This window comes from Chroicocephalus ridibundus, chromosome 3 (assembly GCF_963924245.1).
Source record: "Chroicocephalus ridibundus chromosome 3, bChrRid1.1, whole genome shotgun sequence".
In the NCBI taxonomy this organism is placed as follows: domain Eukaryota; kingdom Metazoa; phylum Chordata; class Aves; order Charadriiformes; family Laridae; genus Chroicocephalus; species Chroicocephalus ridibundus.
The window spans coordinates 60,137,478-60,198,425 of record NC_086286.1 but is presented as its reverse complement, the minus strand read 5'-3'; the positions used below and the strand labels follow the sequence as shown (position 1 = coordinate 60,198,425).

The 60,948-nt window shown below is 41.5% G+C and overlaps 1 protein-coding gene across 2 annotated transcripts; it reads right to left on the bottom strand.

Moving 5' to 3' along the window:
* Nucleotides 1-3,390: 3,390 nt before the first annotated feature.
* On the bottom strand, nucleotides 3,391-29,129 carry OPRM1 (opioid receptor mu 1). Of its 2 annotated transcripts, none has more exons than XM_063329346.1 (4): nucleotides 28,631-29,129; nucleotides 13,467-13,819; nucleotides 11,822-12,342; nucleotides 3,391-5,785 (listed from the first exon to the last, which is right to left on the bottom strand). In XM_063329346.1, exons 1-4 carry the CDS (start codon nucleotides 28,981-28,983, stop codon nucleotides 5,747-5,749), a joined length of 1,266 nt encoding a protein of 421 aa, XP_063185416.1. In that variant the 5' UTR covers nucleotides 28,984-29,129; the 3' UTR covers nucleotides 3,391-5,746. The 2 variants fall into 2 exon arrangements, with proteins under 2 accessions (XP_063185416.1, XP_063185417.1); XM_063329347.1 differs by having other exon boundaries at nucleotides 13,467-13,763.
* Nucleotides 29,130-60,948: the final 31,819 nt, after the last annotated feature.

Sequence of the window (60,948 nt, the reverse complement as noted above, 5' to 3'; positions counted from 1 at the left end):
ATGGTTCAGGCCATGCTCCACTGCTCAGGCTGACCTAATGCGGCTGCCTACTATGTGCAAATCTGTCTTTGGGAACTGAACCTACTGTGGTTTCTCTCTTGTTACCTCCCCATCCTTTCTTGACACCAGCACATGGCTTACTATGTCTGGATGCTCGTTCACTTTCTGGCCAGGTGGTGTCTATGAAACAAATGGAACCTGGGGATTGATGCAGTTTCGCATCATCTTTTTTTTCTCTGTGGGATTCTCTTGTCTTGTGTCATTGTGCTAGTTCCTGATGTCAGCTGATGTGCTCCCTGAGGGCAATAGTTCTTCTCCAGGGGCTTACATGGTCTGGGAACAGCTGAAAGCAGTGTGTTCAGCAGCTTGCTTCATCTCACTTCTACTCACAGAGAAATGTGGGTGCAGAATGGACATAAAGCAAAGCCACTAATATAGAGCATTTTTTTCCTTTCTTCTATATCAACTTCACTGAGGCGCTGTGTGCTGTACTATGCAATCGCAGAATCATAGATATGGTGTTTTGAAGGGATCTCTGGGTATAGTAAGTTATTTCTCCAGCATGTGTGATATTTCTCCAGATGATGCAGTTTCTGACTCAGACAGTTATCATAGGCCAGTTAGCTATTTTTGCTATGGACTTAGCTTCTTTGACTGCTCCTGTTATTTGTTGGAAATATGAAAAAATGCTATTATGACCTAGAGTAAACATAGCATGACAAACTGGAAGGCTGCCAAGGGTCCAATAAATAACCAGGAAATTAAAGACATGGTGGAAAAATGAAAAGATGTGTCAATCCTTCACATGTGAGTTCATTACAGAAGAACTTAAGGGAGTTTTTTTGTTGCATCCTCCATAGAGCAGAAGCCTGAAGAGGCATCTCATAATGAAGTATCAGCTGAAGTGGCTTAGAATAAATCAAATTTTCCAATAGGATCAAACAGTGAGGGCCAGATGTTATTCCCTCAAGGGTTCTAAAAGAACTCAGGTATGAAATTGCTGAGCTACTATTATGCACTTTAAAACAGACTTCAGAACTAAAATAACACATGGCAGTTGGGAAACTCTTTCTTTTTTTAAAAAAAAGAAGATCCTGAGTGTCCTGGTTTCAGCTGGGAAAGATTTAATTTTCTTTCTAGCGATTGCTGTGAAATGGATGTCAATAATACATATTGTTTCAGTTGTAGCTAAGTGATGTTTATAGTTTCCAAGGACTCTCTTCAGTTTCTCACAGAAGCTGAGACAGAGCACAGACAGAACAATGGAATGGCCAGTGGAATATTCCATACCATAGATGTCATGCTCAATATATGAATGGGGGTTGGTCAGGGCAGGGAATCCATGAACACTGCTTGGGAAGGTACCAATTCATGGACTGGTAAGAGCAACATTGTGTCATGACTGTTATTATTATTGTTGTTGTTGTTATTTTCCTTTTCTATTATTGTTCTATTAACCTGTCTTTGTCTCAACTCACGAGGTTTTTTTTCCTTTCCTTTTCCCCTCCTTTTCTCCCTCTTCTCCCTGCCCTACTAGGGGAAGGGGGAGAACTCCGTGAGCGGCTGCGTGGTCCTAGCTGCCAACTGGTGTTAAACCACGATACTGAGGAAAGGAAACTATTGATGGGTAATTCTGATTTTTCAGTTAGCCAGGTAGGTGGAAGAGTAGAAAAGACAGACAGGGGGCAAGTACGACAGAATAAAGAAGAACTGACCCAGCATTTCAGAGGTCACTGGAAGACCTGATGAGCATGTAGAAAAAGGTGTTCCAGCTGAGATAGTGTGCATCAGTTCTGAAAATCCTGTTGCATGCTGTACTTCACCAAACACTTTTAAAGAAACTAAAGTATAATGATATAAAGGAAAAAAAAAAAAGCCCTTCATGAATTAATAACCGAATGAAAGGCAAGAAACAAGCAGTAGGAATAAATAGTAAGTGGAAGGGAGGTCTCCAGCGATGTCCCAGAAAGTTGCTGTCCCTTTTTGTCATACGTTTCACGTAAAAGGGGCATGCAGTGAAGTAACAATGTTTACAAAAACACACAGTTATTTAAAATAGTCAAAGCTGGACCAGATGTGACAAAGAGCTCATGGTATTGGGTGATTGAGGGATTAAATGATGGATGATGTGCAAAGTTGATATATACAAAATAATGTAAAAATGAGAAAAAAAATCCCAATCACATGTGTACAACAGTGGGTAGTAAATTAGTTGTCACAGGCAAAAGACCTTGAGTCATTATGGGTAATTTCCTGAAACCATCTGTGCAGTGCTCAGAAGTGTTCAAAATGGCAATGAGCATGCTAGGAAAGAAGAAACTGAAGAGTTATACAATAAGATCTGTAAAATTGTGACCAGTATAAAGAAGAGAATAAAAATAGTCATCGTTACTCCTTACTGAATAGTCATATTCATATTGTTTTGCTCAAATGTTGTACTGAATGGCCATTATTCACCTTTTTGTTTTTCCTCCAGATATAAGAAATAGTTATGCCCAAATAAAATATCTGGCAGAACCTGCAATATCAACAAAACAAGAATATTTTCGCACAACTCATCCACTCTTGCTCGAGGACTCCTTACTAGAGGACGTTTTAGGTAACAACGTCTATCAATTTGTAGACTGAGGAATTTTTCCAGTCACTCCATAAAGAAAAATTCACCAAACTCTTTTAAACACGACGAGTTCTTCTAAAACAACAGAGAAAATGTGCCCGGTAACATTTTTGGGTCACCGAGACCCACTGGGACAAAACAGCCTGCATTTAAGCTAGTAAATTCTTTTAGCCTCCAAAATTGTGTAGTAGCATGCAGGTCAGCAGGGACCCTGGGCCCAGGCAGTAGCCCCAGGATCTACCCTGCCTCTGGATTTAGTAGTACAGGCAAACTTGTTCCAGTGCCTGGGCACGTGCCCAGCCTGTTTAATTTAATAGGAAAGAAGGTGGGAAGCCTCCGTCTGACAGAAGCAGGAAATGGAAAGTTTCTCTGCTCCCCTTGTCCTTCTGTTGCCGGGGGCAGGCTCCCGCCCTGGCTGGATCCTGGAGCTGAGCCCCGACAGCAAGTTCTCAGCACAGGAGGGACGCGTGTGGTTTGGATCAAAACCAAATTCTGCCTATATGCTTTTTTTTTTTTTTTTAAATAATGAGCTATTGGGATTTCCCCTTTTTTAAATAAAAAATAGAATGTATTCTTTAAAGCAATCAGATAATTCATCTGAGAACCTGCAAGGCAATGGTGTTGGTATCGGTTGATTGCACTGCATTTCTTAAAGCGAAGTTATTAATATATGGCATAACATGTTAATCAACGTGTATTAGAATACAGTATGTTGCAAATATATGAGAAACACAAATATTTTTATTAAAGGTTTCCAAAGACGATACAGAAGTTGTGTAATAATATGCTACTTACTTCAAAGCACTACCAATGAACATTTATGCCTTCTGGAAAAAAACCAAGACATTTTACTTATTTTGGCTAATGCTCTGCTAATAAAATTTTCTTCCTCATATCCTTAGACCATCAAGACTACAACAACATTATTACTGCTAAAAATATTTACAGTCAGGTTGCTCAATTAATTATTGGACTGTAGAAACCTAAAATATCTTTAAAAATACGAGGCTGCCTGTAGGCAAGTTGTAGTATTTTGCCTGTGAGCTCCATTCCATTCTAAGTACAAAATAAATAATGGTTTCAATTGATCATGTAAATTCTGTGAAAGCTGATGAACTTTTGAGTAGTCATGAAACTATGATTTTAAGTTGAATTACATGTATTTCTGATTTATCAGTTGAGACTTCAAATGGTCATCCAACGTATTTAAATTTTCTGAGCATGGCAGACTACTCACAACCTGTCTGATGGTAATGACGTTGTATGATGCTACCCTGTTTGTATTTCTGGTGTACTCTATGTTCTTCTTGTTATCTAAATAATACTGCCGTGTAGTGCAAAACAATATGTCAAATTCTTCTGAGTGCTTATCTTACACTGTTTAAAAATTAGATGCAAAACCTCTTAGGATGGTGACAACCCTGGTTTAAACTTTAATGATGGAGATTAACTGTATCTGGTAAAGGAGATCCTGCTAAACTAATACAAAATTAAATACTAAATCTCTATGACAGCACAGTGGAATTTTCAACAGAAAAGGGAAAAAAATTAAGGCACTTCTGCTATATCTAGTTTCCTATTCTGATGATACAAAGGGCTACATATTTAGCTGCAACACGCTGATGAAACGCATGTGTTACTTTCATTTACAACTTACAAGGATTTGGCCTTCAATCTTTATTACGCAGTCTGTGTCAGAAACAAACAATTTCACATTAAAAGCATATTGTTACAGAGTTTTTAACAAGGAAAATAAGAAATACATTTTGGCTGCAGAAATAAAAAGGAAAAAAACCACAACTTATACCATAGAGTTGTATTTTAGAATACACTTAAATTTATCAAAGTACATTTTCCCCTGGTAAACTACTGATGATTTATTTACAAAGCAAGTAACAAACAATGGCTGGAAAATACCATTGCATCACAAATTATCTACATGGATATTTCTATTTTTCATACTAGAAAACAGCTAAGGTGGCAATCACTTCAGTACAATGTTTCTTCCATAAATCTTAATGTGTTTAGCAGATAATACAAAATGGAGATGCAGACTGTATTACATTAGTTAGAAAAGCAAACATATAATGGGTTTGGTTAAGAAAAAAATAGATTTCTAGCAAAATGTAAGGTCTAATGCTTTAACCGCTCCACGCAGTTCACATAGGGACTGTCAATGACTTACAAGTTGGAAAAGTTGCTGACAGGGCAGTTGGAATTTGGGAAACTAGTTGAAAGAGAAGTCATCAGCAGCCTGTGCCAGCCCTGACAGGCTTACCACTACTTTGCTATTCACACGGGAATTCATGTTAATAGAGTCCGTGCTGTTTTGGGGATCATTCGACAACCGGTAACAACGTGGAATACTTTCATTTATTCATCTCTTTTAGAAGAAATGATAGCTTGTTGTTTTGGTTTTAAAGTCTATTTCTTATGTGAGAAGTAGAAGCAGCAGGCGAAGCTTGGAGTTCTGTTTTTTTGGTAAGTGAGCACTGAAAGAAATATTTTCCCTTTGAAATTGTGGGACATGCAATCCTTGTAAGAGAAGACCTCTTGAACTGCAAATGTATTCTTCTAGATGACCTTGTGAGACTTCAGCACACGAATAATCTGGACAGAAAACATCTCTACAAATAAATTTTAAGAGTAAATCGAATACCCAGCAGTAGTACAGCTTAGTTTCCCATTTTTTCCAATACGTAAAATCTCACCTTTATTTTTCAAACTATAGTTGTCTAGCCTTTGAATTTTTATTTCCAACCTGTTTAACACCACTGTCACTTGCCAAAAGCATGTCAGATCGCTACAGGTACAGTACCTTTATTTAGACTAATGTATGTTTTCCTGGTAAACATGACTGTTTTGAACACTGGGGCCTGGCAAGCCCCCGCACCTCTTGGCTCTGCTCGCTGATAAGTTTCATGCTTCTGTTACGCGCAATGTAGGAGTGATGCAGAAGCAATTTTTGACAGACTGGAAAAGCAGGCACTTTCCTCTGTGGTTATTTTTTTTTTTTTTTTTTTTTTTTTTGCGGGAAAGTGTATCCCACACTTTCCCATAGCATACTGCCCAGAGACACCGTGGCACTGGTGTGCAAGGGCTTTGAGAGCTATGCGGCAGGACACCCTGTCACGGCAGTGGAGTAGTTTCAGCTTCTTGAAGTTCCAACTGAAAGGAAAGAAATTGCAAATACAATGAACAATTACTTGTTCTCTTCCCACCCACAAGTTTGTGCGTGTGTTTGCGTGTGCGTGTGGTTTTTTGTTTTTTTTTTTTAAAGCGGAATTTACTTATCATTTGCAGCTACTGTCCTGGTGTATAAAGCTAAACGGGTAGCCCAGACACTAAGGCGAGACTATGCTTTTGCAATAAAGCAACAGAGGCAGAGGAAGTGATCACAGAAAAGTTTCATGTCTGACCTTTAAAGGTAAAGAAATGTTAGTATATCTGAAATTCGAATTAGCATTAGAATATATTTCATAACAAGCCAGTTGTTCTCTTTCTAGAGTGAAACCCTCTTTGAATTTCATGACTATTGAAGGACTTCACTCCCTCCCTGTATTCTTTTTGTAGCAATTGCATGGGAGTTAGTATTTTAATAATACCTTCCATGCTCACATCAGTACATTGGCTAACTTTGGGATTTGCAGTTAAAGTCTAGTTTAAATTCTGTGTGAGATGGACTTACATCAGCAAACAAATCCAACAACCTCTCAACCCCGTGTGTCCACAGTATCCACGTTTAGTCCCATTCACATACAGGCACAATAGCACTACAGATGTTTTCATCAAGAAAATCCGCTTAGTGCACAGCACGTCCCAAAAGTCTGCAACCCCTTTTACCGCCCAGCCACCGTCGTCCTACAGCACTCGACCCTGCTGAAAACAGGGTCGGAGACACTGCAAATAAAGGGTTTATGGTATGGAAAGTAGAGTCATGGATGACACTTGATTGAGACAAGAGAGGGAATGTGCTCCTGTGAAAGCAACAGCACATGGGTAAGGATTTTGGGGCAGGGAGAAGGAAAGTGCATTTTCTAACTGGATTGCTTTCCAAGCACATTAGGCAGAGGGGAGGCAGTTAGGACTTCTGATTTGGAGACAAATTTCTCCAAGACCACAACAAAACTCAAATGCTTGTTCAATTCAGCATGCTACACTTAGGGATTTTCTTTATTCTGCATTGGGAATATTACTCCTCAGCTCCTTTTGGCCAGAAACTGACCTGATTCTAAATGTGAACGTCCCTAACTTTCGGAGAAGTCTATATCCAGAAATTAATTTTGAAGTTCATATTCACTTATCCGTATGGATAAGTGTCTGCTCATACAGGTAGGTGTGAATCTGTCAAGGCTTGGAGTTACAGAATTTGCCCAGCTTTTGTCATGTTTCTGCATAGGACTCTACAGTGTTCCCCGTATTTGTTTGTATCTGTCATATAGCACTGGGAAAATTAAAATGTAAGAAAGCACTTTCTTAATTTATGTAATCAAACTGAAGCTAGCTTTCAACTTTTCCTGTTTTCAACTTAAAAATAGTTTTTCTTTAATCCAGTATCCTTTTCGTTTTTGCGCGTGGCTGCCAATCCAATAAGGGCAAAGCTTTCAGAGCTGAACAGAAATACCAAAGCTTCTGGTTACTGAACCTATCTAAGGCCTCATTTTCAGCACATGAGGAGGATTTGCAGCTTCCATTATGGCATTTAGACACTCCAGTGGTTAAGGAGAAAGCAGCAGAAGCTAAAAATACAAAAAATAGTTACATAGGATGAAAAATAGTCTTGAAAATGTGCCTGCACATAATTTGCTTAGTTGCTTGGATACATTCAGGTGAGGCTGCTATAAAAACTTAAATGGGTCACAAGGAAACTAACTCACTGAAACAAATTAAATTTATCAGATTTCTATAATTATTAATAATCCACTTTCCTAAGTATTTAGGATTTTTTATTATTAGCAGATATTAACAAAAATAAAAGGCATCTGAAAAAATAGTTTTCAGGAAAAAAGATTATCAATGAATTTCAAATTTAAAAAGAATTCAAACTTTTTTTAATCTCAGAGATAAATTAATATGCAGAGTCTCTGTGCATCTGAAGTAAAAGCTATTTCAAAATCTTTGTCAAGGTCTTTGTTATGAATCAGGTTAATGTCAATGACATCAAAAACCCTCAGATATCTGGAAAAACTAGCATTTGTTCCTTTACTACTGTTCCCTATCAATATTGGGTCATACAGAGAAAAATTCAGAGTAAGCGGTTTTGCTTTGCAAACAATTTTTCCAGGGCTTTCATCACTCCTACTCTTGTTTTAACTCTTCATGCAAATGCACTGATAAGATTGCATATGCCTCCCTGAAAATTAAAGTGAGCCAAGCCTTTAAACTCGATTTGGAACAAATGTAATCTATGCATTTTACTGCAGGAGTTAGTTCTGTTGAACAGGATACTTCCCCCCAGATGTCAAACATCTCAGTCTTATAACACTTCAAGTTTTTGCATGCCTGTGGTTTTTATTCCCTCAGAAATAGGCTACTCCATTGACTGCGTACTATAAGTGCTCATACCATCAGTGTTATGGATCAGATGCTACTTTGTGCATTTGAAAGAAGCTACATTTCTGGAGGAGGTCTGAACTTGTTTTGCTCTTCCACTTTTCATAAATGCTGATGAAACAACAATCAAACTCTTAATCTAGAAGGTGGTTTTGGTAATGTCAAAGAGCCATAAAGTAGACCAAATGGCATTATCTGAATGCAGAATAATATGAATAATTGTGGTGTTTTCTGTTACTGCTTTTGTACTGACAGAAAGCACAGTTGTTCCTTCCACCAGTGAATGCTTATTTTTAAGTGTGAGGCCCTAAGCTGCTGAGTGATTGAGGGCTTGCAGTTCTCATTAACTTCAGCAGAAGTAAAGAATTCTCACTTGGCAAAAAAACTACTTGTAGAACATCTGTTTCTTCGAAAATGACTTGAACTGTGCTGAGTACTATACAGCCTTGCAATTAGAATTCATACCGAATGCTCTCTGAGGCGTTGTCTGCACAAGAAAGAGCTTGTCAGTATACTTAGATCGATACAGATATACTAGCTAGACTTTCTTGTACAGAAAGCATTTACCTGTGAAAAGAATGCCCTGTTGATAGAATTTACAAAAGCTCACTGTTTTAGAAAACGGTGTTGTTTTTTTCTTTTTTTTTCTTTTTTTTTTCTTTATTTTGGCTTTTATATTTCTTTTCTGAAAGAAAAAGCTGCATTCACCCTAGGGCTTTCTCTGTTTAAAAAAGAAAAAAGAAATAAATTAGATGTTACACTTGTAACTACTATACCAGAGAACCTTTCTAGTGTAGATTAGTCCTACAACCCTGTCTGTCATTCTGATGGTAGCAGACAACAAAAATATTGTCTCTTACTGACATGTTTGCTGGAGGAAAAAAAAAAAAAGGTTGTTTAATATTGAATTTTGAACGTGGCTTGGTGTCAATGTATTCTTGGGACTTTGCGGAGGGTGAGAAAGACTGCAACCAATAGCTGCTGTGCTGTACTCCAGCAAACGCAGCAGTGCGAAGGCTGAGGTCAGCACCCAGTGAGCACATCTGGCAGAAATAAACCGGTGACAGCAGCAGCAGCTGCTGAAGCAAGGACTGCAGGGATGGTGGTGAGGGAAGCGAAATCCGGCCCATTTATGGCCACTTCAAATTCTTTCAAATACCAGACCATGCAAAGCTCCAGCCATCCATGAGGATATGAGCTTCCAAGTGTTGTCTTCTTCTCCCCGGCCCTGGGGAAAACTGATGGCTAGCTGCTAGGAAGAGCTACGCAAGTACATAAAGCTGAGAAGTCATACAATTTTTTACAGCTCCACATACACTTTCTTTGTTCCCTGCGTATTGGCTCTTTGCTTCAGTTTCTTTCCTTACTACCTCACTCAGACCTCATTCCCGATGTTCCCCTTTCTCCTCTGCACTCTTCCTCTCACCTCCCTTTTCCTTCAGCTTCTTCCCCTTCACTTCTCTTTGCATGTGCTTTATCTCTTAACTAATTCCATCACTATCCCATAAATAAAAAAAACCCAACAAAACAACCACCACCCCAAAACAACCAACAAAGAACCCAACTATGAGACTGGCTTCCTCCTTGTTGCCACAATAAAGCTCACTTCACTTGCTTGGTCTACTCCTGCCTCAGCTGGCTCTCTCCCTTGGTGGTGTACGTTGAAAGATCTTTGTGGGAAGGATCATCCTCTATTCTGTGTTTGCTCAGTGCCCAGGGAAATAGACTTTATTTCACTCAGCCTCTGGGCAATAAGTACCACATTAATCTTTGCTAAGGTTAGAAGTTTAGAAGGTTACAGCTCTCCTAAAAATAATATAAAGAAGCATAATTAAATGTAGAAGGTGCGTGCATACACCCTGCACTGTAAAAAGCTGGAATTATACTAGATATAGAGACAATCCTATTGTCAGACACATGCACAAAATTGACTCCACTGAGGGTTACAAATACATTATTAACAGCTGATTCTGTCTAATAAATTTTTGGTACACATAGTAAATGCTAGACATATATACATACATACAGTTATGTATGTGCCTATGCCAAGTTTGGCAGTTCTGCTCCACCACCAAAGTGTGCGTAAGACTGAGCAGGTACTAACTGATTTCACAGGCCACAGTTTGGCATGTATGAATCAGATGCTGGTGAACTACAACACTGCAGATGCTTAATAACGCTTCCCCTTCTCCCTTTAGCCTGCTCCCTCCTCTTCTCTTCTGATGCAATGACTATTTTGTCTGTTTGGAGATGACAGCGTTCTGATGTGGGCTTTCTGGCAGCAGCTGAGTGACAGTTATGTGATTCTTTTCACAAGAAGCCATCAACTTCTGCACCTGCAGGAGGCAGGTAGCTTGTGGCAGCAGTGAGCTGGTGCAGAAGCAACCTAAGTATATTGCTGAAAGGTGATGTGTCAAGGAATGAACTAGGCTTGTGCCTTTTGTTCTTTGTAATGTGTTACAGAGACGACTCAAACTTTTTCTAGTGCTTGTGCTGTGCGTGAGATACTTTCATGAATGTTAAGATTGGCCTTCATGTTTTGCTTGATGTCAACTGAGGGATGTGGACTGGAAATTCTCAGGACTAATCACAGGAACATGGACGTTGAAAATGTAACAAAACAGCTTCTTTGCAAAAGCTAAGCAAAAATAGCCTGAAAAGAAAGTCTGTTTCTCTTGGTATCTGCTGTGCCATAAAATCCCTACTTCTCAAAAGCTTTTTCTACATGGAAAAGATATATTCTCAGTAGACCTTAAATAGCAAAGGTGGCACAATACTCCCTAACAGTTGGACTAGATGATCATTGTAGGTCCCTAGCAACTATTCTATTCTATTCTATTCTATTCTATTCTATTCTATTCTATTCTATTCTATTCTATTCTATTCTATTCTATTCTATTCTATTCTATTCTATTCTATTCTATTCTACTCTGCTCTATTCTGTTCTGTTCTATTCTATTCTATTCTGTTCTATTCTATTCTATTCTATTCTATTCTATTCTATTCTATTCTATTCTATTCTATTCTAATATGTGTGTATATATATTTATACGTGTATACATATCTCAAAACCCACCCTAGCCAACACAGATAATTATCTGATACAAGAACTGCATGTAGACAAGCCTTTGTCTACTTCTTGCGCTTCTTTCAGGATGAACAAGGCCAGGTAGGCCTTCTTCGTACACCAACCAAAAGTGTGCAACTACAATTTCTTCTCTTTTTTATTCGCTGTTGCAATAGGAGAAGAGAGACATAGATTCTGTCCCACTCCTGTCTCCCTCAGCAGACAAGGAATAGGAATAGAGAAATCTGATTATTCTCCAGACAGTTCTAAAGCAGTCACCTGTTGTAAACATCCTGCAAAGGAAACACTGTTTCGTGTGCCGTGTAGGTGCATGCACGCTGGACCCAATCATACAAGGTGCCTCTGAAAGCCCTCAGCTTCTGAGCATCAACTAGAGGGCAGAACAACTAACACCATGCAGGACTGGGGTCTCAGAGTATGCAGACACCTGTTTCAAATACAACCTTGAAGGTGTTTAGACCTTCAAATAGCTACAAATCAGTATAAACTGTAACTTCAGAATACATGTCATCTCCAAGCGGAAGGCCTGGATCCAGAGATGACATCTCCACTGCTAGTCATACCTGATGGTTAGTCCTGTCCACAGTGTTGGCAGTGGAAGCATGGTCACGAGTGTTTTGTCGGACTCGGGTGGAGTTTTGCTGCTCAATGGTTGAGGAAGTGGGGATGCAGAACTCTCTGAAACACCTTTTGAAATTCTCATCTAGAAATGCATAAAGGACTGGATTAAGGCAGCTATTTGTGTACCCTAAAGCAATACAGAAGTGCCAGGAGACAGTCTGGAAAGTAGTTTCTGGGATGTTGACCAGGGCTTTAACGATGACATAAATGTGGATGGGAGTCCAGCAGATGATAAACACTGCCACCACTACGAGAACCATCCTGGTGATTCTTCGCAGGTTTCTGTCCTTCTCTTTGGAGCCAGATAACATGCGAACACTCTTTAGGCGTAAAATCATCAGCCCATAGCACACGGTAATGATCAGGACTGGCATGATGAAGGCAAAGATGAACACACAGATTTTCAGGAGGTTCTCCCAGTACCAAGCAGGGTGGGAGAACGTAAGTGTGCAGTCAATGGAGCCTAGAGAAAAAAAGAAAACAGCAGAGAAGAACAAGTGTGTTAGTTTTTCATTTGCTTGTCTTTAAACCTTTTTTGTTAAATATCATGGGCAAATGTATGAAGATTTACTAAGCAAACAGCTAAAATGAAGCAATTTGTGACCTGTCATTGGCACAAACATGGACACACTGCTGCAAAACATGTAAGAAACATCAATTAGAAAAAACAAAACCTAAGTAATGTGTTCCCTTTTTGCATTTTATGGCTTGGAATTGCATGTATATTGTACAAGAAAAAGAGATTAATTGTCATAAATGCTTAAATTTTGACTCATTTTCACTTTCAGTATAAAACCTGGCAAAAAAAAAGAGATGGTTTAACCACCGTATCTGCTGAGAGTTTGGGCATTTCAGGGCAATGGGGAAGAGGATGACATGACACTTGTTAACTGTGCACAATGAAGGGTTTGGGTTTATGCTGAGGTGCTGTCACTTCTTGGAAGGTCTTTAGCGCCAGTGGTGAAACACTGGCACAGGTTGCCCAGAGAGGTGGCAGATGCCCCATCCCTGGAAACATTCAGGGTCAGGTTGGATGGGGGTCTGAACAACCTGATGTACCTGAAGATGTCACTGCTCATTGCAGGGGAGTTGAACTAGATGACCTTTACAGGTCCCTTCCAACCCAAACTATTCTATGATTCCATGATCCAGAATGTGTTCTCTGCTCTGTATTGCGTCCCGCCAGACTATGTACAAAATACGTATGAGTGCCGACTTCTGCAGGAATATCACAGGTAAAGCACAGGCTTCTGTGCCATAGGAGAGTGCATAACCTCCCCACAGCAGGAGGCAGGCAGGCACAGACGCTTTTCCAAACACTACAGTAAGTGTGTGGGGCAGTGGGACTCGCACGGATTCACAGAAGGATCTGGAGCTGCCTGTTGTAAAAGACAGAACGTGTGCAGTGCTGTGTCCAGTCAACTACAGCCAGACGCAAAACTGTTGAGGGGGTCCATTTGCGCTGACACCTGCTTTATATGGGCTGGAGGTCAGAAGTTAATTCAACGCCTCTACAATAAATTGAAACAATGCGGAAAGGAGTTTAAACATCGAAATATTCAATTTAGGAATGAAAGTCAGACTTACCATGCCTGTATTTAGTAGTTGCCATGAACATAACTGGCAGGCCAATTGCAGAAGAAAGAATCCAGTTGCAGACATTGACAATTTTGGCATTTCTGGGGGTACGGAAATCAAGGGCCTTAACTGGGTGGCAAACAGCTACGTAGCGATCCACACTCATGGTGCAGAGTGTGAAGATACTGGTGAACATGTTGTAGTAGTCTATGGATATAACGATCTTACAAAGGATTGTACCAAATGGCCATGTTCCCATCAAGTAATTCACACTCTGGAATGGCAGAGTACTTGTTGCTAGGGCATCTGCCAATGCAAGATTGAAAATATAAATATTGGTGGCAGTCTTCATCTTCGTGTACCTAGAAAAAAATCAGCAAAGCACGTGAATGACCACAACTGACAATGTTAAACAAAACTGAGTCCAGTGCACCATGTATAAGAAACTCCTGTGAAATAATGGGTTGATACTGTAAAATGTCATCTTTTCTGCTTTTAACCAAATGACCTTGCTAAGGCTTGTCTAAATAATCTTTGCAGTTCAGTGAAACATTAGTTAAATGGTGTAAGAAAGAAAAGATTAATTTAAGTTGCGCAGAGAGAAAGGATACACATAGAAGGAACAATATTATGGATGCTAAAGAACTGAGAAATTATTTGAAAAAATTGTATTTGTACATGCTGGACCCTGCATTGAATGGGTAGATTTTCTGTGTCTGCTGATGTCACATCAAGTATCGGAACTGTGGTCTAGAGAAATGAGAAACTCATTTGTAGGTTGTGGAGTAGCAATGATATCATTCCTTAGGGAATAAGTACCTAAAAGATTAGAAAGATTAGTGTAATTATCAAATCTGCTGTGGCTAAAAAATCAGACTTTTAAGATTTTCTCATTTGTTTATAATTTTAAAATTCAAAAATCATTTGTAATGATGGTTATTACATTGCTTTACTAATCTTAATGTGCTATATGAGTTGGACAGATGGTTCTTCCAACTAAATGAGAAGACAGATGCTATTAACCAGATGCAATTAATCAGATGCCTTGGGCATATCAATAGAACCACCACCCCGGGTAGATGCTGCAGCCCTGTTGCTTGAGGTAGGAATGCATGCTTTGCTCCATGGTGCCTATCTCAGCTGAAGGGTCTTCAAACTTCTTTGCACCTCCCTCTTGCTAAGTCTGCGCCACTAGCTACCTAAACCCCACTTTTTGAATTTTGAATTTCACACTTGAATCACAGCTGAGCGGGGAGAGTTTTTTTATGTTCTAATTTGTGCTTGCATTGCTAAAAGTAGAGTCCGAATTCCTCTTTATTTTCATCAACTTTTGTGTAGCGCCCTTTACACTTTCAACTCCTTGTGTCACCTGAGCAGCACTTGAGATGCACTGTTGATGAGGATGCTATACTTTTGCAGTGGTACAATGACTGTCTCACTCTAAGTAATGTTCCTGGCTATGCTGCCCTGCTGTCCTGCTTGCTGCTGAGGTTGCTGGGCACTGGCTTTTGAGGGGACAGATGGATTGCTCTTTTGATAAAACTCCCTTCTGTTTCTGCAAAGTAACAAGTACAGTGTTTGATCAAACATTTTACCATTTATGGAGTGATTTGCAAGAGGAACAGCCCATTTAAAAAGATCTTTCAGGCAACCTGCTGGAGAAGACAAAGTGTAAAATACAGTATTTCATGGTTTTTGTCTCTGACTTTGATCTCTTTAGAACACGAGTTAGCTGCAAAGACATGGTGACAGGGCTGTGTAGGGAACACACACTTGGAACTTTTTTGGTAGGGTCTGGAGAAATTCAGACTTCATGCTGAGTGTACCTAGATAGCTTTTATGGTGAACATCTGACAAAGTTTGCCCGGCTTTGTTCTCTCATTTTCTAGCACTGTGCGTGAGGAGCCACTAGTAATCCTAACTGAAATTTAGGGTGTTTTTTTAAAAAAAAGATTTTCAAGCTCTTTCTTGACTGCTGTCTTGAGAAAGTATGATCTGAGTATGATACTTCCAAGCTTCAAATAAAACCCATACCCTGAAAGTACGTTAAAAAGCTTTTCTTACAGGAGCACTACATTTATCCAACAGATTGTTAACACTAACTTAGGAAGAGGTAGATGCTGCAAGCATCCATGCCCCTCTCTGCTGGGAATTATTTAGAAAAATGTAGACGATTGCAGTGTGGGAGAGGTGCACAATAAGGTGCAGCCCTAAAAACGGTTTGGAGGGAGGAGAAAATATTTTCTGGGCAATTTGCTGGAGAATCTTGCAGAGGAGAATGAAAACAGCAACGTTTTTATATTGACTTTACTATTACCCTCCTTTTGCCATGTCTCTTGTTTGTCAAAAATGAACATCTTTTCCATAGGTCGGACAACAGATCCAGGACCAGCTAAGATTGTGTTCAGAAAGCCAGCTTGGAGGTGTGATTGCGGTATGAGCAGACATATCCAACTTGTTCCAGTCTGAGCCGCTCAGGCAGCAACAGCAGCGGAGGGACGGTGGTTCTCAGTTCTGCACAGACAAGGAAAGGCGATGAGGATCCTGCGCCCTCGCCCAGGCTGCCGATCCCTACTCAGCTCTGAGGTGATTGTCCTATCTTTATGGCTGGACAAGAAATCACGCTTAGGTGTGCTGCTCAGTGCTGCTGCCATCACACATGATTCTGGCATAGTTCTGTCTGGAGAGCACATCATCAGATGATAATATTATTTATCGGTAATTGTAGCCATTCAGATGATTTAAAGGCAATGCTTAAACAGCAAAAAAATAAATACACCAACCAATATGTAAGTGACACTCAGGTTGGCATGCCAGAGGATGGGGAGAGAAAAGCTCTGAATAAATGGAATAAAGCTTCTTCACTGGGACTGGCATGGGCCTTATCCCGCTTAAATGCTACACATTTTTCAGTTTTGCTGCCTTGCTTTCATTGTCAGTTTAAAAGTTTTTGGACTTATTTTGTTTAATGGCCTCTATAGGCTATTCATGAAGGATTTTGCTTCATGTACTCTGTAATCTTTATATTTCTAATCACACTGTTCTTACAAAGAAAGGAAGTGGAGCTTTTGTGGTAATAGAAAGTATTTACCTCCACAATTGCCTAATCAACAAAAGCCTATTGAAATTTACAATATTCTTTTCGGTGAATTCTATGGCATTTGGGTGTTTTTCTGTATTGAATTTTTCAAGACTTTATACAGGGCTTATTTCTAAAAGGTACATTTTGTTAAACATGTATTTTTCCAACTAAGTGGATTATCAGTGTCCCCCAGATAACTTTTTTGGTACGAACAAATAAATACTGAAGCAACTGATTAAAAGTAATTTTAACAGCATGGAAAATAACAGTCCCTCAAAATGGAGATCTTGAAAGCCTTGATCTTAGCTATTATATCTTTTGCTAAGGTATCAGTCTACCTATTTGAACAAGCAGCACAAACATTTCCATCACCCAGACATAGATGTGTATGTGATGAGATGTCAATACTTCAGAGGGACTGGATTTTATATGTAATTAAAGTCACAGGGTATCTGTATGACTTATAATACCAAAAGTATGGGATTTATACATGCAATCTTTTAACAGATACTGTTTTTGCACTTTCATTCAAAACCACTAGAGAATCTAAAAATGAACAGATGTGTAAATAAAGAGTCTTAAATGCAAACCATGGAAATCTGAATGCTGGTATTTAGATTGCATTGAAATTTCAGCATCTGAAATACTATGTATATTAAATTTTGCATGACAATGAGCAAGGTTGCAAGTAAAGACTTGGCTTTGGGCAACATTAATTTTATTTTTACAGCTCTGCATTGAAAGACTAATAGAGCAACGCGATGATTCAATTTTTTGTGACTATTTAGCTCGATACTGCTCTTCATACATATTCAAATTAATTATGCTCATTATAATACTGGCACCCACTAGTATGCCCTTTCTATATCCTCAGTGCAGGTTTTAGAACATAAAATGTCTGTCTATGAAGCATATTTTTATTGGTAGTAGTATATGATAGATCAGATTTCCAACAGTAAGAATATACTTTATGTCTGTCTAATTCTGTAGGGCAAACTCAGCCTTGCCTTTATCTTCAATCCAGCAAAGCTTTAAAATATACTTAAAGCTTGAAGATCTGACACGTAGAGGTCGACTCAAGTGAGATTTACTTGGAATAAGAAAAAGCAATACAGAAAATCATGAGAATCCTACTCGGCTAGTCACTAAGTTCCTGGTACTCAAGGATAAATAGGAAGTCTTGAAATGACCGCTTCAACTGGCAGTCCATGGGCCACTAGTAGTTTGCAAACCAAATAAAAGGTTCACCAAAATAACACAGAGAGACCCCCAGCTCCATTGCACAAAGTGTAACAGCATCTTGAACAGGAGCCACAAGCGCCTTTCCTTTCCACCTCACAGACAGGCGACAAAAGAGATTTGAGCACACTTGTGCCTCCTTCTCTTTCTGCAAGACATGTGCCACAGCTTTCTGTTTCCTGCCCACACCAGTGGTTTAGTCTCCATCTTATCACCTCCAAAAATTTTTGGAGGTCTTGCATTGCTCAAAAGTAAAGAACAAATAACACGAAGACCATTTCTTTTCTTAAAAAATCATGGCATTTTTAGTTTGCATCACGCTTTTTCTAAGCTTAGTAGACACGGTTGGTGTACTGCCACCTGAGTCTTGTCCCTATCGCTTCTTGGACAAGTCGTTTACATCTGTGTGGACTGTTGAAATATACCTTCCTCCAGACCCTTCAGCCCTTCTTTACCAGATCAGTTTTACAGCATCCACGAGGCTAGTGCAAAGAAGTCAGAGAGAGGGTCATGTCTAGCCCAATGAATATAGTAATGCATACCACTACAAATAAACTAGAAAACTGCTCCCATCTGAATAGGAATAGTGAGGAGAAAAGGTGAAACAACCTTTTGTGCTTAGGAAATGGGCTGGCCAATGACAGATTGGTAATAACTGCTTTCAGCAACACAAAGGCATGAAAGCTTTTGTCCACAGAATGCAAATTTGGAGACAAAGCCTGCTTCAACTGATCAGTGTTTAAGTTCAATGCAAAATATATGAAAAACTGGCTTAATTACAGGAGATTCATTGCAGAAAGCAATCATTCATGAAAATGGTTTGGCTGCTGAAAGAAACAACAGCCAGCAATTAGGTCTTGCATACAGACAACATGACATAAGTCTTGTTGATGCTGGAGGAGATTAGGTTAGCGTTTCAAATTCATGTTCTTCTTGCATAAATGACTTGTTAAACAAATGAAGAATCATTATGTGCATACATTAGATTAGTTGAGGTCTCCTTGGGTGGGAAGACTAAAATATGTAAGGTATGCCTAGTTGAACCAATTTAAATGAACTTTTATTTCCATGTCTGTTCTGGTGCATCTTGTATATGCAACTCAAAAATGGTAGGAAAGAGGGATTTTTTTTTTTTGCATGCTTTCCTGAGAAATCATGTACTTTCATTTTTTGTCGAGCCCTCACAGCTTTGACAAAGGTCTTGTCCTATTCAGGACAGCCTGGAACAACCCCCCCAAAAAACCCACCCCACACAACACCAATTCCTTTCTGCCAATCCAATGAGTATGTTTGACAGTGAAGTGATGTCTGTCAGCTAAGTCGTAGCCTGGAAAATACCTTTGAGCTAAAGGCTCTCAAATGAAAGACTTAACTGATGGCCATTCTATCTCATTGACCTTTTTCTTCCTTTGCATGGTAGTGGTTCTCTATGGAGTGAAGACCCATACCGCTTTTCAGCCATAGCTGTGATGTGCGCTGTGTCAGACTGTTACCTATTAAAGTTTTGAAGTCATATATATTCTGTCTGAGCCTAACCTATCTGTCTGGGAGACAATATGATTTAATTAGCCTGAAGATTTGGTCTTTGATTTTTCTATTCAGGGATATTTCAGAATGCTTATGCCTTGAGCCATGAAATTCAAGCTCTGGGTACAAGCACCATAAATTTGTGTACAACCCTTACACATTATTATGCGGTCAGACCACCCAGGTCGGAGGTGCAATACTACGGTTAACAATCTACTCGGTCCTTCTGATTTATATTCTTTTGAAGAGATCATATACAAGGATGTAATTTAAAAATAATAAGCCCTCAGGGAAAACAAACAAACGACAAATAAACCCATAAACAACATCATAGCAGAAAATGTTCACACTTAGTTACAATGAAATTGTGCATTTTGCAGGTACATTTACTTACTTCCTGCACTGATACGGAGTTTGAGGGTAAAAGCTGAACTAGGGAAGGGAACAAGATTTTACTGCCTTTAAGAAAGACAGAGGCAGAGGTTGTTTCCTCCTGTTAAAGCCTTGCATCCTGACTCCCAGCATGGTGCTACCTGGTCACCTCTGTGACATACAAACACCAAGCATCACTTCAAGTGTCAAGGCATGACATACTAAGGGGGTGTAGTAGATCTAAAATAGCAAGACCTCCGTATTTGACATACTCGGTGGGGAATGCAGAAAGGCCTCCACACCCATTATGCTGGAGCAGCCTTCCCCTCCCTTCCTCACACAGTGGCAAGGGGATGTCCATCTTCTGGAGGAGTTTGAATGTATGTGCTGAATGTGTATCTGAACATAGGGCAGATAAGCATTGGACTGTAGCTGCTTTAGCTGCTACCTCTTTTCTCCCTAATACTTCGTTTTCACGCTGCCAAGTTCCTTTTCCACTTTATTCTCCTCCATAGCACAAGTGAAATTAATCCAGATTTTCACCAAAATGCGCTCGGGTTACCTTGCTAGCATCTTTGACTTCCCAGCGTGTCCTTTCCTTTGCACCAGGGGCTGTCCCAAAGCATGTGGAAATCCACCAGCATTTGCTTACAGGACCCAGGCAGGAGAAGCAGGCAGAGCCCACCACTCCTCGTGAAGAAGCATGGGCTTCAGGCCTTTTCTCCTGTTCTCAGAACCAATTAGTGACTTCTCTCACAACTCAGCAGTGGAAGAGAGGGAGCTAAACAAAAGCCTTTTAGGCGGAGTCAGCTTTCTTCAGACTCCTGTGCAGGTCTTTTTGGGAACAATGTCGGGAGCCAAGAGAGTCGGGAGAACATCTGACTCATCCTGTTTTCAATTAATTACAATTCTGTACTGGCTTTGGGCTAAAATTCACTTGTTGCTTTTTTTTATGGCTCTCCTGCTTTTTTTTTCTACAGAAAGGCAGCATAAAGAGGTCCTCTTTCTGCTACTTAGTTTGAATTAATGAGTCTGTCCCTTCTCAGAGAAAACAAAACAAACTTCTTTCTTTAGGAAAAATAGCTATTTTGGGGAGGAAGGCTGGTCCTTTTCCTTGGTGTCTGACTGAGAGAATTAACGAGCAAGGAGATTACTTCAGACAGAACACACAAACTCCACAGCAGTCATAACAGGTAACAATTTTATTATTTCTCTCATTATTTTCATCCCTTTTAAAATTACATCTGTATGCATAATATCCTGGCAGAAATTTATACAAAATAAAGCCGATGCGATGCATTCTTTTTCCAAAAAGGGGAGGGGAACCAGCCAGAAGAGGTCTTGATAGATATATTCATATCAACTTGCCACACAAAGATTTAAGATGTTGCGATGTTTTATAACTCCCATTACCCTCATTTCTTTTTCTTTTCCCAGACACCACAAGAAGCTACGTAATCACAAAAAACAAATTACAGTGACGTATATGCTCCAATGCCCAAACACTCATCTGCTGGTACACTTCCTTCCCCTCCACCCTAGTTAAACGGGGGGAAAATTATCTGCAAATTATTCCAGGACTTAATCTGGCCTGTTTGTTAAACCACCTTTAGCTGAGTCTCTGTTTGCCTGGCGCTGAGGCATATATGGGTCTCCAGTAAAGGTTGCTGCTTTCACAGTCTCTGTGTAACACATCTCTCGGAAATAAATCAATGGTGCTAATAGGGCTAACTCCAATATACTGTCATTATCCAGCAGCGGGTGCTTATTGCTGAAATTTTTGCTTTGCTAGGAAGACATGGAAAGGAAAACTGTCTGTGACTTCAACTGAACTTTCTCCCTTCTACCTGGGTCAGAAGCGTGACTGACAGTAAAACCACTGACTACAGCTATGATAACTGTGCTGACATTTTTCTAGGGGGGATAAGTAAACAGGTATTTTCTCTGGTTTCCAGGTGCTGGTTCCCTCCTCCCGATTTGTGGACTGATCACCTCAGGTGTACGTGAAACATCGCCAGCTTGGCAGGGAAGCTGTCGGGGAAACCTTTGAAGGCAGTTTTACCACTGGTAGATGTGAGATCCTTAAAGGTGTGATGGGGAACAGCAGAGGTAAGAGGGTATCGGAGAGGTAGCACGGGGCTTGAGGCAATGCCATAGACTATACAGACCAAAGTAATGTTAAGTATACAAGGTATTGTAGGGATCTTCCAGTGAAGCTGTCGAGTGTGATCTGTAAAAGAGCGACAGAGATGAGAAAAAGAGACTGGAGAGAGAATAAAGGCAGAGGAAGACTTGGCCATGATGAGCAGAATGGGGAAATGCAGGCGATGATGGAGGCAGGCATGACAGAGAGAAAGAGCACAATTATGTCTTTTGAGAAGACCAGATGAAAAGTACCGTGAATCATAGATTTAGTCTCCATTTGACAAGGATGAGACTGCGTCTGAAACTGGGGCTCTGAGGGGAAGACTGAGACCATCACCTTGTGAGAAGAATTTGGGTAACTGGCTTCTTCCATGATTTTTCTGTAGAGGCAGCACATCCCAGTGCTGAAGGTTAGTACTGTGCAAGGGGAAACCAGGAAAAGATACCTCATTGCTGCTCCCTGTTCCCCCTTAAGAGATATCTCTCAGCTGAGATTGCTCCGTACAACACATTGAGAAGCAGATGCTCCATTTTACACAAACATTTTTGTTTTGAAGTTTTATTCCTGATCTGAGATACAAGATCTTATAGCTGATAATTGAACACTTCTCAGTGAGAAGGTGGACAAAATATGCTATTTCATGTCTTTCACAGTTACCTGACAAGCTACAGCCTGTCATTCTTACCTTTTTCATCATGCATATTCAAAGGGAAGTATAAACAAAATTTAAAAGTGTTTAACATTAAACGGATGAATGAGAATCTTCTTAACACACCTGGGCTAAGCTGTGGAACTCCTTGCTAGTGAACACCATTAAAAGCCAACTTCCAAAAGGGAGCAGGCTTTTTGAAAGATAATAGCAGCCCTGCTTAGAATACCACAAATCCAAACTTCATGGTATAAACCAAAGAAGGCACAGATAGTTATAAAAAGAAGTCCGTTTGAGACCAGCCTAATCACAGCAATTCAGAAAATAGTTGCTTTCAGATTTTTTTTAAAATATAGTTATAATACTCAAAGACTGAAAACTTATTTTCACTTGCAATCATAACAAAAATAAATCATTTTTTGAAAATGTCTGTTAATGAGGATCCCTATAATATCCATCTTAGAACACCTAAGCTTAAAAATAACCAACTTAAAATCATTAAAAAGGTTTCAGGTTTCTGAAATTTAACTTTAGAAAATGTTTGTTTCAAACCAGCGTTGTTTAGACATGGTAGTATTTGTGACCTTTTATTCCAACATTATTTTTGATTCTGTTGTTTTGGGGTTTTTTTTGACTGCTGCGTGGTAGAAATGTTGACAAAAAGCTATTGAATAAAATGCTGATGCAAACTCCAGCTCAGAAAGTCCCTCTGCGGTCTAACAGACTGTTCGAATGACTCTCACAGTGATGCTCCTATTTCTTCCACTCTCCGACTACACACCAGCTGGTGCCCGTGGCTGGAAAAGAGGTTAGTTAGCTAGCCTATGATTCTGAGACATTCGGGCATACATCTTGTTATGTTTGAGATTTTTGTAAATATGCCACCTTTTGATCTAGAAAGATTCTAAAAGCTTATCAACAGTGTTCAGCAGAAGCTTTGCCTGATGATTTGAAAAACTACTGTAAGTTAAAATAAAGCAGTACTTCACAATTATGTTAGATAATTAGCTTATTAGTCATTAGCTTGCTAATAATTACATAATGCAAACAATATGTGCTTACAATATTTCTCAATTTTACTGAAGCCATGAAAAGCTGGTACAATTTGACTTATTTTTATGATGAAATTAAAAAAAATCAGGAAGTGCTTAACATTATTTTTCATGACAGCCATTACCAAAATAATACTCCAGGAAAAATACGGTGGGATCAGAACAGCTTTTTCAAGAGAAATTGAGTGAGAGGGGATGTTTTCTGCCCAGAAGTGCCCGGGGGTAGCCACTAGCAGAGCAGAGAGGGCTGTCCTCCTGGGGCAGGCGTGCTGTCCCGTGGGTGAGACCTGGCTGGGAGCGGGCACAGGGCACAGGGTGGCACAGGGCACAGGGTGGCACAGGGTCTGGGGACGAATGTGGGGCTGCAGAGCTGGCTGCTGCTCTCACTTTACCCGCAGTCACCTCTGCTCCCTCAGGGAGAGGGGGGTTATCTCCACGTTGCAGGCTAACGTATTTTGGGCCAAATTTTGACCATAGCTGTGCCAATATAATTTAAAAAAAAATATAATAAAATACAAAGGTATCCATGCTGTTTTACCTGTGTGCTTCCCCTGATCTTGGGGGAGGGAGGCAAGCAGTTTGCTAGTCAAACATTTACCCACTAGCAGAGGTTGGTAAACTTGTATCACAAGCAGTGTGCAAACAGGGACACCTGTCTTTCTGTAATGCAGGATGCTGAGGGTCACCCCCTCACTACGCTGCTCATTTAATTCGGCTCCTGTCCTGTTCCTGCCCAACTTGTCTCCCTCTTCTCTGTCTCCCTCTGTCCCATCCCCAAATCTTCTCGGACTCTTGCTGGTGAGCAGTATCAATTCATAATTGACCTAACTGGTTAAGGGTGCTGTAGCTTTAGTTAACAGCTCTTGGCAATGGGGTGGGACCTTTTCTTTGCAGACAGTGGAACAGGCAGGACACACATTCGCACATGCAATGCCATCCAAATGCAGAGAAGTTCATGCGGCCGTGGACGGGAAAGAAAAGAATGAATTTCATGCATTTCTTGGTTTGAGAGATGCTGTAGGCCTTCTTTCACACTGCATCCGTAACTCCATGTCACCTTGCAAAGAACCCCTGTTTTTTAGAAAACCTTGCTTTGCTTCAGACACTTTTCAAGCTTGGGATCATTTTCAGTTTATTTAAACAGACTCTTTCCATTTTGGATGTTATGACGCCTTTCCAAACCCCTCACTTTTCCCTTTCTGTGCACATGCTTGAGAATATTTATTCTTCTGGTGTCATCAATTCTTTCTACAATTGAAATTTCACTCCAAATTCCGTTCTACTTAGCAAAACAGTTTTCCTGAAGTGTGAGTGAGCTGGGCAGAAGGAACCAGAGCTTTCAGTACTGCATAGTCTTTCCAGATTAGGTGATGTTTAAGTCACAGCTCTTTTTTTTTCAAATCGCTATTGGAAGGTAGTTTTGAGAAACGTAGAAAGAAGTGTCTGTTTCAGAGAAAAATTCTCTCCCTGCTTTATTTATTTTTTTTTTTTTTAACCAGAGCAATCATTTACCGTAATGAAACAAGACATTTCTTTCCTCCTGCGAAGGATCACGGAGAACCTGAGGCCCCTTTGTTTATGATACGTGACAAAATTAATAGCAAAGCAATTAAGGAATCACTCGACTTGAGTGACTAGCGGCTGTTGGTGGAATTACAGTCCTCTCAGGGCACAGCACCGTGGAGGACGGGGGCATCCAAGAGCTATTCCTCCCTTCCAGACCAATGATGCTAAACATTTTCATCTATGATCTATTACAGCTTTCTAGCATATTGCCTTAATCACAGGGCATATTCTTCTTCCCACTCTAATGTGTGACTAATCCCACTGACTTGATGAGAAAGCTGGAAAAGCCTATAGATTACTGTGTAAATTTATTCAATACCACATGGTACTAATTGTACACTGTCTCGTTGTACTCTGCAGCAGCTAGAAGTAGCATTTGCTGTTGACATAGCCATAACAACACTGTGTTCATTTTAGTAATATACACTTACACAAAGCACATGAGGAAAACAGATAATAAAAATTATCTTAAGATTTTTCAGATTACAGGAAATTCATAGCTGGCAGTAAAACCTGACTATTACTGCTGTCACTCAAAAGACATTTTTTTTGTACTTGACAAAGGAAACAGCTCAATGTTAGTGACATGAGGTTCAGCCTTACACACTACAGATACAACACGTAAATATTAATTCAATGATGAGAGTATTCATCTGAACAGGAACCATTTGCGAGAATGAGGAGGGTGGATGAGAATGCATTAATTATAAAGTAGCAGGTACATAAATTGGAAATCTATGGAACTGCTTTGCGTGAAGAGCCTGATTTTTGTATCAATAATGACAATACATTTCTATCTCCTTGTTGGAAATGTTTACTTTCTGACCCCTGCTGGGATAACAGGGTGGCGTTGTGGACTGATAGTGTCAGTGCCACATCAGGCAAGCACTTGCACGGCCCTGGCTCCAAACCCATGGATCTGCCTCATATGGAAAAGTTGAAAGAATAATAATTTTTATAAGAATAATATAATAGTTATTAAAAATATTTATAAAGAACCTGAACATGAGATATTAGTGTGCAGCACACTGAATATGAAGTCGCTGTTGCTTTCACTGGGGCTGGACTCTGAAAGGTGAGTGGGGACAGAGTTTCAAATATCTAAGCACTTACCTCCCAACTCCTAGCATTTTCAAGGCTATCTAGGTACCAATATCACTTTAAAATCTTATTTGTAGTAGTCTTGATTCTTCTCAGAATTAATACAAACTTCAGTGTTTTGCTCCTCCTGAGCAGGCGTGGTGTGAAAGGTAGATAAAGAAGGGGAGCTTTATACAATGCCAAATTGAATTCAGTGACAGTTTTGCCTCCTATCTGTAGCTGGATCCAAAGATACATGAACGTGAGCACATATGCTCACTATTTCATATATGCATATTATATGATTCAGAATATCGTCATGTTAATATAGCTTGCAACAGGAAATAAATAGAAAAGTTCCCTATTGCTGTCCAGTTATACCAAACCTACAGAGAAAGAAGCACAGAAAGGAAATGCAGAAATCACAGATCCTGTTCGACCATTAACATGTAAACTCTTTTTCATCCCAAATTGGTAAACAGCTGCATGATATTAATTGGGAAGGAACTCTGTCATTCTGAAAGCTGTTCTTGCACAGGAGACGTGGGTTCCACCCTGCCTTTGCCATAAAATTCCTGGATGGTTTTGGAGAAGCTATTTAATTTATTTGTGTTTTCTTCTGTAAAATGAAAATATATTTTTGCTTTCTCCTATTGCTTCTGGTTTTTGTTTTTAAGATGTAATCTCGGGGAAAGATGCTCTCTTTAGACAGAAATCTAAATGCAAGTGCCTCATTCAATTTGGCTTTGTAGTGCAAGCGTAATTCAATTAATTAATGTAAGAAATACGGACCTAGTATGGGTTATGCCCAGTATAAATATATAATTCCAGGGACAACCTGTAGCATATTTCTCTAAGAGTTATCCTGGCTCTGTTACATTGTGCATCTGCTTTCTCTCCCAGAGGAATGCATTCAAACACTTGCTCAGCCGATCGCAGTCATGCGCCTGTTCAGAAGCCTTTCTGCAGCTGTATCTTCACGTAGCTAGCCTGAGTCTCCCTGCCACAGGGCAGAAGAGAATCTCCCTACCTCTGCACATTTAAAATGAAGACTCTAAAGTATAGTTAAAGCCACCAGATTTCTGAACTGCTGCAGTTTGAACCACTGATGCATATTACTTGTGTTCCCACCAGGTCTACCAGCTGCACAGGCTTTGCAGTGACACCCCCAATACATGCTGAAGGAATCATCCTCTGCCGAGCCACAGCACCCTGCCTTGACCACTGTCCTCACCCCTGGCTTTTGATGGCTAGCGCTGTCAGCGCTGCACCCACCATGAAGCCACCCTGTTGCCACTGGCCTGCAAACGATGCTGGACACCAAGCTCTGCTCCTGCCAGCTCCTTGCGGCCTCGGCACCCCTGCCCGACGGCTGCTCCCCTGACTCTTTGGGAAACACAGTGTTCAAAGGCAAAAGGGATGCTTTCTAGACCTGGGGAAACAGGAAGGGCCCCGGCAGGGGTACCCCCCGCCTTCAGCGTCGCTCGCTGGGCTCTGCAGGGCTCAGCGGCTGCTTGATTTGGAAACGACGGGCAGCCAGGAAGGAAGAGGTGCTGGATCACCCCGGTCCCGTCGCGTCCCGCCGCCCCGCTCCCGGGAGGTGGCGGTGTTCCCCCACGGAAGCCGCCCGCCCCGCTCCCAGGCGGGCAAAGGAGCCCGTTTAATCTCGCTCTGCGCCGCTTGCCGCCGGTTCACGGGCGTGGGATTTCTCGTGCGTGAAAGACACAGTTGGGAGTGACCTGTCAAAGCCCGGGTGGGCTTGCGGGAGGGAAAGCTGCGAAGTGCTGCAGCACAGCCAAGAAGCTGGGATTACGGACAGCGGCTGCGATCCTGGCGTATTTGTACACATGTATACGCTTGTATGCATACACACATATATAAATGCATATGAATATAAACATATATATCACGACTTGAGGCAGAGGATCTATAAATCCAGGCAGAGAGACTCTTTTAGCCGCGATGCCATTTACATTCTGCTTGTGCATTTGGGAAGAGGTTGAGGGAAAAACGCGAAGATGTCTGCCGGGTGTCCGTGTGCGCGCCTATACCCGCACACGCTCGCAGGCAGCGGCGAAAGTCCCTTTAAGTCCTCCCTGCCCAGCGGACAGGTGCGGGATTCGGGCCTCGTTGGCCAGAGCAGCTCGCAGAGGTGCTGCAGCGCGGAGGGTCCGTAGAGCATCCCCGGACCTGCAGCGGTTTCTGACGGACCTCCCAGCCCGGCCGGTCCTCACGGCCCCATCGCAAGTTTCTCTTCCCCGATCGCCCGCTCCGCTCCGGCGCTTTCTCAAAAGCCTCCTACCCTTTCCCCGCGGGGGCAGGAGCCCCTCCCGGGCGGCCCGCTGAGCGCTGCCTGCCGGAGAGGGACCGCAGCATCCCCCGTCGGGACGCCGGCCCGCAGCCCGACGGCAGCGGCCGGGGGCTGCGGGACAGGGCAGGTGGGGGCGGGACGGCACTCACCTGACGATGACATACATGACCAAGAAGTTGCCGAAGAGTCCCACGACGCAGACCACGGAGTAGACGGCCATGATGGCGATGGCCGTGACCACGGAGGGGCCGCCGCCCGTGTCCGCGCAGGGCCCGCCGCCGCCCGCGCTGCCATTGGCGCCGCCGCAGGGCTCGGAGCGGTTCCAGCCCGCCGCCGCCGCCGCCGCCGCCACCGAGGCGTTGCCCCAGGCGCCCGGCGGCGCGGCCGCGCAGGGCGGCGATGCGGGGCGGCAGGCGGCGGCGGAGGCGTTGGCGAAGGGGACCTCCAGGGCGCCGGCGAGGAGCGGCGCGGAGCCATTGCCCAGCAGGTAGGCGACGGCCATGGCGCGCAGCGGCTTCAGCGCGGCGGCCGGCTCTGTCCGCCCGAGGGATGCCCGGCGCGCTGCTGTGGCGCTGCGCTGCTGTGGCGCTGCGCGGTGCCGGGGAGGCGGCGGCGCCCGCCCGCCCCGACGGCGCGTCCCGCCGCTGGGTGCGGGCACATGTGTGCGGCGGGCGGGGCGGGAGGGGGAGGAGGGGCCTGCGGCTGCAGGAGCGGCGGAGGGCGGCGGGGAGGCGGGGTTTCCCCTCCCGGTCCCCCCCTTCGGGCCGGCGGGGCACGGGCAGCCCTCCGGCGCTGCCGCCTCCCGCCGTGAGCGGAGCCCCCGCTGGGGCGCAGCTGGTGCGGAGCGGGGCCGGCCCGCCCCGTCGCGCCTCTGGAAGGCCGGGGAGAGCGGGGGGCGAGCCAGCAGGTTTCCCCTTCCCTGCGGGGTGGCACTTGAAAGCAAAGCGCTGAACACGTTCCCTTCCCGAGCGCCGCAGGTATCGGTGGCGAGCACCGGAGAGAAAGTACCAGGAGAGATTGACTTCGCCGTCTATGGAGCGGGGCAGGGAGGAAGGAGATCAGTAGGCGACTGATCGACGTAATGAGTCAGGGATCTTGACAAAACGATGCCCTCTGTGTTTATAGAGGTAGCTGAGCCTCGTAATAAAACGTGTTGAACTGTACGGCCCCGTGCTGGGAGGGTGACTGTGGACAGAATTGTGCTTTGGAAATCACTCGGATCGCACAGATTCTCAGGATTTTCAGAGGACTTTTCTGCTCCAGAGCTCCAAGAGTGCTCTCCCCTAGGCATTGGTGTGATTGTTATCACATGCAATAACACAGATAAGGAAAACAGATATCCAAACCATTCTCTGAACTGTACATGCATTGTACCGGGTGCTTGACTCGCACACTGCTTATTTTCATCAGCACATTTCCATGATCAGTTTGTTCCAGACGAGCAAAGAGGTGCATCTCCAGCACTGCCTGCTGGATGGCTGATCACTGATTACTAGGACCTAGTTCTTTTACTGTCTTATCAATGAAAGCAGACGGGATCCTTGATAAGGCAGAAAAAATTCCTTCTAGTGAGCGAGGAGGAGATAGAGTGGCAGTGGTTGCTCCTGCTGCCCCATCATGGACACATGCTTAGTGTATCTGCTCATCATGTGCAGAGCACCTCCCGCTACTTCCAAGAGTGGTAATGGCAGAAGTGGAGAAGAAGCAGCAAGTTGCACCCTGACAGAAAGATGCAAAACCCCAGGCATTTTAGTCTGAGGAGTTCCCACATTTGCATGCTGCGAGCAATGGGAACCAGTGCAGATTAGGGCAGGGAACAGTAGCAAAGGTAGACCACACGCTCTTCCAAAGTATCTCTGATCATTAGCAGTGGGGAGGAGGAGGAGGAGGGAAAGGGAAAGGGGTGTCACTGGACTTTGAGAAGGACATAGACCTGGGTAGCCGATATTCCTTTTTTCAAGTTATGTACTGTCAACTCTTATCAGCCTTATAGTGGAATGGAGGAAGAAGATCAAGATCAAGTAAGCTGTTAATGGGCACTTTTTATGGATAGCATCTATCACTTCATGGCCAGAGAGTATTTGCAGCATCCTTTATTGACAGGAGAGAGCCATTTAGCATCATAGTCAGAAAAAGAGCTTTGGGATAGGAATTACATTGTTGCTGGAAAAAGGTTGTGGACAAGGGGAAATGAAAGCAAGAACTTGGATTTCACACGTCAAAGTTACTTGTTCCCCTTATGAAGTATAGCATATTTAGTCATACACAGAGAGGGAGGAGCAAGGCTTTAAAACTTGGCCATTCTCAAAGACTTTTAGCTCTGAGTATGTGCACAGTGTGCAGGAGCCTCTCTCTGTGCTTGCCCTTTGTTCCACCAAAGCCATCAGAAGAGTTTGATGTAAGCCTGGACGCAATTAGTATTTAGCCCTTTGAGTACACCTGTGTCTGGCTGTGGAAGGGACGGGGAAGACGGGGAGCAAAAATCCAGGCTGCTGACAGATGCACTCTGTACCTCGTGTCACAGCCAGATTTGTATCATCCTCAATGTCAGAAGGATCTTTGGCATATTAAAAACGAGTATCTTAAAAAAGCCTTAAAAACAGATGCCCATGTAAATCTAGTGTTATATACAAGTCTCTGCTATTAGAGACAAAAGAATTATTATGGCTGATTAAATCAACCGTTTGGCAGGTGGAGATGAAAACTTGGGCTGCAGAGAGGACTGGCAGAAAGCCCTGGGAGTTGAGCCCGTTTAAGATAGGCCTCGTTAAGCAGAATGTCAAGGTGGGGGAATGATAGTTAAATGCACCTTTTTGTAAAGTTATAACAATGTTATTGCTCAAGGACATAGGCAATATGAAATAAACCTTTACAATAATGCTTTCAAACGGTGAGGGACATTTTAAGTATAATAATGCCTGAGACCCTTCAAATAATTTCAGATAATGAAGGAATGCGTAGTCAAGATTCTGCTGAAAAGGTATTTGTGAAGTTGCAAACCAATAATTCCTTCTTGTGGGTAGTAGTGTAGTACATGTAGGAAAGGGAAATACATAGCTTTGAGACATGTACATTTTAAATGGATGCCTCAACATCAGGTTGGGGTCAGAATCACAGTCTCCATCTCAAATCAGATTTTTGCTTGTCTCTGCAAAGCACTAGGAATAGGAAAGTTCCCAGGGCTGTAACTAGAAATGGATGGGCTGAAGACATGATCAGGACTCAAGACTTGTAGAGAATTTCAGGGTGAAAATACTATGTCAAAGACTGTCCTAGGAGTACTGGTCAATGAGGTCACACTGATGCAGTTATATACATATATATATCTCTATATATGTATCAATAGCAAACACAGAGTTTCATGTAGCAGGTTCATTTCCACACTCTCTCCATGAATCCTAAACTATCGTCTAGTTAATAAACAGAGCTGAGAGGTGGGGTTTTGTGGCTTGGCACTTTGTAAAGGTGTCCTGTTGCATTGGGTTTGTATGGCAAGGTTTTGGTAGTGGGGGAGCTACAGGGGTGGCTTCTGTGAGAAGCTGCTAGAAGCTTCCTCTGTGTCTGATAGAGCCAATGCCAGCTGGCTCCAAGACGGACCCACCATTGTCCGAGGCTGAGCCAACTGGTGTCGGTGGTACCACCTCTGTATATTTAAGAAGGAAAAAAAAATGAGCAATTGCAATGAGAGAGAGGTGTGAGAATATGTGAGAGAAACAGCTCTTCAGACACCAAGGTCAGTGAGGAAGGAGGGGGTGGAGGCGTTCCAGGCACTGGAGCAGAGATTCCCCTGCAGCCCCTGGTGAAGACCATGGTGAGGCTGGCTGTCGCCCTGCAGCCTGTGGAGGTTAATGGTGGAGGAGATATCCACCTGCAGCCCATGGAGGACACCACACCAGAGCAGGTGAATGCCTGAAGGAGGCTGTGACCCTGTGGGAAGCCCACACTGGAGCAGGGTCCTGGCAGGACCGTGGGGAGAGGAGCCTATGCTGGAGCAGGTTTGCTGGCAGGACTTGTGACCCCATGGGGGACCCACACTGGAGCAGTCTGTTCCTGAACGACTGCACCCTGTGGAAGGGACCCACGATGGAGCAGGGAAAGAGTGTGAGGAGTTGTCCTCCTGAGGAGGAAGGAGCAGCAGAGACAACATGTGATGAACTGACCACAACCGCCATTACTCATCCCCCTACACTGCTCAGGGGAGGAGGTAGAGAAAAATCAGGGGTGAAGCTGAGCCCAAAAAGAAGGGAGGGATGGGGGGAAAGTGTTCTAATATTTAGTTTTTATTTCTCATTACCCTACTCTGATTTCTAATTGGCAATAAATTAAACTAATTTCTCCAAGTCAAGCGTGTTTTGCCTGTGATGGTAATTGCTGAGTGATCTCCCTGTCCTTATCTTGACCCATGAACCTTTTGTTATATTTTCTCTCCCCTGCCCAGCTGAGGAGGGGGAATGATAGAGTGGCTTGGTGGGCACCTGGTGTCCAGCCAAGGTCAACCCACCACACCTGTATACTAGTTTCTTCTAAGGAGCAAGGCAAGAAGGGGTTGGGAAGCAGACTGTGCTTTCCTTTGCCCTTGCTGGTGGAAGTATTATCCCTCCTCGCATTGTATTACCTAAGAGCCTGTGCTGTGTCCATGTAGCCTGATCAGAGTGAGGAGCAGAAATCATGCGAGAGAGGGGAAGGAGGGCACTATCTCAGTAATCCCAGGGCCATTTGCATCATAGCCTTCAACCTGTCCTGAAGTCCTCCAAAGACACATCCTCCTTTTTCCCCTCAAGGACATCCTCAAGGTGATATAGTGATAGTGTTTTGGTGGCAGCATTGTAAAGGCTATTTTAAACCACATATACCATACTAATGGGCTGTGTGACCTGGCCTCGAGTTTGGCTGGTGTTTGGGCAGAGCAAACTGGTGCATGTCTAGAGCAGACTAAATGTGGTCCTTACCTCTTGGTTCCTTAGTAACTTTAGCTTTCACCTGTGCAAAATGGGTGTGGAATTCTACCATGTGTAAGTAACAGCATATGGTCCTGGACAGCAGGAGGATGAGATCTTACAGCTCTTTACCATGTGAAACTAGTCCACTGCGCTCACTGTGCAACGTAAGGAAAGTGTGGCATGGAAAATGTTATTTAAGAATTTACAGGCAAGTCTGTTAATTATTATTAATATTTCAGTGGCCAGAAGAACCCACTGTGGTCACATTGGTTGATATTTTATCTAATGTAACTCAGATACTATCTGTATATCTTGTTTCTTCTTTAAGACATTTACCCAAAGTCACACTAATTGAGATCACCGTATCTTTGTCTCTTTATTTTCAGTGCAGTGTTTTATCCAAAACTTGTCTTTCTTCCCTGAAGCAAGTAAATCTTCCATTGTTCAATGTATAGGGATTTTAAGTATGCTTTTTATATAATGATGCTGGGACTTAGGCTACAAAATTCAGATGATGATAAATACACATAATCTAGAATCATAGATTTCAACACTTTTTTTCGTATAACTTCAGGATTTGTAAAAATGTTTAGCATTGGATTATGTTCTTTTGAAAATTCTGCTCCTAGTCTTCATAGACAATGAAAACAGTTGCATGGATTTTGGCAGTAGGAGCCCAAGAGCTAGCCAGTTGAAGAAAAGATTAGGGTAAATTGTGGTAGCTAATGAGATGAAATGCAGAAGCCAGGGTAAGGAGCAGTTGGTAGGAGGGAGGTGGTGGTGAAGGAAAGATCCAGGTTGTGAGAGGCTTGGGTAGGTAGGACTGTGGTGTGCCTTAGTAAAACGAAGTGAAAGAGAAAACCAACTCAGTTTAGGTGTCTAGTACAAGCAGCATCAGATAGGTTAGGTGTGAGACAGATCACTGGTCTGTCATAGTAGGGCTTTTCCTTTGCTCTTACAGATGTTTAGCTGTGAGGGAACCAGGTGCTGATTTGGGGAAATGAGAGCTGTCCTGACTTCCGGCATAAAATCTGTGTGCACATCGTTTAAAACAATATGTTTAGAATTGACTAGTTTGTGCTTTATAGTAGCCATGTGAGGACTGGTTTTTGGAAACGAGGGACACCAGTGCAAACAGCCCAAAATGCCTGGAGGGCTGCTGTGAATTCTGTGGTGCTAGGAATATGTGACATGCTTGCTACAGTTTGCGTCCCTAAAATTAATTGAATGCCTGAACAAATTTGCTGCAAACATTTTTGCCTCGTTTTCTAGCATGTGGATAATAACACGTATTAATAACTGATGGACTAGGCTGGTCTACAGTCAATTATCTTTGTGGAAAGTAGAAGTTTCTGTGTTCAGCTTTTTCCTTCTTCACATTGAAGAAGCAGTCTCAGTCATTTGCATTACTTCCGTATTAGCGACTGAGGTCACCTGTGTCTCCTTGCTAAGTTGTGACAGTGACTCTGCAGATAAGGGTGATGTGCGGGGTGGCATATACTAAATTCATTAGTTGAAAATAAGTGCTCTAGGTTCCAGGATTTCTGAGTTCTTCTGCACTTGTGAAAAATAAAATGTATCTTCGAACTTTAATAAATGTAGTTATGAGTGACAGCTTTTGTGTTTGTATAACAAGTCTGAAGGGCATCATGGTTTGGGGATATAGACTTGAACTTCCTAATCTGGCAAGGCTACTAGGCAGATTCATTAGAGTTTGTTAAGGACTGTATTAACAGAATGATCCTTGAAGAAACTAATAATTTTGCATTTTCTGAGTTGGAGCTACATATTGAATGAGAAGAATGGAAGGCGTTCCAAAAAACTACTGCTGTACTGAACGACATAAGGGTCTAGAGGAAGTTAGTGTGTGATATACATATATGTTCATACAGTCTTACATTTTCTAACTCTTGAATATTTTGATTCTGCATGTTTAATTCGTGGTTGGGCTTGCCAAATCCAGTAGCTCAACAGAGGGGAGGCTGCTGCAGCTCTGTGCCCTCAGGTCCAACCAGTAGCAAGGCTAGGCTTCTATTCTCAACAGTCATGCACACAACCACCTGTATAGAACCCAGACATAAACATATACACGTGGACGGCCACAGAGACCAGCACAGACACATGCTCAGTACTGACAGAAGCACAAACAGCACCAACGGCCTCATCCTGTTTCCTTCTCTGTCTGTTCAGGATGAAGGTTTGCCAGTGGGAATGTATATACATATACACCATGTGTCTCTCTTCAGTGACAGTCTAGGGAGGGATCTCATTTCTCTGATGGCATTATTGGGGTTCTCCCACCTGGTCTTGTGCCCCCGTGCTCCTTTCTGTGTGGGGAGATGGGTCTTTGATGGGCCGATGGCTCCTGTGGTGTCCCCTGGAGTAGCCAGGGCAGAGCATTATTTGGGTTCCCCCACGTGCTGCTCCTTGCATGTGTGGAGACACATAGCACGTAACTTGAGAGTCATCTTTGGCAATCTCACTGCTAAATACTGATTTCTCTGATATGCCAGAAAGACAGCATCAGACATATGCAAAGGATGCACCTGTTGAAGAAATACTGTCCACAAAGAGACTGAGTCCCCTGCCCACCTGCAGATGGCAATGTAGAGAAAAATGGTTCTGTGTCTTTTACGGAAGGGAGGATATCCAAATAGGCAATTTAAAAAAAACAAAAGATTTACTTTTAGGAAATCCTCAGAATGCACAAATAAAGTACTAAAGTACTTATTATGGGCCTCACAGGTTCCACAAAGCATTTTGAAATAAACAGAAGACTCTGAGGAGCCATCATAAATTGTCCTGTAACAAATATCACTTCTAAATCACAGTTTAATGCCATTTTGCTAGCACTAAAAGCAGAGCATTATGTGACACTATGCAATTGACACCCATTATTTGTTTAATGAAATTAAATAATACGATATTGCAGAATAAAGATGTGAATTTGATTTTTGGAGTGGAAGAACACTAGTGAAATTGCTACAGAGTAGTCATGGCAATGCCTAGCTTTTTGATTTCTCCATGTGATTTTATTTTGAGAAATAAATTTGTTTCAGAACTAAAAGGAGAGGGAAAATATTGATTATGTTTTTGAGAATTTTCCGATGTGTGTTTTCGTCAATTTTAGAAAGTTAAAAGCTGCAGAATTTAAAATGTGACAAGCTCTACTTATTTTCAAATGAGGAAATAGTCTCAATTTGCTCCTGTGTGAAGTGTGAGCTTATGATTCTTTCCATAAACCCAGCTCTGGGATGTTGTTGCCTGACATGTTTATCAAACTTAACATTTCGTTGCCTCTACCTGCTTACATTTCCGAAACCTTTTTCTACGCTTCTGTGCTGGTTTTGCTGGGATAGAGTTAATTTTCTTCATATCAGCTAATACGGGCCTATGTTTTGGATTTGTGCTGAAACCACTGTTGATAATAAAGGGGTGTTTTAGTTCTTGCTGAGCAGTGCTTACACACAGCCAATGCCTTTTCTGCTCCTCACACCACCCCACCAGCGAGCAGGCTGGGAGTGCACAAGAAGTTGGGAGGGGACACAGCTGGGACAGTTGACCCCAACTGACCAAAAGGATATTCCATACCATGTGACATCATGCTCAGCATATAAAGCTGGGGGAAGAAGAAGGAAGAAGGTGACGTTCTGAGTTATGGCGTTTGTCTTCCCAAGTAACAGTTACACGTGACGGAACCCTCCTTTCCTGGAGATGGCTGAACACCTGCCGGCCAATGGGAAGCAGTGAATGAATTCCTTGTTTTGCTTTGCTTGCATGTGCAGCTTTTGCTCTACCTATTAAACTGTCTTTAGCTCAACCTATGAGTTTTCTCACTTTTACCTTTCTGATTCTCTCCCCCATTCCATCAGGGTGGGGGGAGTGAGTGGCTGTGTGGTGCTTAGTTTCCAGCTGGGGTTAAACCGTGACAGCATCCCTTATGGATCTTTTTTAGGACTGCATTATTTATTCCATCCTTAAAACTCATATCCCGTTCCCATTCAAATCCTTTCTTGTTTCTCATTTCCTCTGTAGCACTTACAAGAAGTGGTAATAAAGAGGTACATTTGATCTACCATGGGCAAATATTCTGTCCACTGTAACTCTATGGTATAATTGCCATCATTAATGTTCCCATATGAATACTCTTAATTTGAAATAATGGGATGTTTTAAATATATTGATAGTTATATTCCTTGTTATTCTTACATATAAAAATTAAAAATGTCAAAGATAAGGCATACCTTGGTCAAGAGCACAGTTTGATCTCTACATTGTGTGTTTATAGGGTCATGCTCACACATCATTGCACCAGTGGTTCAGACTTGAATGTCTCATCGGTTATAGTGTGTATGTTCATCTGGTTCTCTGTGTCTTCATAAATTCTATTCTTCAGTTGCCTTACAAGGGAGAAGATGGGGGTCTATTGCAAAGAAAAAAGATAACCTGTCTCTCAGTACTTGTGCAAATGCTCAGGATGGTGCCAGTGTCCTAGGTCACATATATCACAGAATGACTGAGGTGAGGAGGTCCCTCTGGAGATCAGCTAGCCCAACAGCCCACTCAGAGTAGGGTCATCTACAGCAGGTTGCTCAGGGCTGTCCTATCAGGTTTTGAATAACTCCAAGGATGGAGATTGCACAACGCCTCTGGGCAACCTCTTCCAGTGTTCAACCACACACAGGGTAATGAAGCTTTTTCTTATGTTTAAGTGGAATTTCCTGTATTTCAGTTTGTGCCCATTGCTGGCTCCATCCTCTACGCTGCCCTATTAGGTACTTGTACACATTGATAAGATGCTCCTGAGCCTTCTCTTCTCCAGGCTGAACAGTCCCACCTCTCTCAGCTGTTCCTCATATGTCAGATGCTCCAGTCCGTTAATCTTCTTTGCAGCCCTTTGCTTGACTATCTTGAGTATGTCCATGTCTCTCTTGTACCGGGGACCACAGAACTGGAGCCAGAAGTGCCTCACCCATGCTGAGCAGAGGGGAAGGATCACCTCCCTCAACCTGCTGGCGGTGCTTTTGCTAATGCAGTCCAGGAGGCTGTTGGCCTTCTTTGCTGTGAGGACACACTGCAGGCTCATGTCAGCGTGCTCTTTGCCAGGACCCCCAGGGCCTGCTCTGCCAAGGTGCTCTCCAACCACTCAGCCCTGAGCCTGTACTGGTGCAAGGGTTATTCCTCCCCAGGGGCAGGATTTGGCATTTCCCTTTGCTGAGCTTCATGAGATTCCAGCTGGCCTATTTCCCCAGCCTGTTGAGCTCCCTCCAAATGGTGGCACAACCTTCTGTTGTATCAACCAGTCCTCCCAGTTTTGTATCACGTGCGAACTTCTTGAGAGTGCACACTGCCTCATTGTCCAGGTCATTAATGGAGATGTTAACCAGCACTGGCCCCAGTATTGACCCCTGAGGTACACTACTAATGACTGACTGGTCTCCAGCTGGACTTTGTGTTGCTGGTCACAACATTTCAAGACCAGCCATTCAGCCAGTTTTCAATCCACCTCACTGTCTGCTTATCTAGTCCATACATCGTTAGTTTGTGAGGATATTATGGGAGACAGTGTTGAAAGCCTTGAAAGAGAGAAGATAAACAAAATCCACTACTATCCTCTCATCCACTAGGCTACTCAGTTCACTGTAGAAGGCTATCAGATTGGTCAGGAATGACTTTCCCTTTGTAACGATCTCTGCTGACTACTCCCGATCACCTTCTTGTCCTTGATGTGTCTGGCAATGCTTTCTAGAACAATTTTCTACATCATCTTCCAAGGGACCAAGCTGAGGCTGACCAGCCTGTCATCACCCAGATCATCCTTCTTGCCCTTCCTGAAGGCAGGACTGGTGTTTGTTTTCTTTTAGTCCTGTGGAATCTCCCTTGATTTCCAAAGATATTCAAGAATGACCTCACAGTGACACCAGCTGGCTCCCTCAGCACTCATGGGTGTGTCCCATCAGCGCCCATAGATTTGTGTCTGTCCAGTTTGTTTAAACTTGGTCTTCCGCCAGAGGTTAACTTTTCCTTGTTTCAGACTTTCTCAAGGGGCTGAGGCTTGGGATTGCTGAAGGGCAGTTTTATCTGTTAAAATTGAGGTGAAGAAGGCATTGAGTATCTTGGTCTTTTGCTTGTCCTTTTTCACCAGGTCTTCTGTCTAATTAAGACATTAGTCTGTCCCCTAATCCTGAACCATAAGATCTCAGCTGGCTCCTCATCCATCCCTAGGTAGAGCTCTGCATTCCCACTGCCCTCTCCCTTCCTCCCTGCCCCAGCCTGTCCTTCCTAAAGAGCCTGTAGCCATCCTTTGGAACTCTACAGTCAAGTGAGCTATACCACCTTTTCCCTGTGATCTCAATGAGATCGTAACCCTGCAAAAGCACACAGACCTCTAACTCCTCCTGTGTCCTTCCCATGCCACGTGCTTTAGTGTACAGCCACTTCAGAGAGGCATCCAGGCATGTGGGATTTCCAGAAGAGGTGTTAGAGCTTCCCCAACCTCTCTGTCATTTGCTTGTTTGTGTGCCACCCTTTGGGTGGGCCCCCTTTTGCCCTGTTTTGTTGATTATCGCCTGTTCACATCATCCTGCTCACTTTGCTTGTCACTCCAGTCCACTGCTTCCTCACTCGACTGTTGGTCGTCTGCTTCCTCCCCATCATTCCTAGTTCAAAGCTTTCCAGACAGGCTGGTTAGCCTGTGTGCCTTTGCCCCACTGCAGCTGTATCCCATTTATTCCTAGCAATTCTTGGTCCTCAAAGCGGGTCCCATGGTTGTTTCATCCCTAGAGCCATGCAGTCACACATGTCTGGTATGCTCCAGGTCTCCCCTGGCTGCTGTGGTGCAGGGAACAAAACAGTAGAGAGCTAATAAAAATGTAATGTTAGTTGCACCTTCCTGCCTTTCTAAAATTTCACAGCTTAGAGAAAGAAGAATAGGATGCCAAGTCTGAATAATTGTCTTTCCTAATGATATTCTCAATATAGGGATATGAATCTCAAATTTTTGAAGTTTAGGTAGAACACATATGGCAGCTTGCTCTCAAGGCAAAATCAAGATTTTCAGCCCTCAGGAAAGCCATCTGTAAGCTTCCAAGGTTGGAAAATTGAAAATGTTTGGATCCTGGCTACTGGAATGATGGAGACAGTGGAGGAGACAGGATTTAATTTAAACAGCTGATTAACTTACCCCTGGGGCAGGTCCCCTGTACCACTAAGCACATTTACCTTTGTTGACACATATTTTAGTCAGATTAAGTCAGATTCTCAGCCTTGTCTTTTAGCATGCAACAGTGAAGTTGTTATTTTTATCAAAGCTGGGGAGGGGGGAGTCCAAAAAGCACAAGCAGTAAGCAGCAGTGACTTCAGTCAGTTATTCCTACAGGTTTTCATAGAGAATTGTCAATGTCTCACTTCTCAGAACGGGTCTGACTTGGGGAATTATTCCTCCCTGTGCTGGCCAAGATTAGAGTATCTGTTATTCCAATCTTAAATTTATGCAACTTAAGAAAAAATATATGCTGAGTTACTTTAAAAAGCCCCTGAGCGAAAACAGCTTAACAGCAAGAACTGAGAGCATCATGTTAAAATTACAACTGCAAGTTCCCTCTGGTTGTCAAAGGTATTTTTGGTTTTTGATGGCAGAAACTGTTGCCTCCTTAAGTTGTAAGAGAAATATTTTCTTAAATTTCAAGAAGACAACTTAAAATCTAATGGCTGTCAAGGCTTTGGCAAATTTTCTTTCCCTTTTTGATAGTGACCTCCTGGTGTTACATGTATTGCAAAAGTCGTGCTGCATGGAAAAGGATTGCTGCTTCTTTGTGTTGTGATGTTCCTACTTTATTGCCTTTTTGCTGCTGTTTGCTCACAAGGGGTGAACACACTGAGACAAGATGAGAGCGCTGAAAAAAGTGTGCAGCTGAAGCTGACAGCTGACAGTGCGGTGTCAGCAACTTGTCTGAATCAGAGATGTACGCTCTTCCTTCTGAGGAGTTCATTTGCAGCTGTGGTATACTTTAAGGATTAGTTAGATTTAGATATGAGGTGTTCAGCATCCTAACGGATCATCCTGGTAATGTTTCCCATAAAGGGATACATTGGTTTTCACAAGCATTTGATGTGAGTTTAAGTCTCTGTGTTCTTCTAGAAGGACCTCTGAATGTCTTTAGTGAGCTTCATTTAGGTTAGTAAGTTCACTCTTGTCTGCAGTCCTTTCAGATACTCCCTGAGTTTCAATACAGTTTACTTAGGAGTCGTAATTTTCCTTAAATGAACCCAAATATCATCCTGTCATGGGCAAAAATATCAAGTATCAAAAGGATCTTGGTCAGCAGGATATCAGCATAGTTTAGGCTCTGAGTTTTAAAATTATGAACCTTTCACCTAGATTTCACCTTCAAAGTTGCTCAAAAACTTCTTGCTTATGCTTAGGTGAATTTCAGCCTCCACAAAAGCAGAGTGAGGATTTTTTTGGTAAGGGTATGTACTTTTGGGAGATTTCTGGTCCTGCTGCAAAGATTGTTTATGTATTTTGTATTATGTGATAAATAGAGTATGTTTCTTTTTAGGGGGAAGAGAAAGTCTTTCTCTATAATCTAATTATTAGATTGTAGATTTATGTGCTTAGTTTCCTGTTCTTCATCCACTGAATCTTGAATTTTCTCCTATTGATCAGATGAGTTCAACAGGAATAGCAGACTACTTTCCAGAGGTTTGCACAGGGTAAAGGAAGGATTTGAACCCGTGTCTGTCATCATCCAGAATTACTAACTCTTCTCTAAAAACAATCTCTTTCAACTTTATTTTCAAAGACAAAACTGTCCTTTTCTAGTCAGTGTTCGGGAGAAGGATCAAGTGGAGAGTGATACCTTTTGTTACTTCTGAGGCACTGAGCAGGGCAGGGTGTCAGACTGACCTTTGTCCTCACCATATCATGTCAGCTAACTCTAGGGGGTCACATCCTTGACAGGCAGAGTTTGGTGGATCTCCTTCAGAAGTGCCTAAATATGCTTGTTTTGTGCACAAGGAAACAAGGACCCTGGACTCCTGTGTTCTTGATTCTAAAGCTGGACCAGATGGTCAGCTAAGGACACAGTGTCCAATGCTGTGGTAGTTAAGTCGGTGTTTCAGAGTTTTATGTATGTATGAGTCTTGCCTCTAAAACACTCTTTTTGAAGTTGAATAAGTCCTAAAGACCATATTTTAAATTTAAATCTTAATCAAGGAGTTACCACCTCTTTTTCTTAGCCTCACTGGAAAAGTTAAGAATATGTTTTCCATAGTTTTGTGGGGAGATATTACTTGTGCTTTTCAGATAATTATTGGGGGTTTTTAAACTCTACAATGATACTTCACACTCAGATAGCTTCTAATATAAGATGACAGTGGTAATACCAAATGTTCTTTATACATTTATTCACACATATCAGCGTTTTATTTTGAAATAAACAGAAATATGCTTGCTTTTAATACAAAGCATAAAATTAAACTTCCTAGAATAAGCTTCTGCCATTCAGAAAATCTGAAGGAATAACACTGTTTCAGAGTGTTCCACTGGGGAACTGCGTACACTGTATGAAGTTGGTGGAAGATTTCAAAGGGCTAATAAAAAATGATATTAGATAGACTGTAAATTACTGTGAAGAGAAGCAGAGAAGAGATGGATTTCTTGGCTCAGCTTATGGACCTTAAATCCTAGAAAAATATTTTCTAAGAAATGTGATGTTTCTTAGCAAAGAGTAAATATTACATTTTAGGATTTTTTTGCTATTATTTTCTTTTCTTTTCCCCAGGCTAAGTTGAATAAAATGGGGATAAAGAGAGAAAACTGTTGATGTGCCCTTCAAATACCCTTGCTCCCTCACAAAAACATAAGCCAGAGCTGAGACACCACTGCGATGAGCCAAAATAAAAAATCATTGCACCTTCTCACAGCCTTTATCTCTGTATTCTTACACATGCAGACGAAGCACACTTCACCACCATATCTACAGTAATTTATAGGAGATAATTTTAAATGCTCTTATAAATCATGAAAGCAGTGTCCTCTCAACAGTTTCTGCAAAAGCCACCAGAAACAAACCCAACTGGGAGCAATTACCTACAGGCATGCCTTGGGCTTTTCTTGTCAAACCTTTCCGCAGTAACTGATATTGTAAGGTGAATTAATCTCGCTTTTGTCTTCCCGGTAAGTATCAATTAGTGTAAAAGAAGGCCCCTTGTTTGCCAGCTCATGAAAGTAATTGTTGTTTCCTGCTCGATTTGTCTGCTATGGCAATGAATACTCAAAATACTCCTTGAAACATTTGTGTGTGCTCTTGCTTCGGGCAGTGTGCCTTGCTGCTTTCAAAACTGGTCTGGAAGACCGCCTGTTTTCTGTAACTGAGCACAACACTTTAAAGCTTGCGTTAAACAGACATAGACCAGACGGCAGAAGCAGAGCTAAAGACAGAGAAAAGTTATAAAGAACAGAAAAGGAAGAAACACGCCGGAAAAGCTTGAATTCCATAAAGAGTCTGATGTCAAACTCTGGCTTCTCATACACACCAGGTGCAGCCATAGAAACCCCTGAGAACAGTGAGGGAGCCTGAAACTCAGTTTGGGTCACTAGGTGGTGGGAGCAGTCGCCTTAAGATGCAACATAGCTCAACTTGAATTAATAAAGGTCAAGTCATCAGTTTAGCCATGAAGGGTCAGTTTGACCAAAGGGTTTAGGTATGCAACCACCGAATCACAAACCTTTTCCAAAATATAAAGTTCCACACTTCTATTTGGCTGCCATTCATCACTAGATGCTAACTATTTCATCCTTACAGTGTTCATCGGAATAGGAACAAGTACTAAGGTTCAGCTCAAGAAGGAAAGCTCCTTAATTGCTGAATTAGGAATTATCATTGTTCCTTTGCTCTGGCTAAGTAAATGGTTAATTATCCAAAGTCAAGGGGAGCAGCTTCCAAACAGAAAGAGCTTTCACTTCTGCTTTTCTGCCCATCTCACCCAGAATATCAACTACTGTTTAGGCACTTGTCCAAATATTATGCTTAAGTTCTTTTGATCTCATGAGAGAGGTGAGTTCAGGCCTTCCATCTGCTGGGCAGGTATTCCTGTCCTTGAGGAGCTGGTTAGGATGTATGAAGGAAAAAGTGTCACAGCAGTAGCAGTGATGTATGAAGTGACATGGAGATGGGCACCCAGCAGTGGAAGAAGTCATTGTGGTTGTGATTTCAAACTAGAGGGAGGCATCTCCCTGAAATGTAGGGTTAGGGAGCTTAAGTCCCAAGCAGAACTGCTGATTTTGGTGTTCAAATTCCTTTTAACGTTTGCAAATGCCTGCTGTAAAGACACCCTTGGTTTTGCACTCAAACCACCTCTATAGATGACTGTTGCCAGATGATAACATTGTCTAAATGGAGTAGCTTAAGCAGAATGCTGATGTAGTCTTCTGAGCTTCAGTTTAGATTTATGACAGAAAATAAGCAAGTTCTTTCTGAGCTTGCTTACTTGCATTCGTCCTTGTCATACCTTTGACAAATGTTCAAGATTGCATCTTACAAGTATTGTGTCTCTACATAATGCACCAAAGAAAGGCACTTAGACTTCTTCACTTTTGTTGCCTCAGAAAGCAGAACTATCTTGGGATGATTCTTCTTTCACCTGTTGCTTGCCTGTTCATGGGCTGAGGAAAGAGATGAACTGCTGTTCCCTTGTTCCCACACTACTCCATTTTGAGTGATGAACCCGGTGAAAGGAGACATTGCAAGAGAACAAAGTTTTCCTGGCTCATTTTTGTCATAGAGGTACAGTTGCTCAGCTTCTTTCTGTGAAGCAAGTACAAGAGATGATAGCTTACGAACAGGTAGTAATCTTTCTTGGTGCCACATGGCATAGGATTTCAGTGGAACGTGAAGATGTATTATGTATTCAGAGTATCATAAAGTAGTTGTGTTGTGAATGCGTGCAAGCGTGCATAGACTCTGCTCAGTGATTATTAAGCCTCTTTATCAAATGCATAACAGAGTCAGCAAACTACACAACTTGCCTGAGTCATAGTTTTCACATTTGTATAGGAAGGATAATACTACTACTTATAACAGGATGAAAGGTTGTAAGTACGTCCTGTATTTATCTATGTGTTTTTAAGTGACATAAAAACTAAAATTTGAAAGAGACATTTGTTTCTGATTTCTCTGTTTTTTGTTCTGTCTTCCTTCCTTTTTTATTTTCTGTTTATTTATAAAAATAAAGTAGCCTGCAGTTACTAAAAAAAGAGTGTAGGAGATGATTCATTTCCAAAAAACCCACAATAGTAGAAAGAAAACAACTTGAAGTGAAGCTCTCACACTTGTCTGTATAATAAGCACTTGTAATTTCTCATCAATTAGTGACTGCAAAAGCTAATTCGAAGTAGGAGATGACATATAGGAAGACGACCTTTAATTTTGTCACTAAGATCCTGGATGCTAGCAGCCACTGGCAATGAGAAGGTGTCTTGTTTGGGTACACTGACATTTGAAGTGAAAGGAAAAAATAGTCTTTTTTGCCCTTTTGGGGTTGTAGAAATGATTGTTTACAGTAAGTTCCATAATTTCAACTGTGTGAGAAAATCTTTTCTCTCTCCAATGAAATATCTGTAGTCTATTAGGTTGACATTTCTTGTAACCTCTGAAGTGTGACTTTGATGCTGTCTTCGGCTGGAAGAATTAATAGAGTGAAGAAGCATGTGCATTTTTGCCTGAGGTAAATGGCAGCACATATGGGACATGCAATGGAAAGCTGCATGATGGATGACTAAAAACATGGATGTCATAGTTGCGGGTTTTTTTTTTTGTTTTGTTTTCAAATGTTTTTATGTGCTTGAGGTGCTTGAAATGATAGAATAGTAGTATCTTATTATTGCCTGTTTTGGATATGCTACCCTTAGCATCACATTCAAATAGTAAAACTTCCTTTTGTGGGTGCCGCTATTCTTTGTATACCATAAAACATCTAATTAAAAAGAAAACTATAAATCTAATTTGGCTTTGATATTACTGGAGTATATAAGGTATGATTCCACTGAAACTAGTGGAGCTGCACAGGACAACAGGAACTTGAGAAAAGACCTGTCAGTTATTGTTACCTTGGGACACAAATTCTGTCTGGTATATTGATTTACTTAGACTGCAAGTTCTGAGGGGAAAAAGGTCTCCCTTTTGCTATAACTAATTGTGTGGAGCACCAGGGCAAAGAGTTGTGGCAAACAATGTCAATAAAGCCTTGGTCCCACAGACTGGGGCTGACAAGGAGAAAGAAAACAACAACAAGAAGCCCTCTGCCTACTCGGTGGTGCCTGGGGCCACACCATCTTGCACTGCAGCCATGTCAGGGTTGGGAAGTTTGGGAGGTTCTGCAATAGGCATATTTAATGGTATAGCTACCACGTGGTGATAACAAATGCTGCAGGAGATGGAGGAGCAATGGATGGCACTTTTTGTTACTGCACCAGTACTTCACAAGGAGCTTGGGGGCACTTGCATTACTAAAGGATCTGCTGTCCTAATAGGATAGATAAGTGAATTCTTGACTGAAGTGTTGATTAATGATTCGGTAGATCTGATGCAAAAGATGCCTTAGCCTTCTAGAATAAACTGCTACTGAATTCCCTTGTTTTATTTCAAAGTAATATGCTGTCATTTCTCACTTCCTGTTGAAGTGTGTATATACTGTCAGATAATTTCTTGGTACTCTCTCAGAAGCTAGTACATTTTACTGTGGAGCTGAAGCATCCATTACATCTTTTATGTATCTCAGAAGGGTATTACAAAGTTCAATTAACATTTGAGAAGTATTCTGCAATCCTCAGATGACATGTACAGTGGAAGCACACAAAATGGTTATTACCCATTGAATGCATAATTTTTCATGCACATATATCTTTCATCAAGTTACTCTTGGGTAGAAGTGTTCTTTTCTTGGTTAGAAGGCCACTTGAAGTGGTGCAGCGGTACTAGCCAAATATAGCATTAAGAGGTGTGAGATTTTTTTGCTCATTGGTATCACTCACATTTGAAGGGAGAATGACAAATCATTGTGAAGACTTTATTTATATGAAAATCACAAAATTCTAAATCCTGCAACTCATAAGAGCTTATGAAGTCAGCGTGAGTGAGAATAAGCACAAATGAAAGGAAGCGTAGAAGGCAGGAGCCATGATCCTGCACTGTGAAGATTTCACCTGCCATGCATGACTGTCTTTGCGGTCCCTGCACCACTTCTAAGGTCAAGTAGAGTAAGCATAGTAATTAGAACATGAATTTAGAGTTCAGATCATCATTGTAAGTTTGCCTTTTGATATGGCAGATTGTGGGAGGATGGATTGCCAAAACCTTGAAGTTTCATTAGTTCTGGAATGAATCATTTGCACAGAAGAAAGGCTGAAGTCAGTCTGCCCTCTTTGAATGAATAAAGGCTTTTTATATACAAGTATGGTGAAGCTGGTTTCAGAGCATCCAGTGATTCATACTTTCCAATAGCCCACTTGATCAGTCAGGTGGCCCTTCTAATGGAGCTCTTGAAACGCAAGCACCCAGGACAGCATTGTACCATCAAATGCTATTTGGGGTTAGAGCATGAGTGCAAAATAAAATGTAAGCAAATGCATACAGTCCTTCAGCTGTAGCACAGAAGAGTTAATTGCAGCTAAGGATCTGGCTATAATAAATAACTCAGCAAGGTAGTGAGCTTATTTCTTCCCTTCCAGGTCCTGCTAGGAAAGTTATGCTTCGTGCTCAAGTATTATAAGAGTGCAGCAACTTCCAGTATCACTTTTCTTGTGGCACCTGCTGTTATTCCAGCACAGCTGTAATGAGATTTCCTTCCTGCCAGGAACTGAAGAGAGAGTCCCAGTTCCACAGGAGGTACAAGAGGGAGAGAGAACAGAACTCCAGTGGGGAGAAGTATTTGTTACTATCAGAGTGGGAAGTACATTGAATTGTGTGCGAGAGGGCTTTCTTCCTCCTGAGGAAGCCTCTGTCTCTCCATTGACTTTGTCTATGCTGGACTAAATTGGACCTCAAAATCCCTAACAGAGGTGCCCCTGTTAAGTGCCCAAATGTAATTAAAATGCAGGTAGACTTCAATTTAATTAATTCTCATGTGATAACTTGCTCATGAGAACATATTGTGTCCTGTATTACCTGGGGATAAACTGAAATCATTTTGATTGACTAAAATCACGAGGTTTTCAGGCTAAGGCAACAGAAGTTTGACTTAAGTTTATCTATGTCTTTTCTTCCATGGCACTGTAAGACAGGAAGAAACAGCTTTTTTTCTCTATTGGCTGTAAATTGAGGTAGCTTTGCAGGAGCCAGTGGGCTTGTGCCTTTTCAAGACAGCTGGTACTATATTCTCTTGAATTCATTCTGCTTAGTATTCCTTGTAAGTTTGTGGTATAATAGAGTACCAGCTTCTTTCTTTGGGTTAGACTCTGATGCTTGTCACAGCCCTGGAGAGGGGGAAAGAGATGCAGGTGAGCTGCAACAACTGAGTGGGGGTGGTTTGAGTCTTATTTTCAGCATGGATGTTGAAAGGAGTTGGGGAGAACAGATCAGTTGACCTGATGTAACTTGCTGATAAAAGGAGTTGTTTGCTACTCCTCCTCGCTTCTTCATCCAGACACCAGTGCATGCACAAAGGCATTGAACCCTGAACTGGAGCTGGGCACATTCCCTGTCTGATGTGTTAACAGACGGCTCCTTGCTGCTGGATGTGTTAACATGGATTCAGATCCCAGGCTGTGCCCTCGCTGTGTTGGGTGACCACTATAACACCTGCCTCTCTGGCAGGTACCCTTAGGATGTGCCTGGGCTGATTCCTCGCTTGGTACATACTGCTCTACATTTTCCTCATTTTTTTTTTGTTGTTTTGTTTTTGTGGGTTTTTTTTGTTGGTTTTTTTTTTTTTGTGGTTTTCTATATGCAACACTAGCAAATAAACCAAAGTATCTGTCATCAGATGTTAGCAGATGATGTGAGTGTCTTCTCACCATAGATATCTTACTATTTTTAACTGTTGATTTGAATTTTTGTTGGTGGTATAGAAAAACATAAGTAGAGTAGCTTTATGCACTCTTTTGTAAGAGCAAAGGACTGATTTCTGTCCCAATGTGCTATCAGAACAACCTGATATCTCCTTTTTAAAGGATTTGCTCATTCCAACCTAACAGATATTTATGGGGAAGAGGGGATGAGGCATCATTACCAGACATTTCCAGTCATCTTGGGAAATAGATTTGTGCCCTGCAGGATAGAAGCCATTCACTTTTAAAAAAAGAGTTTGCTTGTAATCCCAGAATGGCGTTTAAGGATGTATAGGGATGGTTATTATCAACGTTCACTTTATGTGATGTTCTTTAATACAAGGATGGATCTATATCTCTATTTTGGCCTTAACTTCCCACTCCTACGAAGCCCACCAAACTTGTGAAGCTTATTTCTAGCATTAAGAGTAGAAGAAAGGGGAAAGAAGGGAGAGAAAAAGAGAAGGCAGCCTACCTGTGGAGAGAAAATATTATGTATACAACACGTGACTTCCTTCGTATGGTCCTCCAGATAGAAGAAAAGATCAAGTCCTTTGTCTCCCTCTGATATCTCTCTCTGAAAGGACACTGTACAAGAAATCAGGAATCTATATTCCAAATTTAAACTGGGGGCACCAAAAAATAAGCGACCCATTCTAACACATATGTCCCAAACAACTCCAGAAATGGAGAGCACAAGCTGCCGTCTCTGTCTGGCCATAATGTGACTTTCGTTTAAAATACCTTCTCCTTATGTCCAAGCAAGGTTCGGATGTAATTTACAAGTCCAGCAGCTAAAAGGCAATTCAGTTTCAAATTGCCTGACAGTGCAAATTTCAATGATTTACTTTTACTTGCATCTTTTTCTATCTCCTTCTAAAATTACTTGTTCCTGTGTAAATTTCTCAAGCCCAGCCAGAATCCCTTTCTGAGATGCACAAAGTAGAAATTCATTCTCTCAGAGAAATATAGAGTTTTAAAAATTTACTTTCATTCCAATTTTGTATGAAACCTGACATTTTAAAATTTGCCAAGAAACAATTAAAAAAAAATAAAAAATTCACAGAGCAAAGTTTTACTTTCCAAACAATTTCTTTTTTTTTCCTTTTTTCTATCTATGATTTATTCTGATTTGTCTCATCTGCTCTAATTGTAATTTTAAAATGAAAGTTGCAATCAAAATCAGTTTGCACCACAATCATGACACTCTGTGTAATGTTTTGGCATTCCCAGAACCTCCAGTTCAGATACCAAGTCCTTTTGTCTCTTTCTATCACTCCACCTCTATAAGGTTCACCATGTTGCTTCTGTACATGGAATGATCTTCTCACTCTGCACCGTTGTATTACTCAGTGTTGGAGTCACTGTTGTTTCTCTCATTATCAAAAAGATTGGAATTACGTTAATCAATGAAATGAACAAAATCTTTAAGTTTCTGACCTTCTCCAGAGCAGGTCCTGGAGCATTCCTTCTCCTCTGGCTTGTAGACAATTAGTACCTTCTCTGTGTCCCAAGGCAGCAGAGCATTTAAGTGTTCTTTAGCAGTTATGTGCCTAAAAGCTTTGTGAAATGTAGGCTGCTGAACTGGAATTATAGGGCTCAGTCCCGAACTGTTGTAGCCTTTCTCAGTGGACAATCCAGACAGGGTGAAGTTCAGTTGCTTGAACATAGACATATGTTGTCATTAAAGATATCCTATATGGTGTTCTCCTGGCCCCCTGGCTCCCCAGGAAGTCTTGTGTCATTGCAGCCATATGGTGTCCTTAAATAGTACGAGAATCCTGTCCTTATGTTTTATTTACAGTGAATCATATCGCAGTTCCACTGAATTCAGAGGTAAGCAAACGCTGAAGTGAACATATCACCTACTGACATGTTTCAGCAGAACTCAGACCTTTGAAAGACCAAGGCTGTGCTTACTGGGGAAAGCTGGAATACCATTTATGGTTTACAGAACCACATACAGGGTAAGAATATAAGGATGTTAGCCTAATTCCTGACTCTGATAGTGATCAATAGCAGGTTTATTGGGAACAGGATAGTAGCAGGACAAGCAGCACAGATTTTCTTCTGGTTTCCACAGGTTTTCACTTGGGGACTTCCTGAGACAGAGGGGATATCTTTGCATTTGCTAAGACACAACTAATTTTTTCTTGGAATTCATTCAGTCCCCTTTGAACCTATGTAAACTCTTACCATCCACAGCATTCAGGAGTACGTGATTTAACAATCCATTATGTTAGAAATATTTCCATTTGTTCATTTTGAAAAAAGATACGTGCTAGTTTCTACTGAGATGTTCCAAAAAGAAATTGTGTGGAATCACGCTCCAGTCACTATTGCAATGCCAGTTAAGAATGCTTGGATTTCTTGTTCCTCAACCGGTTTTCTTTTTTTCTTTTTTTCTTTTTTTTTCTCCTAGGTGAAAGAGTTTTTATTATTATAAATATGGTAATAACGAGCTATAATAATCCGTGGGGAACCGTCAGTGAGCCTTCCCTGGCCCCCATTTTTAGCTTTTTTATTCTTTTTCATAGACAACTAAGTATGGTACATGGTAATGCTATTTACTACTGTCTGAGATCAGACTACACCCATCCTTATCCCTATATATTAATCCGAAATCCACTCTCAGGTCCAAATAACAAAAGAATTTAATTGTAGGCACTTTGCATTTAGCCCTCTCTTGTCTAAAAGACATTAATACCTATCTGTACTTCATGTAATATTTCCAAATGTCAGTGTCTCTGCCCCTACCGATGCATCATGACTGCCAGTAGGCAATGCAATTAGGGATGGAGCTCAATGATTTCTGACGACACAATATTGGAATGTTACGCATGCAGACATTTTCTACAACAATTCATATTTCTTCTTGTATGATATTCTGCTTTTTTTGGCCACTGTTAGCCATCCACTACCTGTGCGTTCTTAACAGTGACTTGCTGACCTCTAATTGGTTTTCTGATTAATCTGGTGTCATGCCATTGTAAAATCTGAATTTAAATAGTTGTCATTGGATCAATGCCAGTGTTTGACTTTTCTGTTTTGGCTCTGGTTTGCATAAGACTAACAGCATCTTTTGTCAAGTCTGTAGCAGCTGGAAAAAGCTTTTCCAGTACTGCAGGGCAACACTACAGGGCATTCTTCTTGTAATGAATGAAACAGGGAAGAATCCTTCCCTATTCACTGATTTGGTGCCAGTTATGAATTTATGAACCTCTGTGTATAACTGCACAGCACTGCAGATGCGAAGAACTATTTGCTTGCCTAGTTTTGGCCATGAAAGTGCTCAGACTAGCCTGTAGAGGCTGGAAGAAGCTTACGTTTTTCAGACTGACTCCCAGGCCTCAGGCTGGGCCGCTGCCACGCAAGGTCTGCAGGGTGCAGGAGTTTCCTGAGTGCTGGCGTGCAAACAAGCACCCTGACCATCCAGTTTGCTTCAGCATGCTTTACACATACATCTAGTACTACCTTTGTGAATAGCTCCTGCAGTGGGAATACATTTCATAATTCATGCAGGCTGAGAATGCAGTTACGTTTTTTTTGCTAAAGCTGCACCTACACTTTGCTCCACATTGTCCTTTACTACATCAAAGCTGAATGAATTTGCTGGGCACGTCCTCATCTGCTGTTCCATTAAGAAAACTACTGGGATGAGGCATGCAAAGCTAGAGAGCCTTGGGGTTGTAAAAAATATTTTTGTCAAAGAAAACAAAGTGCAAGAGCAGAAAAGTAAGCTCTTCTCTTTTTTTAGGAAAAAAAAAAAGAATGCTTCCTTTTTTTCTTGTCCTTTTTCTTTGCCCCTTTCTCACAGCTTGAGAAAAACTGGCTTAGGACTGCTAGTCTTACCTCATTTGGTTTCTCCTCAGGAAGAGAGTGCTGTTTACTGCATGAGCAAAAACACAGTGATGGATTAATTTTTGGTGTTATTTGAATTGCTCCCATGTTTGGAGGAAAAAATCGAATCTGTAGACATGCCTTATGAATGTTAAGAAAGCTGTGACCCTAGTATATGAATTCCTGATTTGTGATTCAGCCAGAGAGGTATCCATGCATTCACCTCCTATTTAAATTGCGTGCTTTAGGTTAATTAAAGTCAGGGCTGGCTCTAAAAGTAAGCACAATTAGCAGTTTCTTCAGATACTATTTATGCATTTAAACCAGTTCTTCTAGCAGTCCTAACTGTAGCTGTTACTGTCAGATAATATAGGAAATAATACGTGACAGCCACTAGGGACACAGTGAGATACAAGTAGCAGTGTAGCATATATGAGTAACTGTTTCAAGGGGTTTATATCAGCATAGCTTTAGTTAACTTGAAAATTAGGTGACTGGAAAACTAACGTGAGAAAAAGAGGTGACTTACGGATTTCCACCAGCAAGAAAGCCTAGCTTAACCATAAAGAATGCAGTGGACGTATATTTTATCTTATTTTGTTAAAATGGTATCCAGTCATTTTATATATATTAAAATGATTTTATATACAGTAAAATGATTTTATATTAGTGATTAAGATAAAAGAATAGTCCTTTGCCAAGGTGGTGCTCCTCTGGCACTGAATTCATATACATGCTGAATTTTCCACATGCTTCAGAAACCTCCTTGAAACTTTCCTCTGATTGTAGGCAAAATTTTCTACTTTAATGAGTTAGCTTTATATATGGGTCTGATTTCTGATTTTTAATAGTTTTGGTTTTCCTCTCACATTTTTTTTTTTCAATTGGTATCCACATAACCACCAATGATACACATTTTAAATGCTGTTCAATGCATCATCAAGTAGCTAGAAACAACTGTAGCGAAGAGATTCCTTTGAAGGCTGCAATTATGTTGTTCCTTCTTTCTCCCAGATCCGATAGCTACAGATTGTGGTTTTACTTAGTGCCAGATAGGCTTCTAGCTTTTAGAGGAAAGGAAGATTTTAGAAATTCACCTCTATCACTCAATCATTTTAGTAGTCTGAATAATCAGAATAATTGATATAAAAATTGTTTTGCACTTAGTATGGTGAGATTCTTGTTTCAGTCTTCCCTGATCTGTGGCTTGAGTCAAACACAGGACAGAAAGCTTAAGGGAGGAAGTTTGGTTTCATTCCAAAGGTACTATTTCAATTTGATGGGTTTGTTTTATACTGTAATAGCTGAGCTCTTTTTTAAGTGCAAAACCTATGAGTAGCTTAGTAGTTAAGTCTAAACCTGATCTTTGAAGCATACCTTGGAGCTGAGGCAATATAACGGGCCATTGGTCTGCCTGATGCTTTGGGGACTGTTGTGTCACAGGTGAGACAGGACCACTTACTGCCTAGGACCATTCTCTGACCCTGCCACGGAGTGTCTTCCTCAGGGACAGCTAACCCCTGCCTAGGGAGGTCATGGGATCTTCAGCACTGGAGAGTTTAGAGAGAGTTGGAGAGGAGCCCACCTGTCACTCATCAGCAACTAATCCTGATTAGGGAGGCACAGAGTAGATGACCTTCCGTTTTTAGGGTCGTTTTTAGTTTAATCGTTTTTATTATTCATTCAGTCATTTAATCATTTTAATCATTCATTTAGTCATTCTGAGTAGTGTTCTCCATAATTTCTAGTTTAATTTTGTGCAAAACCAGAGGTAAAAGTAGGCTGTCTTGACAGCTTTTGGCTCAAATTATTAATTATCACATGGGATGCTTCAAGGTTTTACGTGAAGTCAGAAGTACGCAGTTAAGAGAAGAATGGGAAGGAAGAAAAGGGAGAAGACTCAATTGGTAGACTTTTGCTGCTGACAGTTCAGCCCTTCAGAGGTTTCAGTCCAAGGTTTGTTTGAGAACAGGGTGGACCAGGTTCTGGTACCAGGGGAAGAAGATGCCACATGGGCAAAAATTTGAGAAGAGTTAGACTGAACTTTGTGACACTTGCAATCTGCTCACTGGTACATGGAAGACAAGCTCTGATAGCATGCCCCATGCTTTGTGAAATTTTAAATAAGGAACTAACAATATTTGTCATACGTCTGATGGTGTTTAAAGAAACAGGAAAAATGAATCAATAAGTAGGCCCAGGTTTGCATTCCTTCTGTGCAAGTAATTCCCTCTGAGGTCAAATTGCTGTCGCTTACTAATTGAACTCTATGCAAGTGTCTATGTAAGTACTCACTACTGATAGGTTCTTTGAGGGCTAGATAGGAATATAATCAGCTTTCCAGGGACTTCATTGTTTGTAACGTTTTGGTAAAATAATTGTAAGGGAAGAGTGAGATGCTGAGTTTTGGGTAGGTGCAGAGAAAGGTGATGTTTGTAACAAGCAGAAAGTCACAAGTTCAACATTTACAGTTTGTTTAATGTAGCTTAAATTAAAGAAAAAAAGAAGGTTGTTTTATGTTTGATTTCGGTAAAACATCTGTACGTTCAGTTTGCTTTGGTGGTTGTGACATATTGAAAATGGGCAAAGGGAGACTTCCAAACCACTCTAGGTAGCTGCTGTGCATGATTCAGAGATGATATTATATGGAGGTATATGCATTACAGAAATGTTAGGTTACGTCAAGATCTGTGAAAGGACTGTAGACATCTGAATTAAGATTTAACATTGGACTTTGGCACTGACTTAAAGTCCATTTCAGCTATCCCCACTGACAGCTACCTGACAATATTAAATAGAACAACTAGCATCCAGTTGCCACCCCTGAGTTTCTAGCATCTTTTCTCTCAGCTGAGGCACTGTATCAGACTGTGACATTTCCAGTTTATTGCAAAGTAAAGGAAGCCCATATAAGATGTCATTTGAAGATGTCTAGCTTGAGGGGTTTGATCTTCTGGGCAATTTCAGGTCACACTGCCCTGGCTGCAGGCAATACTGCAGTGACCATTGCCTTCTTTCCAAGCAGGTGTCCCCTTGCTAAGCAAGAGCTCCCTGGTTACAACACGTATGCAGAGGTCTGCATCACCTGCCATCACTTTCCGTTTCCCCTGGAAAAAAAGGATTCCATATTTTCCTTCTCCAAGGATTGTGCTTTTGTCTTAGGAAGATATTGTCAGGCTCTTCTGCTACAGTTGTGGTGTTGTTCATAGAAGAGTTGAGGGTAGTTGTGAAAGAAGGCAAAAAAAAAAAGTTCGATTTGTAGCTGCATATTTAGGATGTTCACTTGGGAGTTAGATAGCTTGAGGCTCCTTTTTCAACAGTCTCTTGGGTATTTATGTCAAGCAGCCATTGGCTAAAGTACACAAACAGTCTGTAAACCAGAGGTGGGACTCCTCACTTTAATCTGAATGCTCAAACTACTAAACTACCAAGACACATTCTTGTTAATATTCTATCTTGGCTCCCAATTAATCATTAATATTCTTTTCATAGAGGTTAGATTCACTAAGCAATTTACAAACAATAACAAATCAAATAAAAAGGCAAGAGCGGCTTTCCATAATAATAACAGAACACACAATAAAAAAGACCCAGACTTGCCAATACTATCTAGATAAGATCACTTTCGAAGTGAGAATTTACACCAGACATTGAGTTTTTTTATTGAGGTGCTATGAGAGGAACATAATTACTACTCAAGTAACTGTAGATAAGCTGATACCTGTGATAGATTAAAGTGAATCAGAACTTCAGACTCTGTACTGTAGTCCATGAAAAAAATGTTTGCCAATCTTTCTCTATATTAACTGTGTGTTAACTGTAGAAAGTATGTTAATACTACTGGAACTGATGAAATGCTTTCTCTTAACATTGGTCTAAAAACCTCCCAAAGTCTGTATTTAAGACACTGTACCAACACAAGGTGAGCAGTAGTTTCTGACCATTAAAACCCATAAGTAAATAGACTGATTAAGATCTGTGAAGAGTGAGAAATGGATACACAGAGCAATAGATTTACTCCACAGAATCGTAAGGCTAGAAGAAACCTTGGAACATACTTAATTCATCCCCAGCCTTAAGACAGAATTAAATATGCAAAATATACTTCTGAAAAATGTTTGTCTCTCCTTTTCTAAAAGTCCAGTGATGGGATGCCTTGCCTGAGGTCATATGGAAGGTCCACAATAAAGCAGAAGGTAGACACAGGTATTTCTATTATTTCAGTCTTCAAAGAGATCCGCTGTCTAATTTCTCCAAAAGAAGAGAATATAAGAAAAAACTTCTTTACAGTGAGGGTGACAGAGCAATGGAACAGGCTGCCCAGGGAGGTTGTAGAGTCCCCTTCTCTGGAGACTTTCAAGACCCACCTGGATGCAGTCCTGAGTAATGTGCTCTAGGCAATCCTGCTTTAGCAGGGGAGTTGGACTAGATGATCTCTAGAGGTCCCTTCCAACTCTGAAAAATTCCGTGATTCTGTGATTCCGTAGAGAGTGTTGTATTTTAAATAGCTGTACTGAATAGCAGAACAGGTGAAATTCTCCATAATCAACCATTTTATACTAGCAGCTATAAATAATTAAAAGCAAAGAGAAGACCTAGATATAGAGTAAGATTAATTCCAACATTCTCTAGTTTCAGAGAAGACAAACTGGATCGCTCATTGATAAGTCTCATGAAACTACATGCCAGGTATGGTGAAATGGTGCATGAGAAGTGGAAGGCTACTGAAATTTACTGAACATACAGAGGTGGGCCCAACACGCGCAAAAAAGGAGCAGAATATCATAGAGAGGATTTTGGCTGACAGTGAAGGCTCTAGTACTAGAAATAAGATACAATTTAATTATACAAAATACAGTGACATGAATTTAGGGACTAATAAGGTGGTTTTCTATGACAACCTTGGAATTCATCAGTTGGAAATTACAGAGGAAGGGAAAGACCCAGTTATACCTCTTGGTCATGGAGTGACTATCAATTGAAAATGGCCTGCATTAACAAAACCCAGCCGCTGTTCTTTGAAGTCTCAGATTAAGTAATAGCACTACAGATGTGAAATGTTCAGTCCTTCTAAAAGGCACTGTGGAATTGCTCTGGAATACTGTGTTCAAATCGTCTGTCCCTCATTCAGGAAAGAAGACCTCACAAGTCCCTGCTTAGAGGGACTGCTAGGGTGAGGAGGAGAGGAAGAGAAGACACTTTATGAGAAGACATTAAAAGATCATAACTCATTTAAACTGTCAAAAAACAAGCTGTGAGATTGCTGTCTGAAAACGCAAGGTGGGGGGCGCAAACTTCTGAAGGGGAAATAACTAGGTTAAAGTGAATGACTAACAAAGCTAGTGAGCATGAATTAATCGTTAATTGACTTAATGCTGGGAGGAGGTTTCTGCTCCAAACAACAAGGCTTTGGAAACATTTTCCAAAAGCAGTAAAGGGATTGAAATGATAACTAGTGTCAGGATTGGAGCTCCACCAGTTTGTGAAAGGGATCTGTGGTATAACTTCTGATGCTGATAGGAGACTGTAAAAAGTCTGTATCTGCTCTCTTTGATTCAGAGGACCTAAGTATTCTGTCAGGATTAATATTTCATTCAATTCTGGAGAACTGAGGTGAAAACTCTAGCTAACTGTAAATTCATTTGCAGAATAGGTGTCAGCAAGGTGTTGCAGTGTGAAGCAGCAGCGAGGACACCTGGGCTCAGCCTTAGCTGCTCCTGCCCTTAGACAGGATATAGGGAAGGAAACAGGCATGGGAACACAGAGGAGAAGAGAGACAGGGAGGGGAGGGAGGCAAAGTCTGTGACAGCCGAGCTTCTTGTAGGTGGGGTTGAACAAAAGCACGAATGTGATGCCAACTCCCTCCTTCCCCACCAGCTCTGTCCCCCTCCCTCACCAGCTGCCAGACTGGCTTTCCAGGGCTCTGGCATTGGCAAAGGAGGTATTGAAGTTATGACCATTGGTTGCTGTGCTGTTCCTTTAGGGAACGCCTTCCATCACCTCTGCTGAGCCACTTCTGCCTGCTTGTAAGCAGTTGTTGTCAGTCAGACAACCATACCCACCTAGCTGGTCCAGAGAAAACTTGTCGTGATGGCTTGGTGCTGCCAGCAAGCCTCTGCGGGCTCTACCAAGTCCTGATGGCATGTGACCACCTCCCAAGTGCTGACAAAATAATATTAGACTGAATCTCCTAGGAATTACCCCCCCTCCTTTGCTCCCCTTCATCCCTGGTAACGTGACTTTTAAATGTGAGGAAGAGCTGCGTGGCTCTCATAGGGCTGAAATCTGTTCCTTTTAGCAGATGTATAATCATAGTGGATACTGGTTCTTGTTCAATTTAAACTTCAATCCAGATTTCCTGATATGCCACGTCTCCAAATTAGATATTGTCTTACGTTTCTCAGGGGTGAAATAAAGATGTTTTCAGAATTAAACTGTCAAAGAAAGTAAGCTTTATTAGCAGTAACAAAAATGAAAAGCGAGCTGTCTTGAGTGTATGCAAGACATAAAACTCCATGAATGTAGATAAAAAGACAGTTTTTATGCAATGACAGCCCTAGATCAAGAAACTGAAATGGATAAGTGATAAACATGCAGAAAACAAATAAATGCACACCAGGCTGCTTAGTAGCAAGACAACATTAATTTTATCTTGTGTAAACCAGCATGATTGAAGAAAGTAAAATATTCAAGAAAGGCTGGTAAATGCTGAAAATTATTCAAGATAGTAAGATATATTGTGTAGATTTGCTTGGTATTATTCTTTTTTTTTTTTTTTTTTTTTTTTTTTTTTACAATGGCCTGTCTCAGTTTGCATCAAATTCTGTCATTAAATAAGAGTTTTCAAGCTCTCTTGATTCATCCACAAGCAAAAACTTTATTTAAGGAGAGTCCAGGTTGAAAACATAACTCAGCGGTTTAAGTTGAAATATGTTTAAATATATTTACAGGCTGTTGCAATTAATTAGTCCCAACCCAAAAGTAAAAAATTAAGAGAATGTACTATTAAATAGGTGAATCTAAACATTAAAAGGCATAAGAACATGTGTTTGAGTGAGCTAGGAACTGTAATATTCCATTTCAGAACCTTTCCAACTTTTCACCTGGTTTAAAGGCTGCAATTCTTCTTACGAAGTAGTTCAGATATTGCCTCCACTTTTTCTTCATTCATCACTAAAATGACTTCCTTTGGAAGAAATCTTGACTTTCGTCATAGTGACATTGTGCAAAGATTGCATTTAGGTACTTTTAATATTTATTGATGTAAATTCATTTACACTATACTAATTTTTCAATCTCATACTGTTGTATCTCCTTGCTCCTTGGTGCCCTTGTTATAAGAGACTATTAAGGCAAGAAATGTTGTTAGGGATCTGGGGGAACTGGTAGGAATAGGTTGGGTTTGTACCGCCGCTTATTTTCTCCCAGTTTGCAAAAAAAAAAGTTTTAGTGCTCCATTCAAGGCAGGAGGGATGAGAACTGTAAGTTGCAATGGAAAGCCAAAGTGTATTTATACCCTGTGGTAGGGTGACAGCTGACAGGACTCATCGTATTTGCTTTAAACCAGCTTGCTTGGGTACGGGAGCACTGCAGCCGTGGGAGCAGCTCAGGGTAACCACTGTGCTATTCCCTTGTTATC

Coding starts and splice junctions, on each gene's coding strand:
- OPRM1 (XM_063329346.1), bottom strand. CDS start 28,983: ATGGCCGTCGCCTACCTGCTGGGCAATGGCTCCGCGCCGCTCCTCGCC. Junction 13,820..28,630: donor GTCATGTATGTCATCGTCAG/GTGAGTGCCGTC, acceptor ATTTTTTTCTAG/GTACACGAAGATGAAGACTG. Junction 12,343..13,466: donor AACTACTAAATACAGGCATG/GTAAGTCTGACT, acceptor TTTTTTCTCTAG/GCTCCATTGACTGCACACTT.